We start from the raw sequence: 70,232 nt of genomic DNA on the forward strand, positions 1-70,232 counted from the left end.
TTCTCTCAGCCCCTAGAATGTCTATGGGAACCCTTTTTTCTCACTCTTTCCTGATGATGCCAGAGAACCTTACTCCCTTGCTAGAAAGGGACAGTATAACTTAATTAGAGACTAGGGTGCGACTAAATCCAGGGCTAAATCACAATTACGTGAGTTTTTGGAAATTACTAGATGCTGTAGGCTGTAGATAGCGGGGTTCAGGAAAACAGTGTGCTATGTCAATTGTTAAAGGAGACTCAGTCCCACCTACTCTGCCCCACAAAACATAAACTGGGGCCTCGCTCCTAGACACGGTCTCCAGCCCTTGGAATGGTTACAAACAGAGCAGGGCAATTGCTGTCACCAAGCTCACAGAGCTAAAAGATGATGAAAACGCAGCCTCAGGCCTTGCATTTAGGGACAGACAAAACTTAGCAAATGGCCCAAAGGATGTTTACTGGAAAAAAATTCGTCGGGGACAGTTGTGCAAGAAGTATCAGCCTGTGAAGCAGGTCTTAGAAACGTCCAACCACAAACTTGCTCTCCCAGGCAATCAAGGACCTGGAGGCTATCCAGGAAAAACTAACAATTAGGTTTCATTCCTATGCCAAGGTCAAAGGAACCCCAACACCAGTTGGTATGGACTCTTTTACTAGCTGGGTAGAGGCCTTCCTCTACAAGACAGAAAAGGCACAAAAGCAATAAAAGTTCTGCTGTCTAGAATAATACCCGGGCTTGGCTTACCTAAACATTTACAGACTAATAATGGCGCGTGGCTACTTTGACTCTTTCTCCAGTAGAACTCCTGGCCCTTGGAAAAGTTTCACACCTCAAAATGAAGCAGGCTCTCTGCCTGCACTCAGCAAAACTCTAAACGACACCTCACAAGCATTAAATGCTTCAAAAAAATTTTTGTTTTTAAATTACGTTAGGGCCAAACTCTTGGAAACAGAGCCACCGTCACGTGGGTTATGAGAGATCCCCTGACGTGTGTTGTTGACAAAGTCAGGGTCCCTCCTAGATTGTCTGACAGGTTTGAACACCGTAGACATGATCTTAAGATGCCATGTCGTTGCTCAGTGGAACCTTTGTGTTTTTCTGTGTGCGTCTGCTGATGTTTATGCCGCCTCCCGCCCGCCAGCCTTCCTGTGGAACCATGCTGTGGGTCACTCGACCGACCCGTGGGTTGACTCTAACTGCTGTCCCCCAACACTGTCCCTTATCAGCTTGAAGAAGCCAGAGCGGTCATCGTCCCTGTTCCCTAACAGCAGCCATAGGCCCTGCTCCAGGGGAGGAATAAACAAGGAAAGGGTGAACACTAGGCAGGGAGAGATCAGGGACCTTCAGGGAGGCAGACTGCAGCCGCAGGTGGGCGGCTGAAGGAGCAGGCGGGGTTCTCCCCTTATGAAATCCTTTAGGCACCCTCCCCCCATTATCAAGGGCATGGGGGGCGGGTTCTAAATGAGACAGACCATCTCACCGTAAGACAACAGATGCGGGCCCTTGCCTCTACCCTAACCACCTTACACCACCGGGTCAGGGAGCGATTACCTGTGAGTCTGACCACAGACGCTCACCCCTTTAACCAGGAGATGCCGTGTGGGTGAAGGAGGAAAATGTCCAACCCCTACAACCCCTCTGGAGGGGCCCGTTCACTGTCATTTTGTCCACCCCTACGCAGGGAAGTAGCCGAAGCGGGTCCCTGGGTTCGTTACGGCAGAGTGAAGCCGGCCTCTCGAAACTGGGAGCGCCTTCCTGACCCATGCACGCCGTGCAAGCCGACCACACGGAAGGTTCTGCCACTCCAGAGGCTCTGGGAGACTGCAGCCCTGCCCTGGTCACTCCGGAAGCTGACTGGTCTACGCAGGGCAGAAGCTTGAGGAACCCACGGTCCCATGAAACAAAAGACTGTCCTTATTTTCTACATGTTTCCTTGCTGTGAGGCACTGTCACGCCTTCTCGGTATTATTGTGATTGCTGCCCTACTCTTTGCCACAGGATTGGCCGAGGCTGCCCTGGCCGGCTAGAAATGGGGGAGGGGGAGGTTTTCGTCAGCACTCAGCTAGGATACTTCGTGGGTACCAACGTGGGGAAACGACGGCCATTGATCCCCACAAACCTCATAGTAAAACAAAATACCCCAGTCCCACACCCGGAGTTTGGCCTCTCAAAAGCTCATGTATTGGGAAAAACTGTCCTGCCTAATGGGGAAAAAGTTCATCGTCGTCTGTTAAAAACTTAACATGCCTAGGCCAAAGATTTTATAACTCAACTGGTGGGGGACCCCAGATCACCTTGAGCCAGATCCCCACCCTTTGCGTAACTTCTCTCATCTACGAGAGGCCTGGGACAGCGTCAGTGCAGCCGTCAAAGGGCAGGCTCCAGGAGCCGTCAAAGGGCAGGCTCTAGGCATGTGGGAGGACAGCCTATATAAACCTCTAAACCAAGACGATGCTCTTTGACCCCAAATAGAGGGGTCTGAGAATCAAAGGGGGGAATGTGGTAGGGTCCCCTCCCTGAGGAAAGGAAAAAAGAAACCTCAAGGCAGCCCGGTTATGCACAAAGGTGACAACATCCTTCACGACCTTGAAACATGAGACCGCTTAATCAGACTGCGTGTTGGTGCGTTACCACATACGGGAGGCAAAGAAATACACAATATATAAGAAGCTACACAGCGTGGCATCGGGGCTCAGTTCCTTGGGTACGAACCCAACCGGGCGGTGCCGACAGGAGTAAAGTCGCTTCCTGGAAAGAAAAGCCTCGGTGCCGCGACTCTTCCAGAAACCTGCTACAGTACCGCGTGTGGACAACAGCTTCGCAGTTTCTTAAAGGGACACTTACGTGTGACGCAGGAATGTCCCCAAGAGGAATGACGCCGAGTGTCCACAGTCGTGTCCGGGCGACGCCGTGGCCGCACTGCCCATCTTGGCTTGGACCTGGGATCCGCTCGAATGTCCGTGAAGTGGCCAGCGGATGAATGAAGGCTGGTTGACACTAAAAAACAACAAAAAGGAACAAACTAGGGATTCATGGTACAGAATGGGGGCACCTGGGCAGCGGGAGGCCGGACTGACCGCGTGGGCACGAAGCGTCCAGAAGACAGGGAGAGCGTTTCTGCAGGCTTCGTAGGGCGCGTGCGTGTGAAACGTCCTGCCCCCGCAGGGTGCGGGGTTACACGAGCCTGTACGTTCACTGCAAATCACAGCTACACGGCTGTAACCCGGGAGCTCGCGGGGGTGCGGGGGGGGGGGGGGGGGGAAGGACACCTGTAAAAGCTCCGAGGCAGGCGGTCCGCTCCGGCTGCAGCCCGCGGAGCCCGAGGCCTGCGAGCGAGCCGCGGGCGTCGGCTCCGGGTCTGGGCCCCAGCTGCCCCGCGCAGGCACAGGACTGGGGTGCGGTGCGGGCTGCAGCTGCCCGGCTGGGTCGCCGCCCCACCAAAGCCACCCCCACGCCTGCGGGCAGGCCCTGCTGGGGGCTCCGAGCCCCGAGACCCCCCCCCCCCCCCCCCGGCGCCTGCATGGCGGGCGGCGCGGACGGCCACCCTCCAACCGCACCGCGGAACTCGGGGTCCGGCCCCCAGCCCCGCCCCCGAGGCCACCTGCCTGCCACCGGGGTCGGGAGCCCCAGGCGCCCAGCGGGGAGCGAGCGGCAGGCGGAGGCGGGCCTGCGGGCGCGCGTGTGTCTGCGTGTCTGTGACTCCGGCCGCCGGCTCCGTCCCCGCCCCCGCCCGAGCCGGCCCCGCGGTGGGCGGCCTGGGAGGTTCCCGGCGCCCCGCCCCCTCCCGTGTCCCGGGACCGAGGTCACGCCCGGGTCAGGCCTCTAGAGCGCTCCAGGCGGCCTTTCCTGGAACTTCCCCCGTGGGGGAGTCCAGGCCCGAGCCTGCCGTGCCCTCCGCGCCCCGCCCCGTGCCCACCGGCCGGCGCGAACACACGGGAGCAGCGGGGCTGGCCAGGTGCCTGGCGCTGCGCCTCCACTCAACTCACCTGCTCCACGTGCCCTGCGGACCGCTGCGGGAGGCATCAGAGGACAGCGGCCCCCCCTGCACCAGCTGGGCCTCCCCTTGCACCGGCCTGCGGCACCCCCTCCCCCACACCAGCACCGGCCTGGGGCGCCCCGGCCCCCCTGCACCGGCCTTCGGTCCCCTATGCACCAGCCTGCAGCATGGCTGGCACCTGACCGCCACGATCACCGGCTGTGCCACCCTGCTGGTGTGAATTGCACCCCAGGTGTATCCTGTTTTAAGGTCGTGAGAGGGTGTGACTGTAGATGTGCCGGAGTTAATAGAATCTGTTGGGAGAGGTCAGGGGAGAGGACGTGACCCCAGCTGACCTCAGGCCCCCTCTGCTCTCCGTTCCTTTGGTGGGAGCTCATTTCCAGGCCGAGGCCCTGAGAGGGGCATGTGGCACTGAGACCGTGTGGACACTGCGGTGCCCCACCCCCACCCTGGGCTGAGGCGTCTCCGGGAACCCCAGGATGCTGGCGGCCTGGCCAAAATCTGCTGCGTCTGTCCAAGACAAGCCTCGATAGGAGCGCCCCCGCGTGTCGAACCTACCACCTGCACCTCTGGGGCGCTCCGCCTGCTTCGGCGCCTCTCCCTGCTCCCCCTGCCTGTCTGGGGAGCTCCCGAGGGCTCAAACTAACACAATTCATTTTGCTTTGTCACCTAAACTATATATAAAAAGTATAAACGAAGGGGCTACGTTACTGAATGTGTACATCAAGATTGCAATTTGGAAGGACACTCACTGTGGAAGGGGCCTCAGAAGAGGGAGGTAACGCAGGGGAACCTAGTTCTGTGACCTGCTCTCTCTCCAGGACTGAGTTTTCTTCCCTTTTTGGAGCTGTGGTTTTTGACATCACTTTCAAACATGGTTAGAATTTAAGAGTTACGGATTAAGGCAATCCCACTGAAGAAAAATTCTGAAAGGGGATGAAGAGATACAAAGGATAAACAGCTCAGAGCACGGGGGCAGGAAGATGCCCCCTCCCCCGTTACTCAAGGAGATTCTGTCTGGTGGACATGACCACCGAAGCCACTGACTCTGAAATGTAACCCAAGTTCCCTGAATCAGCGTTTGCCATCAACAGCAAGGACCCCGATGGGCTCCTGCATAAGACACCAGGCACCGAGCCTCGTAATCGCAACGAAGACGCCCAACATCATTAAGTCACATTATTATACACAATAACGGCCACAGGAAAGAGTGATTTTCTTAGTAGAACAATTTATTAATGGATATGCAATAAAACATCTCCCCCCAAAATCTTTCCAGAAATTACGAGACAGAAAGTCAGTTTGGTTTTGGTTCTCTGGCAGTTTTTTCTTTATGTAAACATAAAATATTTGAAGGAATGATAAAAAGTAACAAGCGAACCCGTAAGCATAGCTTTTGTAATCTGATCTCAAACGGGTGCTTGGGGTCCATGCGTACAGCAGCGCTACCCGATGACTGACTTCGATGTTCTCCTAAACAGAAATCAAAAGGCTTTTCCTGGACTCCAACTACAGAAGCACAAGTTTGGTGAATCTCGGAAGAATGACCTGAACAAGGACAGTCGGAACCGTTGCCGGAGGCAAGGCTCACGAGCCAGAGCTGGAGAACGCGCCCAGCCGCACACAGGCCGCCACCAGCAGAGAGCGCTGCTCTGCACGCGGACGCGATGACACAAACGAGTGCACAAGAGTTGTGCTAATGCAGGCAAGATCGCGAAATATTTAAATGTCCTTCAAGGCGCGTCTCCGACTTGTGCACACATAGCGAGCGGACCCCGTTGACGGGCCATGTAAAGACTTTTTAAAAACACGCGTCGCAGCCAGAGCGCTCCTCTCCTAACTCTGAGCACTCAGCGGTGATCAGCACGCAAATGAAGGGCGTCCATTCCGATCCGAGTCTAAGCTAAGCCATTGCGTGCATAAATGAGGAACGAGTGGAAGTCATAATCGTATTACATAAAGAGCACAGTTTCCGGACTGCTCGACTCACTCACGCTTACCGTGTGGAAGCAAGCGTGGCTCTATCAGTTTTCAAGCCACTGTCAGGATGCAGGCACGCGCTTACACGGTCGATCGCATCCGCAAGTAATGAGAGCTTGGCGACATTTTGAACATCCTTCACACGTTCACCCACAGTCCTGACCAGCTGCTGTCTCACAGAGGTCCGCTCCCTAGTAAGAGCCCACGCGTGATACACGTCAAAAAATAAACCGTATTATACTAAGAAACATCACCGCGCGATACAGATGTTTAATTATCATGGATTCCTATGAACTTTGGGAATCTACTTTTGCAGTTCAGCAGAACAGTAAGCACTTACCAAGAGCATTTACAAGTAATCTGTACAGCAGTTTACATTTAGAGGAATTAATGTCTGGGAGTAAGTTCCTTGAGTTTAGAAAGTACTCAATCTCGGTCTTCTCACCGTCTTAAGTTCAGACCTTATTGACGTAGACAGGGACACACAAACCTTATTTCTAACGAACAAAGAAGAGGCGGTGGTCTCTCACGGGCAGTAACTAATTTATTATCTCGGGCAGCGGAACAGGTAGGAGTGGGCCCAGTGCAATAATGGAGACTTTCCCGGAGGCCGTCAGGTGCATTTTTTAACCTTGTGAATCAGCATTAACAGAAGGCACTTGAAAGGCTTTTCGGGGGCTTTGCCGCCGATGTGTGCTATGCCAATGGCAAACTTGGTAAACAACTGTGCAAAGAAGGCTCTAGTCGTATCATGACGCTTCCTATTTACTTCAAAAGGCAATATTCGATATATAAAAACGGAGTAAATTAAGATGTTAATATATTAAACAATTTATAAACATTTAAAATTATTGATATCTTACAAAATAGTTCTGTGACGATACAAATTTTTGTTACGAACGAAACATGAACGAAACGGAGTACAAAAACAACTCTTAGTTAGCGTGTTAGCTGGGGGGCGGGGAGGGAGGAAGGCTCAGACCTGAAATCTCATAGCTTCGTGACACAAAATATTCCTAATTAAACTTCACATGTACTTTTAACACTGAAATACAAAAAAAAAAAAAAAATGAAATTTTCAATCATTCCTTATTTTAAGGCCACTGAAACAAGTTTCACATTGTTAGTTTTCGGTGATGTGCTCTTCAGAGTCCAAGGACGTCTGGGTTAGCTCGTCACACCCATCCCGCTCACGGACTTTCGCTAGACGGTGCATCCTGTGGCACCTCCCCCTGGCCCTCAGCAACGAGACCGGCGCCCAGCACCACACGTCACGGTGTCTGGGGCTCAGTCACGGGACGGGAGGGCGCGGGCTCGCCGGCTCGCTGCGCCTGCGGTCTGACTCCAAGGACGGTGGCTCTCGGGATACGGTCGCTACGACAAGGTTGTTGCTAGGACAATTCCAAGGATCACAAGCAAAACAATTACACAAATGATAATGCACATCATTTTCTGCAAGATAAAGAAAAAAACATTAATTAATTCACATAATTTGCCAGGTATCAAAGGCAAGAAATCGCTAATGTCATTTCTTCACAGAATTCTCCTGGAATTTGAGTTTAAAATGCCCAGGCCCCAGGTCACAGGACAGGGAGGGGCGGGGAAGCCAAGTTCCAGAGGCAAAGCACCGGGTGCACATACCGAGTTAACGGAACTTAATAAATCACAGCAGGTGTTGCTGGACAACAACTGTGGGCCCCTGGGGGGAAGGCAGCGTCTACCTGGCACCACGTGGGGTCCTCAGCGGACACTTTCTACCGATCACACGAACATTGCGAGCCGCTATTCCTCGGATGCGCCGCATGTCTTTTTAGAACTTTAAACGAATCTACTTCCCGTTTGCCGAAGACGGTGTCGCTTACACGCGTCTTTGCGCTGAGGCCCAATGCGTGGACGCACGAAGGCAGCAAGCTCACTCAGCCCTCCGCTGCGCCTGTGGCCCAAAGTGGGCGGCACGGCACTTCTGTGGTTCCTCTGTCACGAACACGTGTCCTGCACACCTAGAAGCTACGCTACCTTCGGCTTGAGAGCCGGTCTCCTCCGGGGGACCGTCCGCGGGAGAAGGGAAGGAAGGCACAGAGATGACAGGCGGGCCCTCTGGGCGACCCTGCCTGAGCGCACGGCTCCAAGCTGGCGCACCAGCACCTCCATCGGCCACCGTGCGCTCTGACGGTCTGCGTGGCAGGCCCCTCGGGAAACTTCCGTTCGGTTACCCAGGGACCGGGGAGCTGCCGTCGGGACACCCCCTCTCCGTCAGACCTGCACACGCGCCCGGCGTGAGGACCGCGGCCCGCCACGCGCTCCCACGGACCGCGCTTGGCACCTTGATCTGAGACGGCCTCTTCCTCGGGCTTCCCAGCAGCGGCCAGCCCTCAGCTCGGGAGCCTGCTCACCGCACCCGGGTACCCCGTGGAAATGCCACCCTGGACGCGAGCTCTGACCTCCGGGGCCCAGGCCCCCTCGCGGGTGCACGTCCTCCCCACCGGCCCCCGGTGCCGCTCCCCTGAAGCCCACGCCGGCCGAGCTCCTGCACCCAGATCTCCAGCTTTAACAACCATTCTGTCCAGCGCCCTGCTGCCAGCTGCACCCACACGCGTGCCCCTCTCCTCGGCGGGCGGGGCGCCCTGGGGCGCAGTCCTGTCAGAGTGCAGGTCGCAGCGCCACCACCTCCACCTCGTAGACAAACGCAGTAGGGTGCGGGCTCCGCCTGCCTCCTTGGGTGGGAACGGAGAGCCCCGCCCACGCCGCTGGGCAGTGGGCATTCAGTTACCCACCAAGTGCCTCCGGCGCAGGGCCTGGCCCACCGGGAGGCCCCCCCGCACCACCTGCTGAAAGAATAAATTACGTTTTCTAACGTGTAATCATGGACAGCAACCACTCGTGTATAAAAGAAATAACTGTTGGTGTAAGCTTTGGCGCGTCTTACCGAGGATTGTTTTGCGTTCGTATTTAAAGACACTAGGGTAAAAACCAGCCATCCGGGCCCACGGCCCAGAAGCCCACTGCCCCCTGAGGGGTCACCCTGAAAAGGGGCGCCCGGGGAGGCTGTCGGCTGAACGACTGACTCTTGATTTCGGCTCAGGTCATGATCCCACAGTTTCGCAGACGTGAGCCCTGCGTCAGGCTCTGTGCTGACAGCATGAAGCCTGCTTGAGATTCTCTCTCTCCCCGCCTCTCTCTCTGCACCTCCCCGGCTCGCGCTCTATCTCTCTCGAGATAAATAAATAAACTTTAAAACCTGTGTTCATTTAACGGCATTACCTAACAACATCGCTGGGTTCAACCTAAGAACGAATTTTAATCTTTAGTGTAACGAACATGTTATGACCACTAGGAAAAATTAAGAAACCACGTATTTTTAAAATTATATAAAAATAGCTCTTAAGTGCTATTACCCTGACAAAGAAAATCATACACATCATTTTTCCCAGCACCAGGAAAGCCACACAAACGGGCTGTCCCAGGCCGAAAAGCAGTGGCGGGACCTGGCCGCACGCGGGGTCCCTGTCTCCCGTGCTATCTCCCTTTGCAGAAATAAAGGGCCGGCCTGGTGCCGCAGTCGCTTTCGAGAGGAGACAAGGAATTCCTCAAGGACTGCCTGTCACCGTCCTGGCACCCAGCACTGCAAAACGACAGGCGAATGACCACGGCAAGACACCCTTCTCAAGGGACACGCGTGGGACAGCGTTCCTCGGTCACGCGAGGAGGGCGCTCCCACATGGGGAGAAAACCAGAGGAAAACACAAATGTACCGGAGTCTGGAGAAAGGGGACAGTCACACAGTGAACAAAATAAAGTCGCTTTCGTCAACGACAGAGACCTTCTCTCCCCAGAACGTTGTAAACTGACCGGCAGGCTGACAGCACAGGCTCGCACGACAGTCAGGAGGTACCGGAAAACGGACGGGACGCCGGCTCGTGGAACCCAGGGAGATGGGAGGATTTTCACCCCCGGGCTTTTCCAGAAAACTCCGGTTCCCTTCCCTCCAAGCCAGTCACACCACAAGTGGGGAGGTCTCACAAAGCAACTGTTGCAAAAGCGAAAACGTCAAAGGTGCGTTAACCCGCGAAGTGCCGGCCAACGGAGAAGGCACCACCATACTGTGGCCGCTACACGCAGGGTGACCAGCGGGCCGGGGGCGCGCCTGCCACGCCAGGTGGTGCGAGCGCCCCGGAAGCTGCATCGGGCTGCAGGAGGAGAAGAGCCTGTGTAAAGATGCCCCCCACCCGCCCGTTCACCCTCCGTGTGTGCAGCGGCGGGACCGGGCCCCGCTCCACTGGCGGCTGGTATTACTTTTTAGGTCAATGAGGACTGGGCAAGCATCACTGTTAGCTAATTGGCAAAGTTAATAAGTACATTAGTTGATTAGTTACTTACTGCCTCGCTGGCAGGGGGGCACGCACACTCACGTCGTCCACACCATCATTTGCCAACCGATAAGCCAATAATTAGAGCAATTACGGCAACCACAGCCACTGACACAGCCACAATTATCCACTTTTTCTGTCAAAGAAAAGCAAGCTGATTACATCATGGTAATTTCATATCGCCACATTAGAAGACCTCATTCAGTGAAAATAAAACGATCCACAGGAATCTCTTAACATGCAAGTTACAGGACAGCTAATTAATCATTCAGCAGCTCTTAGTTCTTAAAAAGGGTGGTTTTTCCTTGAATAAGGTCAGACTGTTTGGAGACGGTTCTAGAAGCCTTAGGACCAGCAGGGAGCGAGCCGCAGGGTCATGGCGTGCGGGTAAGTTCCGAGGGGCTGAGACGCACGCGTGCTGTTCTCTCACCTCCCACGCGCACAGCCACGGGCCCAGCTCAGGAAGGAAGCTAAGAAGGCAGCGGCCCACGTGATCAGCCCCCGCCCTCCTTGGTCCCGTTTGCTCGAGGTGGCGGTGGACTCCTCCACGGCTCCCGCCAGGCCCCAGAAGATAGGTGGCCCGCCCAGGGAAGGGGACGGTCACCGTGTGAGCGGCCGCGGGGCGTCTGAGAGCAGGGTGACAAGTTCAAACAGGCAGTGTGGGTTCACAGGTCAGGTGTTCACGGACAGAGGGGTAAGTTCGTTTCTGAGCGGCTGACACTCGCCAAGGACGGTGAGGCCTCGCCAGCAGTCAGGGTGGAGACGGATCACGGCACCGGCTGTTCACAGCGGTCATCTCTTCACTCAAGTTCTCGCTGGCCGGCCCGCTGGTTCGGTCACAGAGAAGCGGAGAAAACCGCCCTCTGCCAACGACTCTGTCACCGAGTCCCCCGCGCCCGGAAGGAGGCTGAGAACTTGCCGCGTGTGCCTCATCACCTCACGTCCTCTGGGAGCGTTTGGAAAAGCGGGAACACGGTGACGTCGGCAGCCCTGCCTCCCGTCTCAGAGGGAATGACCACGTGCAGAGGTGCCCCAGGAGAAGCAGGGCCCGGGCTTGGCCGGCTGAGCCGAGCCCACGCGTGCCTCCCGTCCCGTGTCCGCGTTCAGCCCGCACGCTGACTCCTCGCACAAACTGTCGCCCTTCCTCTCTCCCCGGCACCCCGGAACCGCCTCTTGGTAGGGCCTTTGTGGGCGACGGGCAGCGGGCAAGCAGGCTCCCAGGAAGGCAGGTGAGCCCGCACGGCCGGCCCGCAGGACGGGGCAGCACGGCGGGGGGCTTTGTGTCCACCTTCTACACTTGGGGGGGTGGGGGGTGGAGGAAACCCAGGAACTGCGGGGAGAGTTGTCTTGTCCTGGAGTCAGGACTTAACTTCGTCTTTCTGTTGTGTCCTCACAAGAGCTCTGCCCACGCACAGCACACTCAGGATTCACACACTCCGACTCCCAGGGCCGAGCGGGGCCGCTACAGGTGCCTCAGGCCCGGTCTCGGGAACTCTCTGTCTCCGGACCAGACACGTAGCCAGCAACCCAAGGAAAGAATCGAGTGGTCGCTGCAGAAAGTGCGCACCCGACGGCTTTGAGAGCCTCCAGTCCCGTTAGCTCTGCGTTACCCGCCAGCTGATGGCCCACGACACAGAGGACTCGAGAATGGGAGGCGGCCAGGCTGTGGGTTTCGTGGCTCAGAACACAGTCACGGCACGTTCACCGGAACAAACTCTAAAACCTCTTAGCAAAAGAAGCGCTTCAGTTGTAAAATGAAATAAGAATTTAAGCAAGCATTTACTTCTTGGAATAGCTATTAAGTCGGGCTACATCAATAAAGAGAAATGAAGAGAAAAATGCGCTTTAAGTCTTAAAAACCAAACTCACCCTTCTAGCTTTGCTGTGATATTTAATCGCCTTTTTCGTTTCTTCTTTAGCGTGTTCTACATAGTCTGTGGCGTTCATAACGTTTTTTTCTATGTTGTTGATCATTTCGCCCTAGAAACAAAAAGTTTCAAGCTTAGAGGACATTCTCCCACGACTTGAGCGCGTACCCCCAAGGCCGCCACAGCACCAACGACATCTTCACGTGAACGCAACGTGCACATGACGGACACCGAATGTTTTTCACGTTTACGAGAACATGAGAACATTACAAATGTGCCGACGTGATGATCAAAACGTAACTTACACTCTAAAAAGCGTGAACAGGGATGAGAGGGATGGGCCACAACGGAGCACATTCTGAGACATGCTTTTCCACGTGCGCTCCTTGTGACGGCAGGCGCAGCCAAGGAGAGGCAGCTAACTCGAGGCGAGACCAATCTCTTACTGTCACCACACACACACAAGGGGCAATGACGTCCTTTCTAGCGCATAGGAACTTGTGGTGATTTCTTTAAAACATCGGTCTGTTTGACACTAAGTTCGCCAAGTGAAGGGAACCGTGGCGCGAGGTGGGCGCAGGGAGGTGGCGGGGAGGGGAGACCGTACCTGGCTCTCTGTCCACAGCAGACACAATCTGCAGCAGTGACGGCGCAGCGTTAGGAGAACGACGCATAATTAAGTCACGTGCTCACCAGCTCAACCTTACTAGCGTTTTGACTACACACAGAGTTTGAATTAGGCGAGTCAATATAACGCATCCCTAACCGACTTCTAAAAGCAAACAATGAAACAGGGCTGAGAATATGGCCATTTTTCTACTGGAGCTTCACGCAACATACTTGGTGTGGAGCCATAATAATTAACGCCTGCAGCACGCTAAAATCTTCCACGATTACAAAAGCAACGCGGTGCCCTTACGGCCTAGCCGCTCCCTTCGGAACACTTCCGGAGAAGCAGCTGGCAGAAATGACACACTGCTTGTGTGGCCTCGGCGAGGGCTTCCCCCCCGACCAGAAAGGGGGGGCCTGCCCGTGGTTGCTCATTTCCCCCAGCAATCGCACGGTATCTGAGGTTTTCACGTACTTGATGATAAACGTCTTCCAAAACAGTGGTCTTCGAAAGGTCGGTGACCCACGTGGAGAGTGAGTCCCGCACGCGGATGGGTTTCCTGTCGTCCTCGTACAACCCAGAAAACAAGCCGGCCAGGGCTTAAGCTTCTCCCGGGCCGCTCCTGCCAGAGTGCACCCGAAACCAGCCTGCCGGCGAGTGAGGACAGATCTAGCTAAGAGGTCCGACGTGGACGCTCCCAGGGCACAGGCGTCAGCTGAACCTGACCCCTGAATCCGCAAGCGGCCGCGTGCAGGCCTCACTCGCTAGTGCGACTGCCACGGAAGGCCTGATGGAGACTCACGGGAGCCAGAACAAACGTATCCACACACCTAACGGGAACACGTCGGCTCGTGGTTTACACCAGATTTCAGGTTTGTTAAGAACTGCCTACACTGCTTCCATTGTCTCGCGGGGGAACCGCCCTCCCGGCATGCGAACGGGACAAAGAACACCACGCAAAGAGCGCAGGCTTCTATCTGTGGCATGGACTAGGCCCCTCGGGGCCTACTCCTCTAAAGACTTCTTTTGGGGCGCCTGGGTGGCGCAGTCGGTTAAGCGTCCGACTTCAGCCAGGTCACGATCTCGCGGTCCGTGAGTTCAAGCCCCGCGTCGGGCTCTGGGCTGATGGCTCGGAGCCTGGAGCCTGTTTCCGATTCTGTGTCTCCCTCTCTCTCTGCCCCTCCCCCGTTCATGCTCTGTCTCTCTCTGTCCCAAAAATAAATAAACGTTGAAAAAAAAAAATTAAAAAAAAAAGACTTCTAAAACCTCTCTCCCAATTATTGTTCTAATACACGTTCCTCGTAAAAACGTGAAAGTACACGTGTTTTAGAGAAGAAACCTAAAATCCCCACAGGTGCACTGTTATTGTCCGAGTTGGTACATCTCTTTCCTTCTGTGCACACTGTCCTATGGAGCCGAGTTCATGCACGTACACACGCGTGCGTGTGTTACACACGACCGTATCTATACAGATGTGTATAAACACACGTAAGATTGTATAGCTCCCTCTTCACTCAAAACTCCAGCACGATACCTGCACATCTCACTAAAAATCTCCCTGACGAAAGTCTGCCACCCGTGGCCACCTGGTAGGTAGGCTGTCGTGTGGACACACATAATGCGAGTGAGTGAGCCACGGCCTCAGACAGATGTTTCCAGCATCTGTCTCACGAGAACACCGCACTCAGTTTCCAAATGTGGAGAGCGGATCCGGAACAATGGCTTTCTCGGGTACCTGGAACCGACACTTCACCAACACCAGGCGTCCGTCCCAGACAAGGGAAAACGTGTGCGTTACCTGGGTCTCAACGAACATGGCCATGTCCGTGAACATCTCGTGTAGCTCCCGGATGCTGGTCTCCAGCTTCATGATGTCTTTGTGACGAGACTCAATTTCATTGAGAGCTTGTCTAGTGATGTGTGAATCTGATATAATCTTGGGGAAACAAAGGCAAGAGAGAAATACCGATGAACTCAGGGCGGCTCGGAAGAGAAAGCACAGGCATGGGAATGCGGCCGCAGCCCCCCAGGCACTCACGTCTGCGGTGAAGACCGAAGGGCTCCCGCTTTCCAGCATTTCTTCCAGCTCCTCGTCGGTCGTGGTTCTTCCAGCTGTGAGATGAACACAGGCCCCACTCAGAACGAGCCGACACTTACAGTGACCGTTCGGGGGTGCCTGGGTGCCCCAGTCAGTTAGGCACTCGACTTGGGCTCAGGTCATGATCTCACGGCTGGTGAGTTCGAGCCCCACATCGGGCTCTGTGCTGACAGCTGGGAGCCTGGAGCCTGCTTCCGATTCTGTGTCTCCCTCTCTCTCTGCCCCTCCCCTGCTCATGCTCTGTCTCTCTCTCTCTCAAAGATAGACATTAAAAAAAAATTCAAAATGACTTTTTCAACCAGAAGTTAGCAACTAAACCTGAGTTAACCTTTTTTTAAGTTTATTTATTTGAGGGGGGAGGGGCAGAGAGAGAGAGAAAATCCCAAGCAGGCTCCAAGCTGCTAGCATAGAGTTGGACGCGGGGCTTGATCCCACAAACTGTGAGATCATGACCTGAGCCAAAATTAAGAGTGGGGACGCTTAACCGACTGAGCCACCCAAGTGCCCCAGTTAACATTTTCAAGCAACATTGTTCTAACCTTTCAAATATGCTTTCTTGGGTGAGTGTTGATGATGAGAGAAATTAACATAAGACTAACAAGCAGGAAAAACTGGAAAACTCTCATAAAAAAACCTTATAATTGGAATGAATACAAAAATCTAATTTTAGTAGGAATGAGAACTCTAAAAAGGGCGTTGACACGTAATTTTTTGGCACGCTGGCTTTCGTAAAAGTCTAATTCTGGCTCATGGAAAGAGAATACCAACGTATGTTATCAGCATTTATTAGAAGATCGTAAATAAAGACTGAACATTAGAATCAGACGCTTTAATACTTGCTACGTTTTGGTTGTTATGTATGTTTCCTTGAGTTGAACGTATTCGTATTCTCTACGAAATACAGTCACAGGTTTTTGGAAAAACTCAGTTGACGATCGTTACGTTTTACAATTTGTGTCGCACGTAAAAAAAGCGAAATGAGGAAACGTCATGATTACAGGGTTCACGGCAGCATTATTCACACGGCCACCGCCTGAGCCACAGACACACGGGGTCTATGCACACAGCACAACACAAGTCATCCGGGAAAGAGGGGACGTGCCAGCCGCGTCAGTACGGCCGAACCCTGAAAAATCTACGTTAGGTGAGGGAGGCCGGTCCCAAAAGCCCGTATATTGTACGATTCCGTTTACACGAAGCGTACGGAATGGGCAGATCTGTGGAGGCTGGTGGCGCTCGAGGGCTCCGGGGAAGAAGCACGGGGAGGACTGACGACAGGGGCAGTTTCTTCCAGGGAACGAAGATGTTCCAAACTGGACTGTGTGGACGTGACAACCACGGACCTGCCCACTCTGGAAATCGCTCGTGTGGCACGTTAACTGGATCCCAAGAAGGCTGTGGAGATGCCATTTAATGAGGTTCAAGTTCACAGCTGTTCTGGGCTCCCCGACCCCGGGGGACACTGCACCCGTCGTGAGGCCGTGTCGCGGCCGAGGAGCCCCGGTCTTCTCCAACAGGGAGCGGACAGCGAGCACACCGGACTGACCTTCCTGCGGTCAGCAAACTGCCTTCTGCCCGGCGGCAGCCAAGCTCCATCGTCCAAGGGGGACGGCTGCACAGACGTCCTTGAAAGACCGTCTGGAGCAAAGGGCAGTCAGTGTGAGGCCCACAGAGAACTGTCTCCCAAGGCGGGGCAGGGGGGCTGGGGGCAATGGAGAGACACCTGAGCAATTGATGGCGGGACGTTTCCCAAGTCTGATTAATACCCTAGGAGCAATGCCAGTTAGAACGCAGTGCGAGGCCGCCCGGGGGGCTCCGTTTTTAAGCGTCCGACTCTCGATTTCGGCTCAAGTCATGATCTCACGGTTCGTGAGTTCGAGCCCCGCGTCGGGCTCTGTGCTCACAGCGCGGAGTCTGCTTGGGATCCTCTCCCTCCCTCTCCGGCCCCTCCCTCTCCCTTGCCCGCATGTGCACGCACGCTCTCTCTCAAAAATAAAATAAACAAACATTTTTAAAACCAGAAAGTAATTTAAAGTCCACTCACCAAGGATTTTCTGAGGGACGTAAGGAAAACGTTTCGGTGACTCAATGAGCAGGAAGCTCTGGAAAAGCTTTAGGCTTTGCAATATTGGCAAAAACAGAGATGAACTACTGATTTGGAGCCACAGAACTTTCACGTCAGACCTTAAGAAGAGGACCTTTTGTATCAAAACAGCATTTTCGTTCACTCACTGATCTCCAGCTGGCGCTGTATGCGTCCTTTGCTCCGCTCCCGAAACAGAGTCTGGGCCTCGTTGTACTCCGTCATGACCTCCACAAACTTCCGAGACAGTACTGAATGCTATTAACACGGAAACACGAAATTAATACACGACGTTCACTTCTTCCGTAGCAAGTGAGGCACAGAAACCGCAACGGTCACACCTGCCCTTCAACTGGACCCGAACGGGTGGCAGCCAGCTCTAGACGGAGTCCGTCCCGGGACGTCACGCGCGTCACCCGGCTTGACTCTCACAACAGCCCCCGGCTCACAGACGGGACACCTCCCGCTGAGCGGACGTGGCCTGGCACCCACACAGTCAGGCAGAAGCGAGCAGCCTGGACCCCGGTGTGGGCACCACAGACCCCTCACCCCCCAAGCCCGCAGGGTTCGGGGAATTCGGACAACGCGGGCCCGCAGCGTGGAATCTTTTCTTCATGATACGGAGGTCACCCAAAGATACCACGACCTCTTACACAGAGATGCTGTACGGATTCATGTGACGTAAAGACAAACTATTCTGAATCTGAAAGGGAGACAAGAGGCCTGTGCTCACTAGGCCGACGACCAAACCTGAGTTCGTCGTATCCGGAGATCCACTGAGGTGCGGTCCCCACTCTCATCCTGATCAAAACTCTGCTCGATAGCTGGAAATGAACAGGGAAAGAGTCACCTTTCAAACTAAACAATGGATCTTTCTCAAGCCAAACCTCAAACTACTTTTCTTTCTTATCTTTTCGATTCCTCATAAATGTATGCATCTGGGCAACAAGCATCCATTGTTGATAATTTCACAAAACAAAACCAGGTGTTATATCTTAACATTTCAAAGAAAAACAAGAGACAAAACAAAACGCCCGACTCTCACTGGGTTTGGAGAAGTCAACTATCAACCGACAGGAAAGAGAGAGGAACCTGGGTGACATCGGCTTTAAAGCCCTGAAGCGTAGCAAATTCTGATGCACGAATGCCCTGGTTTCTCCAACCAAAAGAAAACTTCCAGGGGAAGATGCAAAGAGAATTTGAGTTTTAAAAACTTGGGGCGCCTGGGTGGCTCAGTCGGTTGAGCGTCCGACTTCAGCTCAGGTCATGATCTCGCGGCTCGTGGGTTTGGGTCCCATGTCGGCTGTGTGCTGACAGCTCAGAGCCTGGAGCCTGCTTTGGATTCTGTGTCCCCCTCTCTCTCTGTCCCTCCCTTGCTTGTCTCTGTCTCTCTCTCTGTCTCTCAAAAATGAATAAATGTAAAAAAAAAAAATTTAAAAACTTGAAGTGACACGTCACCAATCACAGGGTAGGGTCCTTATTGGGAACCCAATTCAAACACACTGTGAAAAGAAATTCAAAGATCACTGGGGACGCGTGCATTCCCATGGGGTATTTCGTGACCAATAACCACAATGATCTGACCTAGATATAATCACGTCACTGTGGTTGTACTTTTGGGCGAAAATCCTTCTGTTTTCGAGTACCCTGGAATCCACACTGATGAAACCACCGTCTGGACGGGCTTTGAGCCACCAGGCAGGTAGGAGCCCCTGAGCCCCTGCATGGCGCACAGATGAAGGGTGTGAACGGTGGCAGCTGGCGGTCACCCCCCCCCCCCAGCTCCCACCTGTCTGAAATGTCCCCAAAACAGTTCTTTCCCATCTGCAGAGATTTCCTGGATGTGACCGCTCTTTTGTAACAATTAAATACAATGTGTCTTTCCAGCAGGCCCCTCCCAAAAACCACCTGTTAGAGCTGAACCTCCAGCTCCACAGAGGCTAAACCCCGCCCACTTAGCGTTCAACAGAACCTAAACGTAAAGGATTGAAGAAGAACCCGTGATTCGTGGGAAGGACTGTTCGCCTTCTCACGTGTCTGCAATTTGGCCACAAGCGTCCTACAGACACGCCTCTTTAAGAGGTCAACCCTTTATCAGCAAATGCTTGACCTTGTTGAATATTCGTGCTTCGGTCCTCAATATGCCAATTAACAACCATTAGCTTGAGCCCCTGGTCCTCGGTCCTCCCAGCCGGCAGTAAAAGAATTCTTGACTCATGAATAATTTACAGACTTGCTGTTCCAAATACACACAAATAATTTAAAGTGCCCATCGTGTGGACGTTTAGAAATGTGGAAGAACAGAAAGTGATAAAGGAAATAAAGACGAGCCACGTGCCGCCATGAAGGATCAAACGCAGCCAAAGCCTTAAACTCACACTTCAACTTGGCTCGGATTTTACTGGCAGTTTTCTTGATTTCTTTGTTCAGATCCTCAAGGTCTTCCTTTGTTTCTTAAAAAAAAAAAAAAAAAAAAAAAAAAAGGTACCTGAGCTATAACATCCAACAGCAATAACGCCCAATAAACTTACAAATGGAACAACATCCTTGGCAAATACTCAAGTGTTTTTATTTCTTAAGAAAAAGTATCGATCCTGCCAGTGGTTCACCAAGACCAAGGGACCTCAGTGGCAGGGGGAGCTTGGTAGAAATGCGCATTCCTGGGCCCCGCCCCAGACCTCTGGGTGCCACTCTGCCACCAGCAATGGGACCTGACAAGCCCCCAGGTGACTGGGATGTGCACCTATACTTGGCTGGTTTGCAGCCATTAATTTGGTGGAATAGGTCACCGGATCCGTCGCTAACACCTAGACCTAAGAAAGAAAAGCAGAAATTAACCAAATCCCGGAAAAAAAATTCTCCCGTGCGTCTGATTTCTCTTGTGCTCTCCTCTACCCAAGCAAGGCGAGCCCCTCAGGGGAGTGCTGGTGGCCACACTGTGTCCGGGCTGGCAGAGGGAGGGCCCAAGTCTACAGGCAAACGCACACGGGCCGGATGTATGCAGGGGTGTGGCCCCGCTGAGGACGGGGCACAGCTATGAGCCGGGGCGGGGTGGGGGGGGGACGGAGCTGCGGTGGATCAGTGCAGACAGAGCCCCGCTGGCACTCCCCGGGAGCCCTCCCCTCGCTGGATAAGAAAGCCCCTGGGCTGTTCCAGGAGGGGGAGACCCCGGGCTCCCTGCTCACAGGCAGGCGGGGGCCCAGGCGTAAGTGAGAGACGAGAAAGGGGCATTGCCAGCCACAGCAGTGGGCCGCGAGGCTGTCCTTGGCAAAGGTGCCATTTCAAACCACTGAGAAATGACGTGGTGCTCTCAACACTCCTGCTGGGAACTGTCCGGAAAGCTGGATGAAACGTGCGTTTAATCTGCTTAAAGACACCATAAAGCTACACGGGCAGGGAAGAAGACCCAGGAGAAGGACACCCAGGGAGGGAGCCAGCTGCTCCCCCAACCCCTGCCACCTGTCAGCAACGTTTACAAATCATCTTTTAAAAAAGAAAATATTGGGGCGCCTGGGTGGCGCAGTCGGTTAAGCGTCCGACTTCAGCCAGGTCACGATCTCGCGGTCCGTGAGTTCGAGCCCCGCATCAGGCTCTGGGCTGACGGCTCAGAGCCTGGAGCCTGTTTCCGGTTCTGTGTCTCCCTCTCTCTCTGCCCCTCCCCCGTTCATGCTCTGTCTCTCTCTGTCCCAAAAATAAATAAAAAAACGTTGAAAAAAAAAAATTAAAAAAAATAAATAAATAAAGAAAGAAAGAAAGAAAGAAAATACTGAGGCGCCTGGGTGGCTCAGTCGGTTGAGTGTCCGATCTTGGTTTCAGCTCAGGTCATGATCTCACGGCTTCCTTGTGGGTTCGAGCCCCGCCTTGGGCTCTGTGCTGACAGCATGGAGCCTGCTTGGGATTCTGTCTCTCCCTCTCTCTTTGCCCCTCCCCCACTTGCTTTGTCCCTGTCTCTCTCGCAATAAGTAAATAGACTTGTTTTTGTTTTGTTTTTAAAGATGAAGGGTGGTAATTTTTTTAATGTTTAACTTTGAAAGAGAGAGAGAGAGAGAGAGACAGAGCACCAGCAGGGGAGGGGAAGAGAGAGAAGGAGACACAGAATCCAAAGCAGTCTCCAGGCTCCGAGCTGTCAGCAAAGAGCCCAACACGGACTGGAACTGATGAACCGCGAGATCATGACCCAAGCCCAAGTCAGACATCTAACTGACTGAGCCACCCAGGTGCCCCAGTAAATGCACCTTAAAAAATGAGAAGAAAATACTCTCCTAGGATTGGAATTACTGCTACTAGCTTTTACGTACAAAGCCCAGGACTCCACCAAAAATAACCAGGCCAACAAAGAACAGCAGACGAGCTGCACAGACCCACAGGGCGCCTGTTAGTGGATCGTCAGACACAGACTTTTGACATCATTATCCCCGAAGGGGTCAAACACAAAATTAAGAACTTTGTCAGAAAACCGGACGGTGCACAAAGGAACCAGCTGATGTTGCGGGACCAAAACTTCTCTCACCCAGAAATAACTCAACGGGCAAAGAGAGGTCCGCAGATGACTCAGAAACACAACTTCCAAGTAAAACGAGGAGACGGTGTCTCTGGGAAACAGAGAGCGGAGGGCAGGAGACGCTGCGAGTACAGTGAAAAGGTTTAACTACACAGACTTCAAGTCTCCCAAAGAGAGAGGACAGGAAACAGGGCAGAGACGGTTCGCGGAGAGAAAGTGGCTGAAGTGGTCAGAGGCGTGGGCTGAAAGATCCAAGAGGCCTTGGGGAAAGCAGGCAAACAGAAAGAAAACCACATCCAGAAACGTCAGCACAAAATTGCTAAAGCAAAGACCAAAACCCAAGTATCTTAAAAGCTACAATTCAACAGGTGACTTTGAAAAACACAAAAACAAAAAACAAAAAACAAACAAACAAAAAGGCACTGGAAAGATAACTTCAAGATCTTCAAGATGGTCAAAGAAAATTACTTCCCAACAGACTCCTACACTCAGCGAAAACATCCTCCAAGAACAAGATTACAGATGGAAAATTTCAGACAAATACCTATTCCCAACTAAAAGCAGTGATAGTGTTTTGATTTTTTTTTTTTTAATTTGAGAGAGAGAGAAGGAGAGAGGGAGAGAGGGAGAGAGGGAGTGCACAAGCAGGGAAGAGGAGCGGGGGTGGGTGGGAGTGGGGAGAGGGGAGAGGGAATCTCAAGCAGGCTCCACACTCAGTGCAGAGCCCGAAGCAGGACTCGGTCCCAAAACCCTGGGATCACGACCTGAGCCAAAATCAAAAGTCAGACGCGTAACACACTGAGCCACCCAGGCACCCCAACAGTGTTTCTTAGAAAGAAACAGTCTCAGATGGAAGGTGTGAGGCCCAGGGATAAAGAAGGAGCAGCGGTGTGGGTGGATCAAAACCCAAACCGTAGGTTAGTTGTACAAAACAAGGTAAGATACAAATAGTTATATTACTTGTATCTATTATATACACACGTCAATATGTGCATCTAAGGAAGGATGGGGTTCAAGTTTCCTAAGGCCCATGTGTTACCGGAAGAAACAAAAGTACAGATTTACATTAGATCTTAAATCAAGAATATACACTATGGGGGCACCCGGGTGGCTCAGTCGGTTAAGCGTCTGACCTAATTTCGGCTCAGGTCGTGATCTCAGGGTCCCTGAGACTGAGCCCCGCATCGGGCTCTGTGCTGACAGTTTGGAGCCTGATTGGATTCTCTGACACTCTCTCTCCCTCTCTGCCCCTACCCCACTCAGACATGCTCTCTGACTCTCAAAATAAATAAACGGTAAAAAAAAAAAAAAAAAAAGAATACACACTGTCATCTAGGGGACGACCACAAAGTGACAGGACGTAGTTCATATAAACAGGCTCACGGTGGAGGGGATAAAATTCTTAAAAACCAATCCAAGAGAAAGCATGAAAAGAGAGAAAAGGTACCAAAGAAGCAAGAATGTCCGCCCCAATGTCACATCACGAATTCTGGCAAACAGACTAAAAGCACTTAGAGACAAAAAACGATCAAACTGGAAAAAAGGCAAAGCCCGGCCACGTTTTATTTTACGGATAAGAGCCCAGAGAGAGCTGTCAGCTACTAGGGCGTAGGAGACCGACGGGAAAGCGGTGTGGTAGGTCCACCACGCACACCGATCAGGGACACCCGGCGGGGGGATGCTATGAGCTCAGGCAGGGTGGACGGGAGCGCAGAGCCTGTCCGTGGGGACGAAGGCCCAACGCGCCTCGACGCTTCGCAGTTCTGACGGCATCCGTGCCCGTGTCCTCCGCGCGTGAGTCTGGACTGGGCCCTGGAAGGAGGGGACAGGGGGCTATAAAGGGTGTCCCCGGACAGTCCCTGAGATGGGAAGCAGGGACTGCACGTCGGATCCCGGTGCGTTATCAACGTCGACTTTTCTGCCTTAGATGGTTACAGTGTCGGCGCACAGAGCATATCCCGCGGAGACACACACAGGAGCACAGCTCTGACACGAGTCGGCAGAACTGACGACAACACACACACCACACGTGTCACACGTGTCGGTGAACACCGCGTGTGCTCATCCAGGCACGGAAAGCACACGCATGGCCACATGCCCGGAGATGCGGACGACGGGCGAATCTAGGGGAAGGGATTGGGGGTGTTCTCTGTACTGTCCTGGCAACCTTCCCACGGACTTGAAGATCTTCTCGCTAAAAAACCCAAAAAGCATGTTGAACAGCACCCGTCCTCCATCCAGCAGCTGCAGGCCCAGGAACCGGGCGCCCGTCTGCAGTGTGGCGCCACCTGGTGGCCACCGTGCCCAGGCACCGCTCGGCCCAGAGGCTGGGGGGCTGGGCCGCAGCGGCTCGGGGGGGGGGGGGCCCCCTGCCCAGGACAAAGGGCTGGGAGGCCGGCAGCCCCCTGCCACCTGCCTCACCCTGGGCTCCTCACCGCAGGGCCCTGTCGTTCAGGAGAAGGGTGACTACGTTTCTCTGTTCAAAGTTCGACCACGAAAGCACTTGCACGTGGTTTCCCACGTCTCGGTTCACACGTTGTCACGAAACGTACAAAAGAAAGAAGCAATCGTTTTACTTAGGGCCCAAAAGGGACTACTGTGAGCACTGAGAGTTCCGCATTTACTGCAACGGCAGCTTGATCTGCTACTTCTTGGCAGCAAAAGTTTTTCAGAGGTAAATCACTCAAGAGGAAAAAATACGCGAACATTTATCCAAATTCAGTTCTCCCAAAAATTAAATAAGAGGTTAACAGGCGTCACATAAAAATTTCTGTGGGCCTCACGCCGGTCAGAGTGGCTAAAATGAACAACTCAGGAAACAACAGATGCTGGTGAGGATGTGGAGAAACGGGAAACTTCTTGCACTGCTGGTGGGAATGCAAACTGGTGCAGCCGCTCTGGAAAACAGTGTGGAGGTTCCTCAAAAAATTAAAAATAGACCTACCCTATGACCCAGCAGTAGCACTGCTAGAAATTCACCCAAGGGATACGGGAGTACTGATGCATAGGGGCACTTGTACCCCAATGTTTATAGCAGCACTTTCAACAGTAGCCAAACTATAGAAAGAGCCTAAATGTCCATCAACTGAGGAATGGGTAAAGAAGTTGTGGTTTATATACACAACGGAATACTACACGGCAATAAGAATGAAATGTGGCCTTTTGTAGTGACGTGGATGGAACTGGAGGGTATTATGCTGAGTGAAATAAGTCAGCCAGAGAAAGACAGATGCCATATGTTTTCACGCATATGTGGATCTTGAGAAACTGAACAGAAGACCGTGGGGGAGGGGAAGGGGAAAAAAAACAGACACAGAGAGGAAAGGAGGCAAACCATAAGAGACTCTTGGATGCTGAGAACAAACTGAGAGTGGATGGGGGGATGGGGGAGAGGGGAAAGCGGGTGATGGGCACTGAGGACAGCACCTGTTGGGATGAGCACTGGGTGTTGTATGTAAGTCAATTTGACAATAAATTATATTCATTCAACAAAAGAATAAAATACAGTAATTACACAAAAAATTGCTGTGGGCAAACAGACTAAGCAAAGCTGACACAGGTTTCCTTATTGCAGGACTGCTCAGGGCCTTTATTGCTCGGAGTACACTGTAACTTCTCTAGAGGGATTATGGCACAATGAGGCTCCCAAAGCACTTAGTGACATAGGCCAGCCGATGAGATTCGTGCCCCACAACACACTTTGGGAAACATTCTTCTAAATCGTAAGATAAGGCATCTACAGAGGGTCAGAGCATCGTTTTATAAGACATGCAAAATCTTAAAATTAAAAACGTGGGGTTTTTTTTTTCAATTTAAGATTTTTATTTTTTCAACGTAAGGCTACATCAAGTAATCTAACAAAAAGCTGCTCTCAACTCTCCTCTTTACTTGAGAGTAAGAGCGCCCCCTTACCACTTACACTCAAGCCCACACCGGAGGTCACCGAAAGAAGTCAACAATAGGAAGCACAAGGCGGGGGGAAACATGTCATTATTCACAGAGGACAGGACTGGGTGCGGAGACAGTCCAACGCAATCTACACGGAAATTAACAGCATTAGTAAGTAATCGGGCAGGACAATGGGTACCAGGTCAACACGTGGAAACGAACAGAAAATAAAATTTGCAGCAGACGCTACTTATGTGAACACCGATACCCAAAGCACCTGGTAATAAATACAGTGCAGGATGCGCGAGGCGTCTGCAGCAAGCCCTGCAGACCACGACCCAGAGAAACTGGTCTAAATGGAAGATCTAAATGGTGGAGGGACCGACCGTTTTCATGGCTTGAAGGGTTCCTACTGTAAAGACACCATTTCTGAAATCCCCACGTGACGGGTGGACTCCAGTCTGCAGTCTCTGGCTTGTCCAGAGCCATCTCACCCCTAAAGTTTCCAAAACTTATCTCTCCAGGTCGAGGCAACACTCCCTTACGACTACCAAGGCCCCGACTTTGGGCTAATCTAAAACCGTTACTCACATGCTGTCCTCAGCAGACACCCAGGACAGCATATGGCGTGCAAAAGCCTTTCCTCTTCAAGCCACCTGTAAACCTGCCCTAACAAATGTTGTTTTCCTAATCAATCTCTTTTTTTTTTTTTTTTAATGTTTTATTTAGTTTTGAGACAGAGACAGACAGAGCATGAGCAGGGGAGGGGCACAGAGAGAAGGAGACACAGAATCCGAAGCAGGCTCCAGGCTCCGAGCTGTCAGCACAGAGCCCGACGCGGGGCTCGAACTCACGAACTGCGAGATCATGACCTGAGCCGAAGTCGGACGCTTAACCGACTGAGCCACCCAGGAGCCCCCTAATCAATCTCTTGTTAACTTTCGTCTCAACACAAAATCCCATCACTCCTGTTTAACTAGGGATGCAGAAAGTCCGCATCTGAGGTCCCATCACTGATACGGCCCCGCAGCTCGGCAAAGCCCCCCCGCGTATTCTTCTGGACGGGACACGGCGGTGGTCGTACGAAGCCACCATTGCGTCAGGACGGGGTGTGGCCTGCTCGGTTCCAGGGTGTTTACGAGCTCCCGGCCTGACCTCCGGCAGGTGCCGCCAGGGCCCAGGCCCGTTTCGAAGGCAGCAAGAAAGAGGCACAGACAGACACACAACAGATGCACTTCTTTTCAAAGCCAGCAACTTACTTCCTTCTGGGTTTGGTGCAGAAAGAATGATGCTGTGGTTTTTCTTTACCTCTTCAACATATTGAGCTATTTTAGCTATGCTGGTCCTGATCTCCTCAACCTAGGACAGACAGAAAGTCATCATTATTGCGCACATTCGAATCTGCTGCCACCTGCCGTTCCCGAAAAGGGAAGGACAAAGGAGGGAAGTGAATGAGTAATCACCACATAAAGAAATGACAGCCTTTTACCATTCTCACACCGGGAATTACTCACTTTGAAGACAAAGAAACACATACCGTGTGAAGGTCCATACCGCCGTGGCTAAGGCGGTGTCAATCAACCCTCAGCAACAAAACCCATCAGGTTGTACAAACCTTTACCGTCAAGACCCACGTGTTGCCGCAGATGACGTCACCAGGAAGCACGCGGCCGCCTGCAGCTCTCTGTGCAGTCAGCCGGGAACAGGGCAGGGCGCCTGGGGGCTCAGGCGGTTCAGAGACCGACTTCAGCTCAGGTCACGGTCTCGAGGTTCATGAGTTTCAGCCCCGCGTCGGGCTCTGTGCTGAGGGCTCAGAGCCTGGAGCCTGCTTCGGAGTCTGTGTCTCCCTCTGTCTCTGCCCCTCCCCTGCTCACGCTCTCTCTCTCAAAAATAAACATTAAAAATCTTCAAAAAAAAAAAAAAAAAGGGTATGCCAGCAGTCATACCCATGTGGGGAGGTGTTTACCGTAGACGAGGCCAAGCCTTCATAGTCATTGTTTTTACCCAACGATCTACACTATTGAACACTTGTTTCAAACTGTAATGTAGTCGTCAGCAAGGTTCATCCAAAAAGATGCCTGTATCTGAATTACCAGACTGGGCACACAGCTTAAGTGCTGACTTATCCTTCCTAAAACAGTCATTACAAAATCCTTCCACGTCGTGGTAGATGCCCACATCCTAGTCCGGTGAGTGCTCCCGTACAGGGCAAGAGGACTTCGCAGATGGGGCTGAGTCCTGACACGGGAAAACTACCCTGGTTACCTGAGTTGCTCTGAAGTAATCACAAGTGTCCTTAAAGAAAGGGGACGAGAGGGTTAGATTTAGAAGCCGGGGGTGAGAAAACAGAAGCGGAGGCCGGAGCCATGTGCCTTCAGCGCCAGTCGCTGGAAAGGCCAGGGATTGAATGGCTGCTTCCGTGGCGCGTCCACAAGGAGCCAGCCGTGCCGGCACGCGGGTGTGAGCGCTGCACACTCACTTCAGACTCCTGACGTCTGGACCGGGAGAGAGCGGAAGCGTGTCGGTCAAGCCGCTGGGGCGGTGGCGATTTGTGAGAGCGGCGGTCGGAGACTAACTCCACGCACGTACTCGCGAGGGGAGGGGGGGAAAAGACAAATATCTTAGGATCACCATGAACATGGTCTTGACCGCCTGGACTCCTTGAAAGGGTCTTGGCCCCCGGGACCCCGGTCCGAACTCCGAAGCACACTTTGAAAATGCACGTGCCGGAGGGGCATGGAACACAGAATCCCGCCTTCCCCGAAGGGCGAAGTGCTACTCCGTCGGGCCGGGGGCCACCCCCACCGACGTAAGTCCTGTTGGACCGTGCATACTTCTCACACTCACAGCTTAAGTTCACTGACCGTGTGAAAATGACACACCAACTAAAAACCGATTCCTTTACACGTTTGCTATTTCAACACCAGCAGGGACACTCTGGCCTCGGTGCACGGGCTCCTGTCTCAGCCGAAGCCAACGCACCAGGGCACAACCGTCACCCAAGGCCAAGGCACGCCTGCAGACCTGCGGAGTCTGCGTTCACACCCCTGGTGCTGCGTGGCCTCGGGCCCGACGCGACGCGGGGACTGTCACCCCCACACGGTGCAGGTGCCGGTGGGCAGGGTGGTGCTGACAGCTGCCACTGACACCACACGGGGTCTCTTTCTGTCCCTTACAAGTCATCTTTGCCAGGGGGGCCTTTCCTGGCCACCCGAAGAACACTCTCCAAAGTCCTTCACTAAACACTGGCCACGTGCAAAATTCTACCTTTTACAGCATTCTACGTGATATTTAAGATACAAAGGCCATTTTCAAAAAACCAGTTTGTATTAACAACATCACCTGTTGTCTAACCAAGAAATCCTCCACGAGACTTAACTGTAAATACGACGACTCTCTAACCAGTGAAAACTTGAACTTCGGTTGAACCCCAATGCCGCCAAGCCTCCCAGCGGGAGTCCCGTTCCCACGCCTCTGGGGCACCTACAGCCGACACGGACCCGTGTGGTGACCAGAAACATGGGGAGTGGCATTCAATGACCTGCCGTACACAATTCTTCCACCGGAGGTGACAACATCATTTAATGCCAGGTGGGTCTTTACAATAAATACATTTTTACAAAGAATGGAATTCTGGAAGAGTTAAGCATCCAAAGAGGGTAAAAATAGAAAAATAATTTCACAAAGTGGGTAGGTAAGCTCCAGACAATTAAAAACAGTCTCATTTCCAAAGTGAAACAAGGAAATTCAGTATCTTAACTTCTTTGGGCCTTAAAGTAAGTCCCTGTATCAAATAACTTAATTTCATGTTTTTCCACTAGATAAAATTAGGAACTAACATAATAAATACGTAAACCCAGTGACTAGGCTGATACTAGATATTCAGTGAATTCTGAAAACTGATAACTTTTAATATGTTTTCATTAACATACTACTTTTTTTTCAAATCTGCACACTGATAGGCCAGTTTAGACTGTCCCTGGATTTAAGAGTCCATTGAAACTTGGGGCGCCCGGGTGGCTCCGTCGGTTGACCATCCGACTTCGGCTCAGGTCATGATCTCACAGTTCGTGAGTTCGAGCCCCCCGTCGGGCTCTGTACTGACACCTCAGAGCCTGGGTCCTGCTTCGGATTCTGTGTCTCCCTCTCTCTCTGCCCCTCCGCTGCTCACGCCCTGTCTCTGTCTCTCAAAAATAAACATAAACAATTTTAAGAGTCCACTGAAACTATTAGACTAGATTCAGTGTAACCAAAATAAACCCTGCAAATGAAGTTTTCATCACTCAAAAAAGATAACACACACGTTTCTTCATGTTTAACGAAGTCAAATTATTTGTTCTGTGACTCAGTTTCAAAAATTTGAATTCACGCAAAATTTGGTCAACTATCACTTAGGTTTAAGCCTTTACACACGGGATACCCCAACAGCAGCCCTGGGGTGCTAAGAGGGAGGGGGAAGGCCTTGCGGCCAGCCCGGGACAGGGGACGCGGTACAAGGTCAGATCCAAGGGACGCGGCTCCAGGGTGGGCACCTCAGGGAAACGCCAGGCTGATGGGTGACAGAGTGGCTTTCCCACAGTGATCTACCTGCTTACGTCTAAGACTTTCCAGCAGAGGAGTTTAAGATTTGTTCAGTGGTTTTAGAAAAGACACAGTATGAGCTCTTTGATGCCCGAGGTCACCGCGTGGGGACCCTGTGGAGGAAAAGGACGAGGAGTGTCGTCGCGTGCGTGCTGGGCACTCCTGACCCGGCGCCATCGGCAGAGGGCACCACCGCCACCACGACTCTCTCTGGAAAGGATCGGGTGGCCCTTCGCTTGGAGACCACTGCTCCCAGGGTGAGAACCTGAGGGTGGCAGGGTCTGGGAGGAGCCTGTCCCGGGAGGGGCGCTCTCTACCCATCACATCAGCATCACGTCAGGAGAGGAAGCCCCGGCCAGGCGCCACCCAGCCCTGGGACGCCAAGCTCCTCCTGGGAGGGGACCGGGGTCAAACCAGCACTGCCCCGTCCCCTCCCCAAGTGCACTTCCCGGAACAATGGCTCCACGCCACCAAGTATTTTAAGGGCACCAAAAATTCTAGAGAACTTGAATGTAATTCACACGGCAACTCTTCGTAATATTACTTTTAGTATTATTCCAAATAGGACAAACACTCGGGTATGTTAACTGTGTTTGGAGACAGTCTGGCTGGGCTTCCTTCCGTGGCTCTTACCTGATGGAAGAAATCATCCATGAAATGGTCCTTTTCAACGACAACACTTGTGTCCCCATCATCATTCTTTCTGCACTAAAACGGAAGATATAAAAAGGAGAATTCAGATCTCAGAAACGTCCACGTGGGCACAAACGGTGAACTGAGAGAGAGGAGCATGAACCGTAACAGGCCGGCACTGTCCGCGACAACCGTCCACGACGACGTCGCTTGTCCACGGAAGAGACCGCGGCAGGGGGAGGGGCGGGGGCCCCGGAGGTGGCGCGGCTGCTTCCTGGAAACAATGGCCGGACTTCTCAGAACTCAGCAACGCGGACCCGTTCGTTGGCCCACGTAAGCCAACATGACACAGCAAGTTTTATCTCCGAGCAGCAAAGCCCTTACGCTGCATATTTTCTACGAAGATTAAGAACACGGACACTGCCGGTTAACTTTTCTAAAGCACGTACCTTTCAAGCACCTTGCACTCGTCTTAGCTGGCGTCCCCCGTGTTCCTCTGAGCCACTCCCAGTGGCGCCCACGAATAATAATCGCTTTTAATGAGGAAACCCTTAGCACAGAAGACCCGGGAAGTGACACGGAGGAGAGAGGCGGCTGTCCCAACCACCGGGAGGAGCCACAGCGATGCTGTACCGGCAGTCAGGTTCTGGACGTTTAAATCCCATCAAAGAACATTCCAGGGCACTTCTCACACTCGAGTTGCATCAGAATCTCCAGAAGCCTGGGTCTCTGACTCAGGTCAGAGTGGGGCATTCTAGAACATGCTAGAACACTCCAGAACGCTGAACGCTGTTGCGTTCTGACACATTCCAGTGCGTGAAGAACCATTTTCCAGGGAGGGAGGCAAGACACGTGGTGCCAGTAGGAGCCCGAGCCACAGCAGGACTGTGGGAAGCAGGGGGGGGGGGGGAGGGCGCTCACCGGGCGGCGCCCTGCAGACAGGCGTGGGCTCACTCAACCCTGACTCCCAGCTGGGGCCCCCAGCCGTGTCCCGCGTGGGACACAGCCACCACCCTGCTCTCACACGACACCAGTTGTTGAGAAAGACGCCCGGGGTGACCGCGCTGAGAGTGTTGTGTTTGTGCCGCGTTAACAGGACAAGAACTACGGATTGAACTGTGTGCCCAGAAGCACAGGCGTTGAAGGCCCGGCCCCAGGGCCTCAGCACGTGGACCATATTGGGAACAGGGGTCCGCGTGGGGTAACTGGTTGCCACGAGGTCATGCTGCAACAGGGTGGGCCCTTCACCCCACGTGACTCGTGTCCGTGTGAGGAAAAACGACAGCCACCCGGGGGAGACGGCCGTGTGACGAGGGTGTGCCCGAGGACGAGCAGCCCCACCAGCAGCCGCGAGGGCAAGGGGGAGCCCCCGGGTGCCCGGGGAGCACGGCCGCCACGCCTCCACCTACCTCCTGTGGCCCCCAGAGCTGGGAGCAGCCGGCTCTAACCAGCCGTGCTCAGCGAGCAACTCGACTCCCCGTTACTGTCAGCAGGACTATTCCGGCCTGCTCACCGGCAGGCCCTGAGCCTGTGACCCGTGTGACCCGAGGGCCTTGGTGTCACAGGGGCGCGTGAACCCACAAAGGCTTCAGAATCCCAGCCGGTCTCGGTTGTGAGCAAAGCTGCACTTCCGGCGGCCATCAGCCGGCAAGCCGCCGAAAGAACGTTCGGGGAGCCACCGACAGCTCTCACTCCTCCGGGCCCCTCCCCTCCTGAGGAAGAGGCAGGCTGCCAGCGGGATGGAGGGCAGGTGCACCGGGGGCTGCGGGAGGCACCCACGGCCCGCGTCAGCACGTCACGTCACACACCGGAGCACAGACCGCGTGGCTCAGGGCCTCGGGCCCGAGTCCTCAGAAGCCACAGGGCCGCTCTGCGGATCCGGGTCTGTCTGACTCCACAGAGCTGGCCACCGACAATCCCACCGTGCTGACCCTTTACCTCCAGCTTGCAGCACCCGGGCAACGGGCCCGTCCCGCCAGGAAGGGGTCAAGGCACTGAGGGCAGAGGGACTGCCCCGTCGATTTGATTCCAGACACCCTTGCTCTTAGAAATTCACCATCCAGGGGGCCTGGGGGGCTCGTTCGGTTCAGCGTCTGACTCTGGGTCTCAGCTCAGGTCACGATCTCACGGTTCGTGGGATGCAGCCCACGTCGGGCTCTGCACCGAGTGTGGAGCCTGCTTGGGGTTCTCTCTCTCTCCCTCTGCCCCTCCCCCGCTCTCAAAATAAAACGAGTAAGTTAAAAACCAATCTCACCATCCACCCCTCAGAGGAGGGGGGCTTCCCTCCCGGCCGCCACGCCAGACAAAGCCCGGCCACCAGGCTCTCTTCCCGACTCCCTGCGACAGCCTCACCCCTTGCCTTTGAGAAAGTGTATTCCAGGGGCGCCTGGGTGGCGCAGTCGGTTAAGCGTCCGACTTCAGCCAGGTCACGATCTCGCGGTCCGTGAGTTCGAGCCCCGCGTCGGGCTCTGGGCTGATGGCTCGGAGCCTGGAGCCTGTTTCCGATTCTGTGTCTCCCTCTCTCTCTGCCCCTCCCCCGTTCATGCTGTGTGTCTCTCTCTGTCCCCAAAAAAATAAACGTTGAAAAAAAAAATTAAAAAAAAAAAAAAAAAAAAAAAAAAAGAAAGTGTATTCCATACCCCACTCTTCTGGACTTGGCCCTGTGTCTCTCTACTCCCTGGTGACTATGTGTCTCATTGTCTTGCCTTCTCAGCTGTGGGGTCTCAAAAGGGCTGTCTTGTCCGGCTGTCTTGTCCGGCTCGAGGCCAGGAACATCAGCGCGAAATAGCATCACCTAAGCAGCTGGCCTGCAAGGACCGCCATGAACTCGATTTAGGAGCTGCAGCTGGCTGTTCCACCCGTGGCGCCGAGGACAGGGGGACGCGAAACACCTCTACCTGCCCCCACGTCACTCTCACAGGGCCGCTCACATCTCACTGCTCTGAGAGTAATTCTAGCCGCACAGATGCCCGGATTCTGCTCTGCTTTTTGTTATGGAAAACCGCAAACACACACAAAAGCAGAAGGAAACCTACCGTGAGCCCTCGATGTACCCGTCACACGGTTCGGCGGCCACCCACCCGCAGCCCGTCTTGCTTCACCTGTGCGCCTCCCCCCTCCCCACCCGAGGTACTTGGTCATCCCGAGGCGAAGCCCTCGCGGAAGATGCCGCCGTGTGTTCCATTCTGCAGAAAACTCGAGGGAACTTTCACCTCCCACGGGGGAGAGACACCGCCATGCACCTCGGCGCTCAGGGAGAGGCTTCCAGCCTGACGCCCGAGGAACGCGCATCTCACTGCCGCCTGTCCACGCTGCGCGCTGAGCACACCCCACGCGGCAGTGCGCGGGCCACCGCGAGGCACCCCGCGCACCTGCGTGCTCTTCATTCCCGGCCACCCCTGCGGGCGGGGGACCCCTGTCTCCACCTGCAGCCCTCGAGGGAGCCAGAGGACCAGGAACGCGTTCTCCGTCCTCTTCCTTTAGCCTCGTTTTTAACCCTTTACTTCTATTTCTAACTTCTAACCAGAGTTCTCAAAACGCGCGGTAAGAGTTAACAGGCTCCCTAATGGCCGTCTTAGCGTTTCCATTCGTAAAAAAGAACAAAGAGTGACAACCGAAACACTGCTGTTTCATTTAAGCAGCATCACGGCCCCGTCTGCACGCGCCCGTGTTCATCCCTCCAGTTGGGCGGTGAACGGACCGCGTACGAGCCGCCGTGTGACGGTCGCTACAATTTGTGGCAAAGCCTTTACCGGAGGCAGTAGGAGTCTTCTCCGATATGACGGGCTCGACTTCCAAAGTGTCAAATTGCAAGACAAACATTCAAATACCAACATTTCCGTTCCCGTTACATTTCAAAAGAAGTCTCCTTAAATGCAGGGTTACATTAAAAATAAAATTCTCCCTCTGTGACAACTATCGTCAGGAGCAGAGAGCAAGGAGCTTCCACGTTTAATAGCCGTTTAACAGCCGTGAATAACTCGTCACGGGAACGCTCACTGTTGAGACTTCGACGGAAGCTGGGTTATCACAAATCGGGAGAATCCAAACTGATGAAACGCTGGCTTCTTTCTCCACACACACAGATCGAAAGTGAGGGCAGACAAATTACATTTTCTTGAAATATCTACAGCACTTGTCCCTTGGCTGCTAGAATACATTAACTTCTTTCTCAAACTTAAATCCCTTGAGTCAAAGAAAAGAACCTGTGATTACGGGTAAAAGCCGTCTGTTGGCCGGTTTGTAATTCTGGAGCTGAGCGTAACAGGCCTTTCTCACACTCATACTATCAGACTTCAACGCCCTGTGGTAGGACATCACATTGCTTCATGGTTTTCCCTTTTTGCTACATACTTGTCTCCACTATTAACATCATACAAATACCTCTGACAGGTACTTAGACTTCACATAGACAGAACTGTACCGTGCAGATGCTTCTGCTATCTGACCCTTTTCCTAGCATGCCATGTTGAAGGGTCTCCCCTTATCTGGGACGCTGCCTCACCACCAACCAAACCAGCCCCCCATCCGCCCTTCGCACCAGCCCTTCCCCACCCGGGAGGTCGCCCACCCGTGCGACCCCACTGGTGGCTCCGGCTCATTCCAGTCTCAGCTCACACACCCTCCCCTGGTCGCCCATCCTCAGGGGCCCACCCACGGGCCTCTCACCCTGCTTGATTTCCTTCAGAGCAGGGGTGTCCTCGGCTGACCCCTGTCCACCCTCCACCTGAGTTTCCGGGGCACGAGGACACTGTCTGTCCGCTCAGGGCTCGCACGCCAGGCTGTGACAGTGGGGTCAGCTGAGCAACTGAAGAGAAGGGGCAGGAGCCCGAGGGGGAGGGCGGAGGGAGCACACACGGAAGGACAGAGAGGACACCAGAAGCACAGGGGCACATGACAAAGCAGGCGTGACCCGGGTGCAGCCGTGAGCTGCCTGCCGATCCCTGGCTCCGCTCCTCAGGGGGTCCCGAGGCACATTCTGCCCTCTGGTTCTGAGGCACCGCCCTTCTTTATAATAACCGTCCCTCTCTCCGGGCGCCCGAGTGGCTCAGTCTGTTACATGTCCGACTTCGGCTCAGGTCATGATCTCACGGGTCGTGGGTTCGAGCCCTACGTCGGACTCTGTGCTGACAGCTCGGAGCCCGGAGCCTGCTTCAGAGTCTGAGTCTCCCTCTCTCTCTGCCCCTCCCCTGCTCACTCCGTCTCTCTCTCAAAATAAACATTTAAAAAAATAGATAGCTGCCCTTCTCTGCTGTAGCTAATGGATTTGTGTCCCCAGCAACAGAAAGAGCCTCAGGACCACAGGTTCCACGGTCACCTACATATTCCTCACCCTGGGATCTTCCCAACACCCGGCAGGTGCCCGGAGGGAACTACTGAGGCACCAGAGTGCACAAGCCCTGCCCCGGAAAGGGTGACGCCTGCGAGGAAACAGGACCCACCGGTGCTCAGAGACGGAAGACGGCCACCTCTGGGGACACAAGAGGGGAGAGGACAGGAAGACTTCCCAGGGGTGATGCCTGCACTGAGACCAAATGAAGGTGTGAGGCAGGCCAAGAAGGGGGATCCAGGAGGGCAGCAGGTGCAAAGGCCACCATGGGAACCACAGGCGGCCCCTGATGACGGGACTAAGGCGGCCTGTGGGATGTGCACACTGAAGAGGAAACCCATTTTTATGTACTGGTTTTTCAGGAACGGCTCTCTTAGGTTTTCTCTTCCCTAAATTCACAACAGACTGGAAGTTACAAACAAGAAGTATTAATCTGGGGGGCACCTGTGTGGCTCAGTGGGTTAAGTGTTCCACTTTGGCTCAGGTCATGATCTCATGGTTCCTGGGTTCGAACCCATGTCAGGCTCTGTGCTGACAGCTCAGAGCCTGCTTGGGGTTCTCTGTCTCTCTCTCTCTGCCCCTCCCAGTTCACGTGACCTCTCTCTCAAAAATAAACATTTTTTTTTAAAAACTGACAGGATTGGGAACGCTGGGTGGCTCGGTTGAGCATCCAACTCTTGATCTTGGCTCAAGTCACGATCTCGTGAACCGTGAAATCGAGCCCCCGTGGGACCCTATGCCAGTGGTGTGGAGCCTGCTTGGAACTCTCTCCCCCTCACTCTGTCCCTCCCCCACTCTCATGCGTGCTCTCTCGCTCTCTCTCAAAATAAACATTTGAAAAAAAGGCAGCAAGACTGAAAAAAACATAAAAGTTTAAACTATAAACATACACATCTAGGAAATTATGCCATAAAATTCTTATCATTTTAAGTGAAGTATTTAGGGAAAAAATGCCTTATATTATAAATGGGAATTTGAACCTTTACTATACAATGCTTTGGACATGTACAGTCTGAGCTGTCACAAAATAACTTTTAGGGGCGCCCAGGGGGCTCCGTCGGTTGAGCATCTGACTTCAGCTCAGGTCATGATCTCGCAGTTTGTGAGTTTGAGCCTCGTGTCGGGCTCCATGCTGACAGCTCAGAGCCTGGGGCCTGCTTGGGATTCTGTGTCTCCTGTCTCTGCCCTCTCCTGCTCATGCTTTGTCAATCTCTCTCTCTCAAAAATAAACAAACATTAAAAATAAATAAACAAAGGACTTTTAAAATATCTAGGTTGTTTTTCCTGCCTTTTAAAAACCTGTATTTGCCTCTCTCTCCCTCTGTCTCCAAAAAATAAAATAAAATAAAATAAAATAAAATAAAATAAAATAAAATAAAATAAAATAAAATAAAATAAAATATAAAATAAATTTAAGAAAGGAGCACCTGGGTGGCTCAGTTGGTTGGGCACCTGACTCCTGATTTCAGCTCAGGTCATGATCCCAGGGTCACAGGATCAAGCCCCACAGTGGGCTCCACACTGGAGCCTACTTAAGACCCTCTCTCTCTCTCTCTCTCTCTCTCTCTCTCTCTGCCCCTCTCCCACTCACATGTGCACTTGCTCTCAAAGTAAAAATAAAGTAAAAATTGCACCTGCAGTTCATCTCTCTGAATCCAGGGATTAAAAATACTAATTTTCTCATCTCTCAGGTCTACTAATGAATGCACACAACTGCCATGTGTTTATTTTCCTTTAAACAATGCCCACAGTTGAAATTGTAGTTTCTCTATTCTTAACTATAATACACCCATTTGCATACACAAACTTTTTTTTTTATTTAATTTTTTTTTTAACATTTATTTATTTTTGAGACAGAGAGAGACAGAGCATGAACGGGGGAGGGGCAGAGAGAGAGGGAGACACAGAATCTGAAGCAGGCTCCAGGCTCTGAGCCGTCAGCCCAGAGCCTGACGCGGGGCTCGAACTCACAGACCGCGAGATCGTGACCTGAGCTGAAGTCGGACGCCAAACCGACTCAGGCGCCCCACACACAAACTTTTTTTAAAAAGGCAATCAAAACGCATTTGGAGTTACCGTCCCCTAGAACAGAAACTCCATTTTCATTTACTTACATCCTAAAATGTGTTTCACCCTGCTGGCTCCCTTCCCTCCCCTCCCCTCCCCCTGGCTATTTGCTCCACACAGGCACCCAAGTCATTTTTGCGCCTCTAATGCATGTAGCACACCTCCTCCTCGGGACCTCGCAGGGGCGTGTCTGTTGGATTGGTGGTTCTGCTCTTGGTAAATCAGCAACTCTTTCCGGATTTAGAGTCTAGGAGGTCTTGGGTAAGTCACTTCAACTTCCTGCACCCAAATGAACTGGCTGCTCAAAAAGCGAATCACTAGCGAGAAGGAGCTACATCTGTATTTGGCGAATTGAACTGGACACATTCCTGTTTAGGTCTCTTCCAAATGGTTACCAGTGGTAACCTTCTTCTTGGGAAGAAGCACCAACAGCTAAAAAGGGAAACTTTTTGGAGGTATAACAACTATTTTGCCAGGTTGGACACTGTTGATGAGATATTTTAACTACCCAATTAAAGCTCACCTAGGAAAAGAACACCAGCTGGTTAGAAACATCGTTATGAACATTCAACTACTCCAAGAACCACTTGGAAAGCATACATTTCCTTAAGGAAAGAAAAAGTTTAACTTTTATTTCTGACAATTTCCAGCGGAGTTTTTTAAATATTAAAAGTTACACGCGTGTCAAATTCAGTTTCAAATTAATATTTTTTACTCCACATAGTAGTTTGTTTTTTATAACTATCTGAAAACATTAAAAAAAAACTAATAAATATGAACAGCACTCACAATTACATGGCAGTCGTCCCACCTTCTGCCAGTGTCACACACGGGAGATAATTTTATGTTTCACAACCATGTCTATGAGTAAGCAAGAGAGAGATTATCATCCCCATCTTAAGAATGAGAAAATTGAGGTTTTGAGAGTTTCAAAAATAATTTGCCCAAGATCAGACAACTCCAGAAGTAGAAACTTCCAGTAATGTGTTCTACAATTGCTCAGTGTCTTTATCTAGAGCAGGACGGTGTTGGACTAGAGAAGGCCACTTCTAGCTCTGAAATTCTAGATCCGGACAGGTCACGTGCTGCAGGAGGAGGCCCTGCAGGATACATAAGGCTAGAGTGGTAAATAACCCCCTGATTTATTTTTTGCTAATCAGGCCCAGAAAAGCTACATATATATTCTACGGACAGACCTTTCTTAGCTACCCCCCAGTATTAGATACAATTGGAGACCTTCCGCCAACAGTTACAGTTCTCCTGTCGGATACACTCAACAATTCTTTACAAATACGTGAGCTCCTCCTGGCACAGAAAGGCATTCTGCAGGGCGAGAGAGCGGGAACTTGCTACGTTTAACAGCTGTTCATCTGCAAACTGCAGAGGTCAAAACATCTGACCGTTAAGAAGAAAAAAATCACTACGAAGAACCATTCTTGCAAGGAGAGTAAAACATAAGGTGATGGTTCCAAGGGAGGGTAATTCATTGCCTTTTTGAACCCGGCTTCCCCATGTGATCCACGGAACACAGATAACCATTTCCGTGACGATTCCTTCCATTTTCCTAAGCATGCCATAGAACCAGCTGCATTCTAGGAGCAAAGAAGCTAATTCACTACATGCAATGGAGGCCTTAGGACAGAGGACCCAGCACCTTGTTCTGAGGCTGCCCAGCTGCAGAGGGCAGAGGCTTTATCTGTGTCCTGGAAACACTCGGCACTAATTAACAGTCCTGTTTTTAAAGGGAAAAAAAGTAGTAATTACCTGTTGGCCTAAAATGTCTCAACTCCGCCACATTCTATAAACATCCACTCGACTGTCACCGCAGCCATATCATTCATGGTGCTGTCCTCTCCCGCACTCGGCACCGCGCATCAAAGATCCGTCCCATGCCTAAGGGGACGCCCCTCCCTCCCTCAAGTGAAGGGTCATTTGCTGGGTTCCTCCCCGAGCACCACACACTCCACCGGCCAGGTGTGCTGGGTGGGAAGGCAGGCAAACACAGGCACGGCTCAGCGCAAGCACCCGGGGCTGTGAGGCGCCCACAGGCAGGGGGCACCGTGTGCATCTCCCCCACCACGTGCGGGGTCCCGAGCAAGACCCCAGCGACCGGACAGCGGGCAAGGCGACAGGCCCCTGCTCTCCGGGAGCTGACATCCACACCCTAGGGCCGGACCGACCAGAGCCGAGTAGTTTCTGGTTGTCCTAAGTGCTGTGCAAAGGATCGGGATCAGACAGGGCGATGTGACGGGGCGACTTCAGCCCGGGGAAGCAGCAGAGAGGGGCTCAGAAAAGGGGGTTCAAGGCCCGGCCACTGCCCCGTCGCCCCCCCACCCCACCCCCGGGCAAACTGTACTCTCAAAAACTCCGCTTCCCTGCCTGTCAGCGACGGCAACAAGCGTTCCTGTCTCTCGGCCGTGGGGGCGTCGTGGACACGGCGGAGACAGCGACCCACGAGGCGGCGGCGGGGTGGGCCAGCGCCGCGACCCCGGGCGCCCCCCTGCCCTGCTCTTCCCCCTCACCTCCGCCCATCCCGAACAGCCCCATCCTTCCCCGCGAGTCCTGCCCAGCCCGGCGCCCCCCGCCCGCTACTCTCCCCTCCGCCCCCACCTCCGGCCGCCCCGAGCCCCCCGCGCCCCGCCCCGCCCCGCCGCGCCCAGCCCGAACCGCTATCTGCCGCCCGCCCGCCGCTCACCGCCGTCAGGTCCGGCAGCCGGTCCCGCATCCCCACGGGCCCGGGCGCCGCGCCCCGCCGCTCAGGCCTGCCCGGCGCCGCCTCCGGCCGCCGCGGGCTCTCGGTGGACGCGCCGCCGCCTCAGCCTGCCGGTCGCCGGCTCCGCACCGCGCCCTCCCGCCGCCCTCCCCTCGGGCCGGCGCTGCCACGGCAACCGCGCCCGTGCGCTCTGCGCATGCCCGGCCGCGCCGCGCCCGGGCCCACGCAGCCTGCGGGAGCCTTCCTGCGGGAATGCCGCGGCCGGAGGGGAGGGGCGGGGCCGGGCGGGGCCTGGTGGGGCGGGGAACCGACGAGGCCGGGCGGGGAGAAGGCGGGGCCTGGGGGGGAGAAGGCGGGGCCTGGGGGAAGGGCGGGGCCTGCGGGGCGGGGGACACACGGCGCCGGAAGAGTGAGAGGGCGGGGCCTGTGGGGGGCGGGGCCTGTGGGGCGGGAACAGACCAGGCCGGAAGGGAAGGGGGCGGGCCTTGTGGAGGGGCGGGGCCTGTGGGGCGGGAGATAGAAGGGGTGGGGGAGGGACGGTGGGGGCGGGGCCTGAGTGAGGAAGCCGAGGGATCTGGGGTGGAGGGGGGCCGGGGGTCGGGGTTGGCCGAGTTGTGCTCTGGCTTCGTCTTGCCTGTTCAAGCAGATGTGCCGTTCGTCCCTTCTTGCTAATGTTTTTCTGCTTTTGTGCTTTCATACTCATTTATGTTTTTTTAATTTTTTTTAATGTTTATTTTTGAGAGGCTGACAGAGCTCCAGCGGGGGAGGGGCAGAGACCGAAAGAGAGACACACAGAATCCGAAGCGGGCTCCAGGCTCGGAGCCGTCAGCACAGAGCCCGACGCGGTGCTCGAACCCATGAACCCTGAGATCATGACCTGAGCCAAAGTCGGAGGCCCAATTGAGCCACCCAGGCGCTCCTCCTTTTATGTATTTTTAAAAATCGTGAACATTTTGGTGAGTAGTTCAGCCCGGCTGCAGAGAGGAACTGGGTGGAGCTTTAGGTACTGACACCTTGGACAGGCTTTCTCCCGAAACCGCACCACCTGCACCGCCTTGGTGGAAGGTCCTGCACCGGCTAACCATTCCTCGTACCTCCAGAGTCTCATTTTCCAGGACCCTTTCCTCCACTCACTCCCAGCCTCATTCTACCTCAGGGCCTTTGCACTGGCTGTGCCTGTCTCAACACTCTATCCCCAGATAACTAGGTAGCTTGGTCTCTTGCTTCCTTCAGGATTTTGATCCAGGGGCACCTGGGTGGCTCAGTCGGTTGAGCGTCCGACTTCGGCTCAAGTCATGATCTCACGGTCTGTGAGTTTGAGCCCCGCATCAGGGTCTGTGCTGACAGCTCAGAGCCTGGAGCCTGCTTCCGATTCTGTGTCTCCCTCTCTCTCTGCCCCTCCCCTGCTCATGCTCTGTGTCTCTCTGTCTCAAAAATAAATAAAAACATTAAAAAATATATTTTTAATAAAAAAATAAAATAAGATAAAAAGATTTTGATCCAATGACGCCTTTTCTGTGAGGCCTGTCCTGCCCCACCCTGTTAAAAATTGCACTCCCTGGACACCTGGGTGGCTTATTGGTTAGGCGTCTGACTTTGGCTCTGGTCAAGATCTCATGGCTCATGGGTTTAAGCCCCGCATCCGGATCTGTGCTGACGGCTCAGAGTCTGGAGCCTGCTTCGGATTCTCTCTCTCTTTCTCTCTCTCAAAAATAAATAAATATTTAAATTTAAAAAAAAATTGCACTCCCTCCTTCATACTCCAAACCCCTTATTCTGCCCTTTTCCCCTCATAGTGCCTACAGCCCTCTGATGACCCACATCATATACACATGTATTTTGTTTGCTGTTTATTATTTGTCCTTTTCCTCTGGAATACTCACTCCATTGAAGGCAGGGATTTGTGTCCGCTACTCCCTAATTATCCTCAACACTGAGAAGGGGGCCTAGCACATATGAAGTGTTAAATAAATATTTGTTAAGTAAACGAAAAAGTTATGCCATAAAACTTGCTTTTGTACGTGTACCCATTCCGAAGTAGATTTCATTACTGTGGTGGGCGAGTTATGGCAAGGTACAGGATACTGAACTTGGGGCCAGAGTCTGGATTTGAACCCAGCAAGGTCCCTGCCTATTTTAAAATTCAGTGAATCTAAATTAACTTATTTTTATTGGACTTAAAGAAACAGTAAGGGAAATTTTATTTATTTTTTTTTTTACTTTTTTAATGTTTATTTCTTGGAAAGAGAGAGACAGAGTGTGAGTGGGGGAGGGGCAGAGAGAGAGAAAGACACAGAATCCCAAGCAGTCTCCAGGCTCAGCTGTCAGCACAGAGCCTGACACGGGGCTTGAACCCATGAACTGCGAGATCATGACCTGAGCCAAAGTTGGATGCTTAGCTAACTGAGCCACCCAGGCACCCATTAAAAATCCATTCAAGGGGCGCCTGGGTGGCTCGGTTGGTTGAGTGACTGGAGGCAGGCCTGGAGCCTGCTTCGGATTCTGTGTCTCCTGCCTCTCTCTGCCCCTCCCCTGCTCGTGCTCTGTCTCTCTCTCTCTCTCAATAATAAATAAAAACATTAAAAAAAAAATCCATTCAAAGTCAGAATCCTGAAGAAGGATTGTCAGTTGACCGTAGTGTTTGTTCTGATCATAACTGGAAGAATTCCCCGGGCCCTGATCCTAAATGTGCATGAGGATAAGCTTTCCAAGGAATTTGGAAATGCAGTTGCCTTGTTTAACTTACCGTAATGCTAAGCTTAGAACAGACTACCTTTTTAAAGATGGGGCTGTAAATATATTTATTTACTCTGGAAAGAACTTTATGATGGTCCCTGTTGGGGAAGGCTACACAGTCAGGGGCTCCTGGGACTGGAGCACGGACATCTCCGGAGGGCAGTATTCTGCCCACTACACATACGCGTGGCTTATTTTTCAGAGAATTATCTTATGTATCCCTGGATGTAAACGGGAAGGACACAGGATTAAAAACATCACAGACCATGACTCGTGGCTTTTGTTTGAGACCAATAAAGATACATGAAGTGCTATGATCGGTCATTCCCGAGGAGCCACCCTCTGGCCTGTGGGCTGACGTGGGAGCCCAAGGGGATGAAAAGATACACATATCCCTGATAATCAGGAAATGCTGAGTAAAACTGCAGAGGGACGAGGCTACGCGGGCTCGGTTGGAGGAGTGTGCGACTCTTGATCTCAGGGTTGTGAGTTTGAGCCCCACATGGGGTGTAGAGATCGCTTACAAGTAAAATCTTAAAAAGCAACAACACAGTAAAACTACAGTGTGGCACTATTTTCCCAATTTCTAGGGCAAAAAAGAAATAGAGACACACATCCCTTTGACCTACCAATTCCTGTTGAGAAATCTAAAGTGTCGTAGCTATAAAAGCCCCAGGTTACACATCTGTATGTTTAAGGACACTAACTGCCGCATTGTTTTACTGGGAAAAAGGCTAAAACACACCCCAATATCTGTTGATGGTGGAAAGCTTGATTAACATCTGACTTACCACGTAAGTCAGACGGTAACATCAAACGACACACAGCGCTGCCGTTTCCCCAGCCTCCAGGCAGGCGAGCGGATGTTACATGCGGGCAGTTCTGAGACACGCGGTCAGGATCCAAGGAAGGAAACACTCATCGCACCACCCGAAGCTGGTGCCCCGGTTCTGAGCTGTTCTGCCAAAGGTCACTCTGATTTTATACAATTTTTGATAAGCCCTGTGTTATGGTTGAATTGTGTCCCCCAGAAAGATATGCTGAAGTCCTAACCGCCCCCCATACCTGTGTGTGTGACCTCATTTGGAAATAGGGTGAGCGACTTAAGAGGTGTGGTCGTTAGGGTGGGCCCTGATCCCTTACACCCGGTGCCCTCATCAGAAGAGATTAGGACACAGACACACAGAGGGACGACCACACGACGTGGCAGGAAGGCTGCTCCCGGATAACCCAGGAGATGGCAGGGCACCATCGATGAGCCAGGGATGGCCAGGGATGGCACTATCAGAAGCTAAGAGAAAAGCCTGGGACGGACTCTCCCTGGAGCCTTCCGAGAGAGCATGGCCCTCCCAGCACCTTGATTTCAGACTTCCAGGAGAGTGTGGGAAAAAGTTTCCGTTATTTTAAGGCATCTAGTTTGCGGTATTTTTTACGGCACCCGGGGAAACGAAGACACCCTGTAATTATCTTCTAAATAGCACAGTCATGCTGCATCAGTGATTACCCTGTCTTATAAGAACTAGTTTGTTAAAAGTAGGCATTTAAGATGTACCACACTTTGTGAAACCCTGAAAAAAAACACGTACTGAAAATTTAAATCCATAGACATTTAAAGATACGCTAGAAAAATACATACGCTGGAAGTTTTCATGGAAGTTGTGCATCTATGTGTCCACGTATAAACATCTATATATCCTTCCATATATGGGAACTGTAAGTACATACATACAGATGCTGTACGGATACTATGCTGTGTGCTGTACAGACACTAGGTCTATGTCTCTCTATCCAAAGGTGAATATAACCATCTGGGTAGTAGCTGGACTATCTAAATACACAGATACATAGGTATCTAGATCCGTCTGAAGTGCCCCCGGCCTGTCACAACCCCTGACTAGAACTGTTTTGTTCCAGGGACGCCTGGGTGGTTCAGTCAGTTAAATGTCCGACTTCAGCTCAGGTCATGACTTTATGGTTCGTGGGTTCGAGCCCCACGTCAGGCTCTGTGCGGACAGCTCAGAGCCTGGAGCCTGCTTTGGATTCTGTGTCTCCCCCTGTCTCTCTGGCCCTCCCCTGCTTATGAGCACACACACTCTCTCTCTCTGTCTCTCTGTCTCTCTCTCAAAAATAAATAGACATTAAAATTTTTTTTAAACAATAGGTGTAAATAACCTTATTTTTTTAGGAAAAAAACCTGTTTTGGGGGTGCCTGGGTGGCTTAGTAGGTTAAGCGTCCGACTTGGGCTCAGGTCATGATCTCACGGTTCAGGGGTTCGAGCCCCGCATCGGGCTCTGTGCTGACAGCTCAGAGCCTGGAGCCTGCTTCAGATTCTGTGTCTCCCTCTCTCTCTGCCCCTCCCATGCTCATGCTCTGTCTCTCTCTCTCAATAATAAATAAACGTTAAAAAAAAAAAAAAAAACAAGGGGCGTCTGGGTGGCTCAGTCGGTTAAGTGTCCGACTTCAGCTCAGGTCATGATCTCACGGTCTGTGAGTTTGAGCCCCACGTCGGGCTCTGTGCTGACAGCTCAGAGACTGGAGCCTGTTTCAGATTCTGTGTCTCCCTCTCTCTCTGACCCTCCCCTGTTCATGCTCTGTCTCTCTCTGTCTCAAAAATAAAAAATAAATGTTAAAAAAAATTACAAAAACAAACAAACAAACCTGTTTTGTTCTATCACATACCTGTGTTCTCTTATGGCATTTTCTATCCTCTTTCTTGGACCAGACTCCCCTAAAGTCACACAGGACACAAAGTGAAAACTTCTTTCACAGAGAGCATTCTGTCCCACTGTGGACTGCCAGTAGTCAGCTTTGAAGGTTCCTCTTGGTATAAAGAAACAACCATTGTTCTTAATACAAGAGGCTCCTTGCACTCATTCTAAGACACTGAGTTTACACAGAAACATGGTCTGAACGGGGGTCCCTCATAACATCTGCTGATCTGCTCCAGCCACATGCCTCCTCGCTGTCCCTGACAACTCCAGGCAGGGTTCTACCTCAGGGCCTTTGCACGTGCCATACCCCGTCTCTGGAATTATCCTTCCTCAGATATCTATGTGTTGTGTTTTTTTTTTTTTCCCCTCACCTTCTACAGGCCTTTGCTCAAATGTCTCTACCTAGGTCTCTCTCCCCTTCCTCTGACATTCCATACCTTCTGTACCTGCTTTATTTTCACTTAGCAATCATCACTATCCTATATATTTGACTCCCTTAACCAAGTCTACTTCCTGTTTCTTCCTTCTAGGATGAAAGCTCCCGGAGGCCAACACCTTTTGGATCTGTTTTGTTCCCTGCCCTAGACCTTGGGGAATGCCTGGTACATAGTAGGTGCTAACTAGATATTAGCTGAGTGAATGAACGAATCTGTGTCTTTTTTCATGTGTCTTAGACTCACTAAACTAGAGGTTGTGAACCCCGGCCCTTCAGGACTCAGGCAGGTAAGTGAGTAGAGCAGGCTCGGTGTCAGAGGACGAGGCCTCCTGTCTGAGACATAAATAGGGAGTGGCAGACCTGAGGCAAATGGCAGTGTTTGCCCCTGGGGGGGAAAGGGGGCGCGCAGGGGGTATTGACCTCCAGATGCTTGTGGCCACGCAGGAAAGCAGGCCCAGGGGCTCCCAACCTTGACTTTCAAAAGAAACCAGCTATCTGGATTTTTATGCAAACTATCTTTCCTTTTTGTGTCCTAGACCCATCATCCCTCGAGGGGCAAATTGCATCAGAAGTTACCGTTGGAAACAACAATAAACAATAAATCTCACATGGCTTCCCAGAGTCAGGATTTCAGGAGTGGCTTCACTGGGTGGTTGTGACTCCGCCTCGTGAAACTGCAGGAAAGATGCGGGCCGGAAGGTCACGTTCAAGACGCCCTCACCACGTGCGGGCAAGGCCCCGCGGGGTCTTTGCAGGGGCTCAACTCTTCCTCACCAACCTGTCCACAGGGCTGTGCTTGTCCCCACAGTGTCCTCCTCGGAGTGAGTGACCCAAGAGAGCAAGGCCGAAGTCACAGAGCCTCTATGACTTAAGTCTCAAACGTCACTCACGGTCCCTTCAGCCATCCTCCCTTTGCTAGGGGTCGCTAAGTCCCGCCCACACTCAGGGAGAGGAGAATTAGGCTCAACCTTTTGGAGAGAGAAGCACCAAAGAATTTGCGGACTCACGTTAAAAACCATCACATGTTGCTGGCAACTAGTTTAGATACACGGCATGTCGTGAGCCGCCCCGAGATAGCACAAACCGCACCTGAAGGCTGGATTTCGTTCCTGGGCCACCAACACGTACGCTCTGCCTTGCCCTGGTTGTTGGATAGAAGAAGCTGGATGGATGTTTGGCATGAGTATACGACCGGTCTCTCCAGTTTGGCTTCAGGGGAAGGTGACGGCTGTGCAAATGCCAAGAAGTAGCATCAATGTGCTCCCTCCGTAAAAAAAATTTTTGTGTCCAGTGAAGAAATGATCTCGTTTGACAAATTATCGCTACTATCGATGAATGAGTTAGAAAATGGAGTCTTTCAGAATACCTTCCTTACTGGTTCGCCAAGTCAAGGGAGGTGATGGAAACTGCACAGATAGAAAAGGGTGGCCCTGTGTTTGGTTAAATGTTTGTTACTTGCTTAATTAGTCTTCGATGTGAAGTAGCATGTTAGAATTCTAATAAGCTTATATGTAAACTGCCTTTATTTTATTATCATATCATGCTGCTGCTTCTGCTTACTCCTTCTGTATTCCGACGGGCTCAAGAGTGATTCACCCACCAACTCAACAGATATTTACTGAGCACCCATTACATGCCAGGCCCTGTGCTAGATATGTTGAACATCATGCCAGGCAAGGTGCTTTGTTTATTCTAGGGAGGGAAAGAAAGGTAAAAAAAAGTGAGCATGTGAATCATTAAGCAAGCTATTTCCAGCTAGTGGTTAGTGCTTTGGAGAAAATCTAGTCGGGGTTGACATGGGAAATGTCTGCTGTGGTGACGCCATTTTAGAAACGGTGGTCAGGGTGGGCTTTCCTTAGGAAGTGACGTTTGATCTGTGACCTGAAGGGTGAGAGGGAGCCAGCCAGGCAATGATATGAAGAGCATTTGAGGCAGAGGGAGCACTAAGAGCAAAGGCCCTAAGGCAGTAGCAAACTTGGCTGAGGTAAGATTCAGGAAGGGTTGTGTGGCTGCCGCAGGGTTACAGGGAACGGAGCCGGAGGTGGGGTGGCAAAGTAGGGCCTGGGCGGCCACAGATGCCATGTATCAGTGTGATCCAGAAAACCACCACAGTGTCAAAGAGAAGGATGGTCTGAAATGTTCTACAAGGATCACTCTGCGCCTCCTGAAAAGATGCACTGAGAAGGACATAACGTCATTTCTGAGGGGTCCCAACCCAAACTGCATAACCTGAGTCCAATCCAGAGGAAATGCCAGAAAATCCAATCGGAGGGCATCCTACAAAAGACTTGGCCTACAAAATAGTCTGCAGAAGTGTCAAGGTCACAAAACACGAAGACGGAGTTAATGCTTTGGATGCAAAGAAACAGAACAGACCTCACAGCTAAAGGTAACGCCTAATCCCGAACGGATCCCCCACCAGATATAGGATAGAAGTGAGACGAGTAAGTGGCCATTCAGGTCTGCAGAGGAGATAACAGGATTGCAGCAGAGTTAATTTCCTGATTTGGGTAATTCGGCAGTGGTGATGTAACAGAATGTCCTTGGTTTTAAGAAATGCACACTGAGGGGCATCCTGTGTGCTGTTTGCTCTCAAACATCCCAGAGAACAAAAATCCTACGCGTATTTTAAAAATCATATATATGGTGAGACAAGTACTGAGAGAAGGAAGGAGAGAATGACCAGGGCAAAGAACTCATGTTAACATTTGGGGAACTAAGAGGTAATACTCCGGTAAAATTCCTTGTACTCTTTCTGCATTTTTTTTTTTTTTTTTTGTAATTCTGCTACTTCTTTGTGCATTTGCCTGCAATATTGGAAACTACAGGTTAAGCAGGCGTGTGCAATCCCTGTCGGGTGGCAGACATGAGGAAGTACCTCTGTAAACTGCAAAGCCACAGCGATTGTTAGAGCTGGGGGGTTCGACGCATTTCCCCTTGGCGCTCTTTATGGGAAGAAATTTTTTCAAAAATGCCAAAAGGTAGAAACAAGGGTGCTCTCACCACCTAGAGTTACACAACGGTTAATATGTTGTCATATTTGCCTCAATTACCTTCTTTTAACAAAAGAAATTGAACCCTGTAAGTAGTCTTCTTTGACTGCCCACCTCCATCACACCCTAGCTGTCTACTCTCTTTCGAAACAGCAGCATCAGATTTCAGGCTACACACCCTTGCAGTCAATTTTTAGAAATTTACCTACACACGTCCAAGAATATGGTTTTGTGTCTATAAAGGTTTACGTAAATGGTGTTCTACTATACGATCCCTATATACAACTATAGACTGTATGAAGGTATGATCACATCTTTCTTGAACTTGCTTCTCTTCTCATTATCCTTTGAGATCTAACCCTTTTGATACAGATGAACTGGCTTCCTTTTAGTTGCTGTACAGTAGTCAAATATTTGTATGTTTCCCTATCAATGGATATGTATGGAAGTTGTTTTTGTCATTGCTGTGTTACAGTAAGTGCGATGATACTGTCTCTCTGTGCATATGGGTGAGCTTAACTCCAGGGAACCTCTCCAGAAATGAAAGTAGAGGGTCACCAGCTTTCAGCATTGATGTTTTACCAGTGCCACCAGTAGCGTGGAGGGTCTGCTAGTTTTCCTGAGGGTCCTTTGGGGCACTGGGACTCGAGTGCCCAGCAGGCAGATTCTCAGAAGTGTTGTGCCCAATTCACGTCACTTGTGTTCCCAACAGGCTCGCTTGCGAAGTGTACTCAGGACTAGGCGGCTAACTCCTCAGTCACTTGGGTTCTCTTCGCTCCGGGAAGAGTCCCCGCGGTGGAATCCTCTCTGAGCAACTTGACAGTTCTGACGGGGCCATCGGCTGCCCGCTCTTGCTGCGGGTGTGGATGCTTGGCTTCCAGAGAGGACCAAGGAGAGGTGGGTTAAGGAGAATCTGTGGCTGTCTACACAAACGCCAAAAACCGGCCTTTGATTTAGGATAAGGGGTCGGAGGACTCCCTCCGGCCCACACCCTTGCTAAACGCCAACGGATGGTAATAACCGTCAACACTAGTTGGGCCCGTGGCTTATCTCATTTTCTACCTATATTGACCCTCTGAGGTGGGTGTCCCCCCGCAGCATGTGAGTGCCGATTGCACAGATGGATCCCGTCTGCACTCTTTGACAGCTTAATCCCCTCCAGAGTCGGGAACCTAAACACTCCTCGATTGGATCCACGTTTGTAACTAGGATAAGAGCTGCCAAAGTTGAAATTTCATCATCCTGTTTGCAGGATACTGTCACCAAAGCCGCTGGCCGATTAGAAGCTTTAAGGAAAGGGTGGCTGGCTTTTCGAGGAGGGAAAATGCAAGTCTTTGCGCCCTTTACCCCCAAGGAGGTCCTGGTTGAGGCCAGGGACACGGAGGTGGGGGTGGGGGGAACTGGAAACACCGGGAAGGGACAGGGGGTCGAGGGGAGAAAAAGGGAGCGAATGAAAGGGGCGGGGGATGGGGAAGGGGGTGTGTGGGAGTAAGGGGCCGAGAGGTGTGGGAGGGAAGGGCTGGGGTGGGACACGATAGAAAAGGGGCTGGGGGACACAGAGAAGGCGCCGTGGGTCTAGGGGACGAAGCGCAGGGGCGTAGGCGTGGCGCGCACCCCAATGTGCGGACCGCTGTGCCGCGTGGGCAGGGCGAGCCCCCCGGCTGGGGAGCCCTGGGGGCTTTGTGTGGGCCGCTCCCCGCGAGTTTCCCGCCCAAGGGGCCTGCCCTCCGCTCCCGGTTCCGTAGCGCGGCCGCAGCAGGGCGCGCCGCGACGCCGTCGGCGCATGCGCGCGCGCGGGAACCCGCCCTCCGGGCCGGCGCATGTGGCCCCCGCGGGCGGGCGGGCGGGCGTGCGCGCGCCCGCCCTGCGTCCCGCGCCCGCCCGCGCCCGCCCGCGCCCGCCGCCCCGCGTGTCTTTCCCTCCGCGCCAGGCCGACGGGTGTGGCCGCCCGAGCCCGCGGCGTGCGTGCGCGCGCGCGCCGGGCCACGTGGGAGCGGCGCGGCGCCGTTGCCCCGCCCTCCCTCGGCGCGCGCCGGCGTCGGCTGCGTCTCCGGGCATTTGAATTGCGCTTCCGCCATCTTTCCAGCCCTCAGTCAGACGGGCCGGAGACGCTTCTGGAAGGTAGTGCGCTGGGGCCGGGCGGGGGGCCGCAGGGCCGCAGGGTCGAAAGCAGGGGCCTCGCGGGGGCCTGGGAGGGCGGCGGCCTGGGCCGGGGCGCCGGCGGCCGCGTGGGGCCAGGGCCAGGGCGGCGGCGGCGAAGGGGCTCTCCCCTTCCCCCCGCGGTGGAGGCCGCAGGCCGGCGCTGGGACGCGACCGCGGTGGGGCCTGGGCGGCGGGTCGGGAGACGGGCGGCGGGCCCGGGAGCGGCGGGCGGCCCAGGCGGCGGCAGAGGGCCGGGCGGCGGGCCGAGCGCGCGATCGGGCGGGCACTGTGCGGTCCCGGCCTCCGCCCGCCTGGCCTCCCGGCCTCCCGCCCCGCGCGGCCTCCCCCGCGGGCTCGGCGCCAGGCCCCGCGGACGGCCGGCCGGGCGGGAGGAGCGCAGCCCGCCGCCGCCGCCTGGAGCGCGCGCGGCCCCCGCCCCGGCCGGGGTGTGCGCGCGTGGGGCCCGGCCGCCGGCGCCCCTTTGTGGGCCCGGGCACGTGGGGCGGGCCGGGCCATGTGGCTCCCCGGCCGCGCCGCCGCGCCGCCCGCCCCATTTCTTTCTCTTTGCTCCGCAGCACCAGCGCGATGGCTGCCCAGGGAGAGCCCCAAGTCCAGTTCAAAGTAGGTCGTCCTCGGGGGTGGGTGCTGCCCGCGGGGACACGCGGGGTCCGCGGGCGGGGCGGCCCCGAACGCCTGCTGGCCGCCTCCGTGCCGCTGCGGCCGTTCGTCCTGGGCCCCGGCGGCGGGTGGGGGTGCGGGCTCCCCGGAACGCGCGGGGACGCTGCGGTGCCCAAGTTTGATTTGTCCGAGTCATCATCGCTCGGCCGGCGCGGCCGCCGTGGTGGGGGTGGGGGGGGGGGAGGCCTTTGTTTTCGGAGCGCCCCCGGGACCCGCAAAGTTAGCGTGTTCGCAGAGGGCTTGCCGGCCCCGGGGTTCCGGGGTCCCGAGCCGAGACGTCGTCGGGGTTATTTCAAGAATCTGCCTGCCCGCAGCTCGTGTTGGTTGGCGATGGGGGTACCGGGAAGACTACGTTCGTGAAACGTCATCTGACCGGTGAATTTGAGAAGAAGTATGTAGGTACGTGGGGGCGACGCGGGTGCGGGATGCGCGTGGGGCGGCGTTCGTGGGCTAACGTGACGTGTTGTGTTGCAGCCACCTTGGGTGTGGAGGTCCATCCCCTCGTGTTCCACACAAACAGAGGGCCCATCAAGTTCAACGTGTGGGACACGGCCGGGCAGGAGAAGTTCGGGGGGCTCAGAGACGGCTATTACATCCAAGGTAGGGCCTCGCTGCGCGGGGGCTGTTGTCCAGGCGACTTCGGGGCGTTGGGGGGGGGAGGGTCTGATCAGGCCGACCACCCCGGGCTTTGACTCAGGGAGGGGAGGACCTCGAAAGTTCTGCCCGAGTCCTGTGCTGCGTCATGACGGGCACCGTTCAGGACAGGCTGTCTTCTACGGAGTTTCATAAAACAACAGCTTCGGACGAACTGTTGCGGTAGTTTCAGGAATAGCTGGTTGTTCTTTCAATTGTACTAAGTTTTGCGAGGTTTGTTTTTTTTTTTTTTTTCCGTAAAATGTTTGACTGCAGTTACATTGTTGTATCAAACAAAGATGGATACAGAAACTGCCTCCTGAAATCTCACTCCTGTGATGAAAAATTTGTTGGGAATCCTTTCATACCTTTAGCCTGTTTTGAATATGTACAAATATGTGGATTTTTTTGCCGCCCGCCCCCCCTCCCCCATCTTGAGCTAAAAAGCTACTAGACTACGTACTTGTGGCTGTTGTCTTACTGTGAATTTCCTTCTAGGTCAACATGGAGATTTGAGGGTTTTGGTGGGTTTCCCCCCCCCCCCCCAATTTTTTAAATGTTTATTTTTGAGAGACAGAGTACAAGCGGGAGGGGCAGAGAGAGAGGGAGACATAGAATCCAAAGCAGCTCCGGGCTCTGAGCTGTCAGCACAGAGCCCGGTGCGGGGCTCGAACCCACAAACCGTGAGATCATGACCTGAGCAAAGTCAGAGTGAACCGACTGATTTCACCCAGGTGCCCTGAGACTTGAGTGTTTTTAACCAAAGGAATAACCTGTTTTGCTATGTTTAGTCATTTCAGGACCTTTAAAAAGTGGGTTCTTAGACCTTTCGAATAAAGGAGATGAGTTGTCTGGAATGCTGACTTACTGTTAATCTACCTCAGACTTGGGGACGAGGTGGAATTAATGAAGTATTACAGGGACAGATTGGATATGGCAAGCTGGTCGTTCACACTTGAGTAGGAAGTGGGATTTTAACTCTTGTGTGTTACAGTGATACAAGAGTTTTAGACTTGGAAGAGGCCTTGAGAACGAATGGAGCAGTGTAGATGACCTGGTTTGGGCCTGAAGTGAAGCCCGTGGTCCTTAGCAGTGTCATCTGTGTGGGACGTTCTACGCGGGTAACAGTCACTGTCAATCTTTCTTTCAGCCCAGTGTGCCATTATAATGTTTGATGTCACATCACGGGTTACTTACAAGAATGTGCCTAACTGGCATCGAGATCTGGTACGAGTGTGTGAAAACATCCCCATTGTGCTGTGTGGCAACAAAGTGGACATTAAGGATAGAAAAGTTAAGGCAAAATCTATTGTCTTCCACCGAAAGAAGAACCTTCAGGTATGTTTCTTGAAACTTCTCCTTTACTGCATTTTGACTTAGTCTAAGATAAAATTCAAAGTAATAGGGTGCGTTAAAGTGATGCGTAAACACGTGTTGTATGGATCAAAGGAATTTTATTTAGTTCGGAGCATACCCTAGGATGATCCCTGAGGAGTGATATTTTGTAACTAGTTTTTGCTTTTTTTTTAACTTATTTTTTTATTTATTTTTGAGAGAGAACACTAGTGGGGGAGGGGCAGAGAGAGAGGGGGAGACACAATCCGAAGCAGGCTCCGGGCTCCGAGCTGTCAGCACAGAGCCCGATGCAGGGCTTGAACCCACGAACCGCGAGATTATGACCTGAGCCAAAGTCTGATGCTTGACCGACTGAGCCACCCAGGCGCCCCTAACTTTGCTTCCTTCTTAAACAGTACTATGACATTTCTGCCAAAAGTAACTACAACTTTGAAAAGCCCTTCCTGTGGCTTGCGAGAAAACTAATCGGAGACCCGAACTTGGAGTTTGTCGCCATGCCCGCTCTCGCCCCGCCAGAGGTGGTCATGGACCCGGCGTTGGCAGCGCAGTACGAGCACGATCTGGAGGTGAGACACCTGTGCGCCCGGCGCGGCTCTTGTCGTGCCTCGGTGGACGCCTGGTGGCTCGAGCCTCACTGCGTGTGTCTGTCCCTAGGTTGCTCAGACGACTGCTCTCCCGGACGAGGACGACGACCTGTGAGAGCGGCTGGAGCCGGCGTCAGAAGTCTAGTTTTATAGGCAGCTGTCTGTGATGGCAGTGGTGCGGCGTGTTTGCCACTTTATTACATAGCTGAGCAGAACGTGTGCTTCGTCTTGGGGATGCTGAATGAAGGAGACGGATGGGCTTTGGAGTGAATGTGGCAGTTGAAAAAGTACCTTCATTTTTTGGACCTGCGTATTTAGCTGTTTCGGAGCGCAGTTGTTTCCTTCCTGAGTTTCAAATATAAGACTGCTATGGTCACAGTATCCAGTGGTGAAATTCATTGTCACTGTCCTTCCCATTCCTTTTCGTTTAGAATCAGAATAAAGTTGTATTTCAAATATCTAAGCAAGTGAGCGCATCCCTTGATTGGTAAGCATTTTGAAAACCACTAACGGGGAAAATTGTGCCATGTTACTGTGTAAATTGCTATGTTGTTAGTGTCACTTAGTTTGAAGTTTTCCAGGTTCCATTCTTCTGTTTTTTTCGTACGTTTGAATCATTTCACACAAATGATAGGACAGATGTCCCTAGTGTTCTGTTTGGTAAGTTGTCATGGGGTGTGAATACTGTTAGTGCGGTTAAGCTACAGTAATGTTCATCCCCCCCGCCTCGTGACTAAGTAGCGTCACTTAGGGAAGAGCTTGAGACGTACGTGATCTCTCAGTAAAAGTGGTCCGTGTTTTATTAAAGGACGTTTCAAATAGGTATTTTAAGAATTACAGTTGCTGTTACTTTGTGGCAAAAGTAACCACGTTCTAATGTAGAGCTTCTCAAAGTCCACTGAAACCGTACAAACGATGGCAGGAACTTGAGAGGTCTCGTTTGTTAAAAATGATATAAGCTGTGCATTTATTTGCTTTTTGTCTCGATGTTCCATGTTTGATGTAAAGTTGGTCTCTAGGAAGGTGGTCTGTGTTTACCCGCTGCTTTCAAGTATTCCCAAGCTTTAACGATGCCCAAGATGAAGGATTCCCGTTGGACACCCCACAGCCTTCCCGGTTTTTCCAAAAGGATTTCTGTGGCCGGTTCAGGGGCACAAATACAGCAGGAAAATAGATCTTAGAATGGCTTCTCAGTGACCGTGAAAGCATTGCAGAATTCTATTGGCTTAAGCCATTTATTTTTGTAGGATTTCCACATTTAGAAATGAGTGTTACCTTGTTTGAGTTTGGCCCCATCCTCGCCTATACTGTAGCAATTAAGTCTTGAGTAAGCCCTTTTGCTCACGTGAGGACTGCCGTAGTTCAGTTTACCAAAGTTGTCTAGGTGTCCGCTTACCCTTAGACAATTACTTTCCTACCTGAAAAGATAGGGATCACTTAAATACATGGAAAGACGAGATCCAAAGGGTAGAATCGAAGAAAAGTCAATATTGAGTAAATGTTATCAATAGATTGAATTGCTGTATGTGCTACACTACTTAGTTCAAAACCAGGTTTTAAGTCTGAAATGTGATCAGATTCTTCATCATCGGGATGAAACTTCATTCAGATCCTTAACACAAGGCACATGTGTTTGTGACCCACGTGGAATGCCAGCGTGATGTGAATATTCAGAATCTGAACTGTAACCGTTAAATTTGGAAGCTGCTTCACTTACCTGTTTAATATGGGGTGGGAGAGAATTTACAAGTCTTAAAAATTTGCTGCAAAATACATTGCTTCTTTTTGTCTGGATTTGCTGAATTATCTATAGTGTTCTCTGTGGGAAGGACCGAGCAGTTAGCACGATCGCCGTCGTGTGAGGGGTACGTTTCTCCCTCCATTGAAATCTGCGGCCTAACGGGGGAGCCTTGCATTGAAAGCCTCCTGTGCCCTTATTGAGTTAATGCAGACCCGGGATGGTCTATCGGGAAAATCCGTGAGGCAGAGTTTGGGTTCACACAGTGTGGAGCGTTGGTGCCTTTGGGTAGCGTTTGTCCTTTCTGGTGACCTGTCACGAGCAGAATAAGTAACGGAGCACGGGTAGGGTGTAGGAAAGGCAAGATGTGTGAAAAGCAGTTTGAGGATGTGCTGTGTCCTATCAGCACCTCCGGGAAAGGCAGAGGGTTGCAAAAATCTATTAAACCTCTAAAGGAAACCCCTCGGCTGAGAAGTGTGTGTGTACCTGAAGCAAGTCACCTGAGGATTTCTGGCGTTTTCTGTGAGAGCGTCACTATCTTGGGAAGTTCAGGGTTGAGCACCTGCTTCAGATCGGTTGGACTTGCTAGCCGTGCACGTGGGACACACTTAACCTGCTGTGAGGACCCCCCCCCCCCCCCAAGTTGGGCTGCAGGTTCCTGCTGGACTAACTCCGGAATCAGGCAGGCGCTGGCCTGAGAGGTTCACTGCCACCCTTCCTGCACCCTTGACCCTTGAATAGAAGCCTGAAGCCCTGTTGGGGACTGGAAGGTGGGCCTGCCCGCCACACCCCGCGCTCTGAGTCCCGCTCAGGAACGGGTGCCCCGTCTGCAGCTGCACGGCCCCCGGGACGCCCCTCTCTGCCGAAGCCGCTCGTGGGTGCCGCGCTCTAGCTGCCCTGGTCTCCCGCAGCCGCCTGCAGATGGCCAGCTGTCCCCTCCACCCTGGGTGAAGGGGTAAGTGGTGTCCCTCCCTGGTCTCGCTGCTCTCGTTGCTGGGAGGGCAAGGGTCACCTTCTCCCTCCTCTGTCCCTGTCGACTGGCTTTCTGAGGGACCCCTGAGGAGGAGCACTTGGGGGTTGGGGATGGGGTGGGACCACGGGGGGTGGGGATCTCCCTCCCGGAGTTGGCAGTTTGCAGCCTCTCCCACCCACTTATTCTAGAGGAGGCAGAGTGTCATGGGAACCCTGCCAGGCGGGTCTAGGGAGTTAGAACCACAGCTGAGCCATGGAAAGGGGACGGAAGCTCAGATTGCATTGGTTTTCGGTCCCTGCCTTTAACGAGCAAAGGAGAAACCACTCCGGGTGAGGGATCCTTCTGCGATGTGGACAGAGGCTTTCCTGCGCCCTGAGCTACGCGCTCTGCCTGTGCTTGAGCGGGCACGGGGGCCGCAGGACGCTGATCTGAAACCACGGCTCAGAAAGCGGGGACTGAGCCCACTTGGGAAGGAACTGGAGGAGAGAAGGCTTTGGGGTACGGGGGGTGGGGCCCCGAGGCGAGCCGGGCTGGGGGCCTTGGGGGGGGGCATTAGCCCCCTACCTGGGACGCAATGTTCAGAGCACTACGGGAAGGCCCCTGAAGGGTCGAAGCAGCATTTTGGAGACCGTTGTGGCAGGTGTGGGGGCAGGTGCCCTGCCGAGGTCCCCTCCGTGCCACAGCGTTCCCAGAAAGGGGCCGTGACCAAACCCTTACCTGTCCAACACCCGTGTAGCAGACACGTGAACGGACGCACAGTGTGGGCCCCAGGTGCCAGCTTTTCGTCAAGTACGCCTTTCCCTCCCATCTGAGGTGTAATTGGCAACTAGACTTGTACACGTCTACGGCGTGTCTGGCGTGCGGTGTGGTATTTGATGTAGGTGAGGCGGTCGCCCCGACCCAGCTGTTCGACGTGTCCGCCACCACCGTTGTTTGTGTGTGGCGACGGCATTTGTGACCTGTGCCGCGGTCTCCATGCCGTGCCTCCTTGTGTGGAAGGGCTCTGTGCCCACCACCACCTCCTCCCCGGCCCCGACCCCAGGCCGCGTCCATCCGCCCTCAGCCGGGCTGCTTTAGGTGGCCCTCCCGACTCTGCCTGGCGTATTTCGCCCAGCAGGTGTCCCCAGGGTTCACGCACGTGGACGGCAGGGTTTCCATTCTTAAGGATGAATGGTGCCCCGTTGTCCGCATACGCCCCATTCCCCCGACGGGGTGCCGCGGCTGACGCATCTCGTCCACTGTAACGAAGGTTGCCTCTGGGGCGGAGGGGGAAGGAACCAAGCTCCCCCCAGGCCGACACTCGAGTGTAGTGCGCGCACAGCTAGTGATACGCTCGGTGAGAAGAGCTCACGCGGCACGTATCCAGAAGTTCGGGGATTCGGACGGTTGAAACGTGCAGCCGCCACCCTTCCCTACCCCGCAGAGGTGACTGTCACGGATACTTGGTCGCGTGGCTTTTCAGACGTTTGTTTTCCCGAAGGGCAGGTTGTGCTAAAATACCGTTTCGTGACCGTTTTTTACTTTTTTTATGGGCATTTCTGTGCCAGGTGGTTTTACACCACTTCGGACGTTTGCTAGGGACCTGTAGGGTGTGGGCATGGGCCACCTTGGCGGATCGTGTCTCCGTGTCCTCCTCTCGCGTCTTTCAGAGCGGGTTGAGCGCTAAAAGCGGAGTTTACTGCCACTGCTTAGAACTGCCGTGCGCTACTCAAACAGCCGTGTCTAATTGTAACCTTCGAAGACGTGCTCTGCCCTACCAAATCCCGGCAGTTGGAAAACCAAAATTGGTCTTTATTTTTCTTTAAAAAAAATTTTTTTTTAAATGTCTATTTATTTTTGAGAGAGAGGGAGAGACAGAGCGTGAGCAGGGGAGGGGCAGAGAGACAGGGAGACGCAGAATCCGAAACAGGCTCCAGGCTCCGAGCCGTCAGCACAGAGCCCGATGCGGGGCTCGAACTCACGAACCGCGAGATCCTGACCTGAGCCAAAATCAAGAGTCGGATGCTCAACCGACTGAGCCACCCGGGTGCCCCCAAAATTATTTTTTAGAAAGTTCTATCGGGATGTCCGGTCAGTCAGTTGAGCATCCGACTCGATTTTGTCTCAGGTCGTGATCTCGCGGTTCATGAGTTTGAGCCCCGTGCCGGGCTCTTCCACAGTCAGTGAGGAGCCTGCCTGGGGTTCTCTGTCTCTCCCTCAGTCTCTGCCCCTCCCCAGCTTGTGCACATGCACGTCCCCGGCCTGTGACACGGTGCAAGACGCGCAGACGCCGGTGTGTGCTGAATCAATCCTTCTATCAAATGCCTCCCTTGCTGCCACTGACCGTGAGCTCCTGTTTTGTGTTTTGAGAGGTCTACTAAGCGAGGGGCACACTCTCGCCCCATCTTCAAGTATTCGCCTCGTGCTGTGCTCCCGTTTGGAGCCTCGGAGACGCGTACTGGTGACGTTGGGGTTGGATTTGAAGGGAGAAGATCTGGGTGGAAAGTAGGGCTACCCACAGAGCTGGCAGGGAAACACAGAAATCGAGAGCTTAAGTTGCAAAATCACCCCCCACGTAACGGCCCAGATCCCTCGAAACACCGCACTGAGTCGGACGCGCGACTGGTCCTTTGGTCAGCATGGTTACCACGTGCGTGTGCTTACCTTGCGCTCTGTTAGCAGCTGCTGGCCGGTCACCGTGTGAGGAGCCGAGGCCACCCGCTGCCCGGTGCTGTCCCAGCAGCACAGACCGAGGGCAGGGCAGCAGTGGGCCTGGGGGGCTTTTTAACCCAAGTGCCGTGAGCCGCGTCCCCGGAAGGAGCCTTTGTCATAACAGACAGTGAGCGGTGATTACCTGAAACTGGTCCCCAGCCATTGCTCTCCCTCCACTTGGGGCTCGTGTTCCCCTAGACCCTCTTCCGCGGGGGCCTCGATGCCAGAGGCTGCGTCCTGTCCCCACGCTTGCCGGGGTCAGGAATGCTGTCCCTTCTGGTAACTCCTGCCTCAAGACCTGGGGTGGCTGGCTGGGAAGCAGTCTCCGGACCACCTCCCCATTGGCAGGCAGAGGGGGGAGTCCGGGAGTCCAGGTGGGGAGCCCAGAGGCGGAGTCCCAGCCAAGCCCCCCATGTGACAGTCAGAAGGGGGAGCCCAGAGGCGGAGTCTCAGCACCCCCCCCCCCATGTGGCTGTCAGAAGGCAGAGTCTAGAGGTGGAGTCTCAGCCAAGCCCCCCGTGTGACAGTCAGAAGGCAGAGTCCAGAGGCAGAGGCTCAACGCCCCCTCCCCCATGTGGCAGTCAGAAGGGGGAGTCCAGAGGCAGAGGCTCTGCCCCCTCCCCCATGTGGCAGTCAGAAGGGGGAGTCCAGAGGTGGTCTCGGCCAAGCCCCCCCGTGTGACAGTCAGAAGGGGGAGCCCAGATGCAGAGTCTCAGTCCCCCTTGATGTGGCAGTCAGAAGCGGGAGCCCAGAGGCAGTCTCAGCGCCCCCCACGGATGTGCATGTGGCAGTCCGAAGCGGGAGCCGCAGACCTCAGGACACACAGCTGCCTGTACAGATCGGGGCCTCCACCCACAGGGCAGCAGGGAGGAGGCGGTGAGCACCGAGCTGTCACATTGTAATGAAAATGGTTATGTATTCTTCAAATAATTGTTAATAACCAGCTGAACTGTTTACACTATTTTTGCAGAAATGAACATTTTTGTGTGTATGGCTTGAACAGTGTTTCCTTTCCAAGAAGTTGGAACGGAATTATTTGGTCAGAGTTTATTAAAGTCTCTGAGTTTTAAAAGGCCTCGTCCCACTGCTCTTTTGGGACCTGATTTATTTTTTTAATACCTTGGATTATGTTAATAATTTCTTCTGGCTCATCGTGAAACATTAAGGCTACTGTTGTAATCATTTCAAGAGGACGCATCTCTCCGGCCTGTGTTCACTTCTGTCCCCTCACCCTCCCTCCCGGATGTCCCCTCCATGCATCCTAACACCTTGGTGCTGTTTTGGGGAACTCCGACTCCCTGAACTTCCAGAAAGGGGGCAAGGGGTGGATTCGGGCAGCCTCGCTTTTCTGTAGCATTCCTCATCTTTTTGTTTTAGAAGATTTGTTTTTATTTTATTTTATTTATTTATTTATTTATTTATTTATTTATATTTTATTTTTTTAAATTTACATCCAAATTAGTTAGCATATAGTGCGACAATGATTTCAGGAGTAGATTCCTTAATGCTCCGTATCCATTTAGCCCATCCCCCCTCCCACCACCCCTCCCGTAACCCTCAGTTTGTTCTCCATATTTAAGAGTCTCTTCTGTTTTGTCCCCCTCCCTGTTTTCATATTATTTTTGCTTTCCTTCCCTTATGTTCATCTGTTTTGTCTCTTAAAGTTCTCATATGAGTGAAATCGTATGGTTTTTGTCTTTCTCTAATTTCACTTAGCATAATACTCTTCGTTTCCATCCACGTAGTTGCAAATGGCAAGATTTCATTCTTTTTGATTGCCGAGTACTACTCCATTGTATATATATACCACATTGTCTTTATCCATTCATCCCTCAATGGACATTTGGGCTCTTTCCATACTTTGGCTATTGTCGATTGTGCTGCTATAAACATTGGGGGGCACGTGTCCCTTCAAAACAGCACCCCTGTATCCTGTGGATAAATGCCTAGTAGTGTAATTGCTGGGTCGTAGGGTAGTTCTACTTTTAATTTTTTGAGGAACCCCCGTACTGTCTCCCAGAGTGGCTGCACCAGCTGGCATCCCACCAACGATGCAAAAGAGATCCTCTTTCTCCGCATCCTCGCCAACATCTGTTGTTGCCTGAGTTGTTGATGTGAGCCATTCTGACAGGTGTCAGGTGGTGTCTCATTGTGATTTTGGTTTGTATTTCCCTGATGATGAGTGATGTTGAGCATTTTTTCATGTGTCGGCCATCTGGATGTCTTCCTTGGAGAAGTGTCTGTTCACGTCTTTTGCCCATTTCTTCACTGGATTATTTGTTTTTTGGGTGTTGAGTTTGATAAGTTCTTTATAGATTTTGGCTACTAGCCTCCCCCCTTTTTTTTAAATCTTTTTTAATGTTTATTCTTGAGAGAGAGACAGAGCGTGAGTGGGGGAGGGGCGGAGAGAGAGGGAGACACAGAATCCGAAGCGGGCTCCAGGCTCCGAGCTGTCAGCACAGAGCCGGTTGCGGGGCTTGAACCCACGGACCGCAAGATCATGACCTGAGCCAAAGTTGGACACCCAACTGACTGAGCCACTCAGGTGCCCCTGGATGCTAACCCTTTATCTGATATGTCGTTTGCAAATATCTTCTCCCATTCTGTCGGTTGCCTTTTAGTTTTGCTGATTATTTCCTTTGCTGTGCAGATGCTTTTTATTTTGATGAGGTCCCAGTAGTTCATTTTTGCTTTTGTTTCCCTTGCCTCCGGAGAGGTGTTGAGTAAAAAGTTGCTGCGGCCAAGATCAAAGAGGTTTTTGCCTGCTTTCTCCTTGAAGATCTTGATGGCTTCCTGTCTTACATTGAGGTCTTTCATCCATTTTGAGTTTATTTTTGTGTCTGGTGTAAGAAAGTGGTCTAGGTTCATTCTTCCAGATGTCGCTGTCCAGTTTTCCCAGCACCACTTGCTGAAGAGACTGTCTTTATTCCATTGGATATTCTTTCCTGCTTTGTCAGATTCGTTGGCCCTACATTTGTGGGTTAGCATTCCTCATCTTTAAGAAACATCTCCAGGGGCGTAGTACAAGGAACCAGTACAAGGTCAGGGTTCCGCAGGGATTGGATTCTGCTGAGGCTCTGTCTCAGGCCATCAGTAGTCCTACCCCGTTAGAGCTCCGCCCCCATGACTTCCGTGCATCCCGGCCCCCAGTTCCCAAACCAGCCACCCTGGGGGTTAGGGCTTCGGAATGGGATTTGGAGGCGTACAGACATCCGTCCCTATGGCTTGTCAGTTTTGAGAGTTCATGAGGTGCAGATGGTCCTTTAGCCCTGCTGACAACTGCTTCCTGATGTGCGGAGGGCAACCCGCCCTCAGTGCTGCCCTCGACCGGCCAGCCCTCCGCTCCCCAGGGCAGAGCTCGGCCGCCCTGCGGCATTCAGTCCCCCGTCCTGTTGCCTCTCCCCCGCTTCCCCCTGCAGAGATGCCAGTACCTTGGGGGGGGGGGGGCTCCTGGTATCAGGATTTATCCCTGCGGTTGCTTTGCTTTGGTTTGAAGAGATGGATTGGTTTCGCTGCCCCAGCCAAGTGAAAATATGCCCCCACCGCCAACCCCACCCTCCAAAGTCCCGCCTGTGAAATATTACTGCCCAAAACATTGAACCTGAATTGGATGCAGCTCATCACCACCAAGTTATAGAAATATGGTAAATTACGCTGCGCAGCTGAGTCCACAATATGGGAAACTCAACAGAAGAATCAACTTCCCCCTCAAGGGGGAAGTTGTGGCTTACAAGGAGCCCTGAAATGAACATGAATGGAAGCAATCTGCGTGCCTTGTCTGATCTCGATTTTGCCGAAGTCTAAACACAACTGCTGGATGGTTCAAGAAACTCCGTGTGGCTCCCATGAGTGATAACACTGTCGGTGTGATACATGTTCTGCAAGCTGGCTTTTGTCCGTGTAGGACATTTCTGTGGTGAGAGACAGACAGTCCGGTCGGTCCTTGATCCCTAGCCTCAGCGCTCACACCAGTGCCGGCGCCATCGTCCCGCGAGGGACTGCAGGGTGGCAGTTTCCTAACCCGTCACCCCTCCTGTGACTCTTTTAAGAAGAGTGACTGTTCTTCATCACCCGTTTGGTTGCCCTAAGCAGTGGTCTATAGGGACGGGCAGAATAAATACTTGATTCTTGTCCTTTATCGGTCTTCTGGATAGCGATTTGATGTCCTAGCAACCTCCAGAGCTGACCCCCAAGATTGTTTTGTGTGTGGGATCATTATGCACTCGTATGGTTCCGTGTGTTTTGTGTCCTTCAAGACTGCAGTGATTAGTTTCCAATTTGGTGGTCAGTTGTGCTCTCTCTGGCCAGTGGGGAACTCCTCAGGAGAATTCCATATCACTTGGATAGGACCCTTTTCTCTTTTATTTTTTTTTTCTATTTTTTTTTTTTAATTTTTTTTCAATGTTTATTTATTTTTGGGACAGAGAGAGACAGAGCATGAACGGGGGAGGGGCAGAGAGAGAGGGAGACACAGAATCGGAAACAGGCTCCAGGCTCTGAGCCATCAGCACAGAGCCTGACGCGGGGCTCGAACTCACGGACCGCGAGATCGTGACCTGGCTGAAGTCGGACGCTTAACTGACTGCGCCACCCAGGCGCCCCAACCCTTTTCTCTTTTAATAACACTTTTGCTTGCAGGCATGACAGCGTCCTGGGGTCAGCCTGACCCTTCTTGCTTTAGACCCAGCAGCAAGGATTTCCCCAGGAAGCCCTGGAGGAATGCTGTTTGGAGACCAGGATCTGGGTGTCTGGGCACTTGTCCTTACTAGTTGGTCCTTGTGTCTGGCCTTGTGGTTGGTAAAGACAGGAAATACATATTTTCTGAAAGGAAAAAATGAAATCAGTTCATAATGTTATATTCAATTAAAATTAAGATTATGCTTTTTACTTCTTTGACTTTATGTTTACATATTTTTAAACTGTAAAAAGATTACTGCTGTAATCTTGGTTTTTAATGTCAATATAATTACATAATTGCTTTATCCTACAGCACATCATAGATCTAGGATAACGATACCAATACTCCCACTTAAGAGAATAACATGATGTAGTTTAAGATTTCTCTCTTTCTCTGTGTTTTCTTTCTGACTAACCACATGCAGTCAAAATGCGGGGTTTTAAAATCACTTGAGGGGCGCCTGGGTGGCTCAGTCGGTTAAGGGTCTGACTTCGGCTCAGGTCATGATCTCATCTGTGAGTTCGAGCCTCTCGTCGGGCTCTGTGCTGACAGCTCGGAGCCTGGAGCCTGTTTCAGATTCTGTGTCTCCCTCCCTCTCTGTTCCTTTCCCGCTCACTCTCTTTCTCAAAAATAAATAAACATTAAAAAAAAAAAAAAAGAAAATCACTTGAAATAATTCCATCAACTTGATACAGAGTTAGGTTCATTTATTTTGGCTTTTCTAAAGGTTTTTTTTCTTTCTAAGTTACTTTTTGTTTAAAGGGGAAGAAATATTTATGGTTCTAACGCCAAAACCAGAGAAGGAATTAGAGAGGTCAAGATTTTATTTCCAGTGTTTCCCCTTCCTCATGGGAAACTGGCTTATTAGTTTTTGCTTGTCCTTCCACTGTGTCTTTTGGAAAACAAAAATGCACATTTTTATTTTATTTAATTTTTTTAATGTTTGTTTTTTTTTGAGAGAGAGAGAGAGAGAGAGAGACAGAGTGCAAGCGAGGGAGGGACAGAGAGACAGAGACACAGAATCCAAAGCGCGCTCCAGGCTCCGAGCTGTCAGCACAGGGCCCGACGTGGGGCTCGAACTCATGACCCCGAGATCAAGAGTCACACGCTCTTCCCACTGAGCCTGGTGCCCCAGGTATATTGTGTTATGTAACACTCTGGATAGACAGTCTTCTGAAAGAACCCTTCTGAAAGGGTAAAGGTCCAAGGGTCGGTTTTGCTAGATATTGCCAAATTCCTTTCCAAAGGGTCACAGACGTTTTTGTTTCCACCAGCAGCGTGTCCTGTTTGGGCCACAGTAATTTTTGTCTGACAGTTCCACATCTTAAAACACATCACATAAAACTTAGATTTCCATTTTCTCCTGGGAAATGGGAAGATCTGGGGACACGCCAGTCCTTACAGGGATGGGACGGGTTCTCCAGGTTGTCACGACTTTGGCTTCTGAGAAACTTGAGACTGTTTGCTGATATGTGGCCCACGCCTTGGTGTGTAAGCATTTGGATCTGTGAATTCTTTTTTTTTTTTAAGTTTATTTATTTATTTTGAGAGAGAGAGAAAGAGAGAGGGAGAGAGCATGAGCAGAGGAGGTGCAGAGAGAGGGAGAAAGAGAATCCCAAGCAGGTTCAAGCTGTCCGCACAGAGCCCAACTCAGGCTCAACTCACGAAACTGCGAGATGGTGACCTGAGCCGAAACCAAGAGTTGGACGCCTAACCAGCTGAGCCGCCCAGAAGCCCCTGGATGTGTGAATTCTTGTTACCCGTTGTACCTTCATGGTTTACATTTTCGTTACCCATGAATGAGCCAGAAAATGTAAATCCACTTGGGAATGTGTGTGCGTGCGTGCACACACGCAGAGAAGGCTTAGCACGGTTGACACGGTTTTTATGTATTGTAGGAATCAACCTTTTGTTACATCTGTGCATCTTTCTCTGGGGTTTTCACTGTATTTCTGTACCCTTGAATAGGGTTTGAAATAGTGGAACTATCACTTTTGTTTTAGGACTTTTACCTTAATTTTAGTAAGAAGCCAGCACCGAGGAAAAGGTATTTGCGTGGATTAAAGCAGGTGTGTGTGGGGCCTGGGCCTGACCTTGAAATCCAAATTAAGAGCAAGGATTTTATGTCGAACACCTGAGAATCGCCCCAGGCATCTGGAGGGCAGGCTTCGAGTGGTGTTTTTGGTAGAAATAGTGTCACTGAGAGGCTGAGAGAGATATAGATTTTGCTGGTGAGCCATTCTTTTAAAATGAAATCACCAAATATTTAGCAGTATTCAGTCCTTAACAATACTCTAGATTAGTAAAGCTCTTTAATATGCCTCCTCGGTATCCGAGCATAATTGGTATTAAAAGTAGTCACTTGAAATAAATCCATTTAAAACAAGCATCAGAATTTCAGAGTGAAGAATGAAAAATGATTGGGACTTTGTTTTGAAAAATGAAACTAAAAATTATGACAAGTTTAGTATTTATTGCCATTGAGCTTGTCATTGTTATTATACGCCGATTCCTGGAACAGAACAGAAACGATTTGTGTGACTTTAAGAAGAACACGGTTCTTACAGAAGAAATATGGTATATTCTTGAGCGCAACTTGATTTTCACAGCATACACACACACAGACACACACACACACACACACACACATATATATCTATTTTATCTAAAAATGTCTGAGGCCTCTGTTAGTGTTTTAGCATTCAGATTATTCCCTCTGGAGCGCTGACCAGCCTTCTGATTTCTCTGCTTCAGTTTTAGCCAGGCTGCTCCTGCCACTCTTATTTCTTGGTGACTTTGCATGAACTTTTATACGGTTTACCAAATCTTGCTTGCGTCCTTTGTAGTACTTAGAATCTCTTGACTGATTTTTGCTGCCCTTCCGTTCATCACGGACCCCGACGCCGGTGTGGCTCACCGACTGGGGCAGTGGCAGACGCAGGGGGTCTTACATGTGGTCTTCAGGGAATAATCCTGCATTTGGGCGATTTTTCCCTCTAATCGCAAACTCAGGAGTGTTGGATGCTGGGCGCCTGGGTGGCTTAGTTGGTTGAGCGTCTAACTCTTGGTTTTGGCTCAGGTGGTGGTCCCGCGGTTTGTGAGTTCAAGCCCCACGTCGGGCTCTGTGCCGCCTGTGGTCCCCAGAGCGGTCCCGAGAGCCAGCCGAGGCCTCGAAGGTTTGCACTGTGGGGCACCGAGGGCCTTCGTCCCGCCCCTGGGCCCCACCTTGGGACAGGTACTCTGGAAAGACCAGTATGTTGGATTACCAACTACGTTACCAAATGCATAGCTTTAAAAAGTCTTAAATGTGAGGGGCGCCAGGGTGGCGGTCAGTTAAGCATCTGACTTCAGCTCAGGTCATGATCTCACCGTTTGGTGCGAGTCCTGCATCAGCCTCTGTGCTGACAGCTGGGAGTCTGGAGCCTGCTTCAGATCCTGTCTCCCTCCCTCCCTCCCTCCCTCTCTCTCTCTCTTTCTCTCTCTCTCTCTCTGCCCCTCCCCCACCCATGCTCACTCGCTCTCTCTCAAAAATAAAACATTTAAAACTTTCAAACTTTGTATTGAGGAAAATGATAAGGGACTAGTAAAGTTAGTCTGATGGTTACTATAGTTAAGAGGATGTAGAAAGAACCCCGAGTAGCGCCATCTAGCGTCCTCAAGTAACAAATATGCTTATAAACGCTCACAGTACACACTGTTTGAGATCATATAATTATCCAAATAATGCTTCATAAGCCCTGAAACTGTATCTCTGGAATTTCCTTATCTCTCTAAAACAGGAGGGTTCTATTTCTCTCTCCTTGAGGATCAAGAGGTTTTTAAGAGAGTAAAAAAAGTATGGGATAAGTAAAAGATACAACGGAATTGAAACTTGTTATTTCCACCTAAAAACATATTAAACTGTTTTCAATAAGAAAAAAAAATTGCTTTTAAAAAGAGGGTACCCATGTTTCTGATTTCCTGATCTATTTTTTCCAATGAAGGGGTTGCTTTCTTTTTAAATGTAAAATCTGTTTGGTTTCTCCTCTTGAGAAATAAATGGTATTTTTGACTTAGAGTTTTCTTTTTTTTTTTTTTCAACGTTTATTTATTTTGGGGACAGAGAGAGACAGAGCATGAACGGGGGAGGGGCAGAGAGAGAGAGGGAGACACAGAACCAGAAACAGGCTCCAGGCTCTGAGCCATCAGCCCAGAGCCCGACGCGGGGCTCGAACTCACGGGCCGCGAGATCGTGACCTGGCTGAAGTCGGACGCTTAACCGACTGCGCCACCCAGGCGCCCCTTAGAGTTTTCTTAAAAATGAAAATAACCATGTTCTGATTACACAGTAGTAGATATTAGTTTTTTTTTAATTTTTTTTAACGTTTATTTATTTTTGAGACAGAGAGAGACAGAGCATGAACAGGGGAGGGGCAGAGAGAGAGGGAGACACAGAATCTGAAACAGGCTCCAGGCTCTGAGCTGTCAGCACAGAGCCCGACGCGGGGCTCGAACTCGCAGACCATGAGATCATGACCTGAGCCCAAGTCGGACGCTTAACCGACCGAGCCACCCAGGCGCCCCAGTAGTAGATATTAGTTTAAAAAAAAAATCCATACAGGGACGCCTGGGTGGCTCGGTCGGTTAAGCATCCGACTTCGGCTCAGGTCATGATCTCGTGGTTCACGGGTTCAAGCCCCATGTAGGGCTCTGTGCTGACAGCTCAGAGCCTGGAGCCTGCTTTGTGGGTTCTGTCTGCTGCTTTCTCTGCCTCTCCCCTGCTCGTACTCTGTCTCTCTCTCAAAAATAAATTTAAAAAATTTTTAAAAATTAAAAAAAATCCATCCAATGTATATAAATATGAAGGCCAAGTACAATCAGTCACATGTTGTGAGAGAAGTGCCTTGCGTGGCCTCGCGGCTCCTGCCCTCTTCTGTGTCCTTTTTCTCGGGCACTTTTATTTTTTTTAATTAATTATTTATTTAAAAAAAATTTTTTTAATGTTTATTTATTTTTGAGACAGAGAGAGACAGAGCATGAACGGGGGAGGGTCAGAGAGAGGGAGACACAGAACCCGAAACAGGCTCCAGGCTCTGAGCCGTCAGCCCAGAGCCCGACGCGGGGCTCGAACTCACAGACTGCGAGATCATGACCTGAGCCGAAGCCGGACGCCCAACCGACTGAGCCACCCAGGCGCCCCGAGATTTCT

The 70,232-nt window shown here is 52.2% G+C and overlaps 2 protein-coding genes across 6 annotated transcripts; one reads left to right on the forward strand and one right to left on the reverse strand.

Moving 5' to 3' along the window:
• Window positions 1–5,190: 5,190 nt before the first annotated feature.
• On the reverse strand, window positions 5,191–40,782 carry STX2 (syntaxin 2). Of its 5 annotated transcripts, none has more exons than XM_030292276.1 (11): window positions 40,677–40,782; window positions 30,586–30,660; window positions 26,631–26,730; window positions 19,361–19,435; window positions 17,733–17,806; window positions 17,132–17,240; window positions 14,840–14,913; window positions 14,600–14,737; window positions 12,193–12,303; window positions 10,334–10,459; window positions 5,191–7,408 (listed from the first exon to the last, which is right to left on the reverse strand). In XM_030292276.1, the coding sequence occupies exons 1-10, from the start codon at window positions 40,704–40,706 to the stop codon at window positions 10,379–10,381; spliced, it is 867 nt and encodes a 288-aa protein (XP_030148136.1). In that variant the 5' UTR covers window positions 40,707–40,782; the 3' UTR covers window positions 5,191–7,408; window positions 10,334–10,378. The 5 variants fall into 5 exon arrangements, with proteins under 5 accessions (XP_030148136.1, XP_030148138.1, XP_030148139.1 ...); XM_030292277.1 differs by lacking the exon at window positions 5,191–7,408 and adding an exon at window positions 9,806–9,983; XM_030292278.1 differs by lacking the exon at window positions 10,334–10,459.
• Window positions 40,783–51,582: 10,800 nt separating this feature from the next.
• On the forward strand, window positions 51,583–56,721 carry RAN (RAN, member RAS oncogene family). The gene is made up of 7 exons (XM_030292282.2): window positions 51,583–51,692; window positions 52,289–52,334; window positions 52,706–52,790; window positions 52,866–52,991; window positions 54,175–54,362; window positions 54,776–54,946; window positions 55,035–56,721. The coding sequence occupies exons 2-7, from the start codon at window positions 52,299–52,301 to the stop codon at window positions 55,077–55,079; spliced, it is 651 nt and encodes a 216-aa protein (XP_030148142.1). The 5' UTR covers window positions 51,583–51,692; window positions 52,289–52,298; the 3' UTR covers window positions 55,080–56,721.
• Window positions 56,722–70,232: the final 13,511 nt, after the last annotated feature.

This window comes from Lynx canadensis, chromosome D3 (assembly GCF_007474595.2).
Source record: "Lynx canadensis isolate LIC74 chromosome D3, mLynCan4.pri.v2, whole genome shotgun sequence".
Taxonomy (NCBI): domain Eukaryota; kingdom Metazoa; phylum Chordata; class Mammalia; order Carnivora; family Felidae; genus Lynx; species Lynx canadensis.

Coding starts and splice junctions, on each gene's coding strand:
- STX2 (XM_030292276.1), bottom strand. CDS start 40,706: ATGCGGGACCGGCTGCCGGACCTGACGGCG. Junction 30,661..40,676: donor GGCTGCCGGACCTGACGGCG/GTGAGCGGCGGG, acceptor CTTCCGTTTTAG/TGCAGAAAGAATGATGATGG. Junction 10,460..12,192: donor ATCACAGCAAAGCTAGAAGG/GTGAGTTTGGTT, acceptor TTTCTTTGACAG/AAAAAGTGGATAATTGTGGC.
- RAN (XM_030292282.2), top strand. CDS start 52,299: ATGGCTGCCCAGGGAGAGCCCCAAGTCCAGTTCAAA. Junction 54,363..54,775: donor ACCGAAAGAAGAACCTTCAG/GTATGTTTCTTG, acceptor CTTCTTAAACAG/TACTATGACATTTCTGCCAA. Junction 54,947..55,034: donor AGTACGAGCACGATCTGGAG/GTGAGACACCTG, acceptor GTCTGTCCCTAG/GTTGCTCAGACGACTGCTCT.